The following is a 72,089-nucleotide window of genomic DNA, read 5'->3' as shown; positions in this document are numbered from 1 at the left end:
CCCTGACCCTTCTTCCCCACCGGGGTCTCAGAGGCCTGTGTAAGTTTGACCTTGCAGGCACACAGACCACGGTGGGGCTGGTTGGTTCGTGCCACTCCTGTGCCTGTACACCGGAGCTGTGACACTACACATCAGTTTGTGGTGCATCATTGTATATTATGTACCAGACATGGTACACATCCTGTTGTGGCATCGTTTGATATGATATGATATGATATGGCATTTGTATCGCGCCTATACACAAGTGTTTCAAGACGCGACGAGGCAGGGAGGGGGGAACAAGGGGAGACAGACAACGATCCTACTAAACCAGGTGTCATTCAGATCGCGCAAGCGCATGGGTAGGGGGGACGGGAAAAGTGCAAGGGGGAAAGGGAGAGGGGAAAGTGCAGTACAGGGTTAGTAATGAACAAGATAAATAATAAGGGCCAGCTGGTGGCAAGTGCAAGATAAGTGCAGAAAAGTGCTGGGAAGGGGGGCTGTAGGGATACAGAGACAATCCCGCAGTGCAGGGGTTGCCAGGAAGGCAGTGAAGGGGAGAGTGGCTGGGCCAAGGACCGAGAGAGGTGAGTGGCCCAGTTGCTGATTCAGTACAGTTTCAGTGATTTAGCAGGGGAGAGGGACAGAGAAAGCAGAAGCAAAGAGGAAGGTTTTGAGGTGCTTCCGGAACCGGAGATGGTTCTCCTCAAGTTTCAGAGGGAGGCCCCTGCTGTGGAGAGAGATCTCCCCCCAAATCGTTGCTTGGAGAAGCGGCTGACCCTGAGGGAGTTGGAGGCGGAAGAGCGAAGTGCTCGAGAAGGAAGATATTTAGGAAGGGAGAGTTGAAGGTAATTTGGGCCCAGGCCCCAGAAGGCCTTGTGGACAATGCAGAGGGTTTTGAACTTAATCCTCGCAGCCACAGGGAGCCAGTGTAGCGATTTCAGTCCTGGAGAGATACAGTCCTTGGGCTTGAGGCCAAGGACAAGGCTCGCAGTCCTGTTCTGGATGAGTTGCAGAGGGCAGAGAGTAGAGGCAGGCAGATTTAGCTAGAGGCTGTTACAGTAGTCCAGCTTCGAGAGAACCAGGGCTCTGGAGACAGTGAGCTTCTGGGGGAAGGAGATGAAAGGAAGGATACCTCTGAGGAGGTGCAGCTGGTAGTGTGACTTCTTAGAAACGTCAGAAATGTGAGGAGAGAAGGAGAGTGTGGAGTCGAAGATGACCCCAAGGTTTTTTGCCTTGCAGGTAGGAGCAGGAAGAGAGCCAAGAGAGGCCGGCCAGAGAGCTGCAGGGAAGGAGGGAGTGGATGTGCCGATGAGTAGAATCTCGGTCTTACTGGCATTAAGGCAGAGGTTGTTGGCGGCACACCATTCCTGGATAGCAGAAAGACAGTCAGAGATGAGGGAAGGAGAAGAGGAGGCCGAGGGTAGCCTGAAAATGAGCTGGGTATCATCCACATAGCACTGAAAGTTGGGGCAGAGAGCAGCGATGCGGTGGGCGAGAAGTGTCAGATACTGGTTGAACAGCCAGGGAGAGAGGTTAGAACCCTGGGGGACACCACAGGTAGAGAAAAAGATGTCAGACAGGAAAGATCCCAGTTGGACCTGGGAGGGTCGATTTGAGAGGAAAGAGGTCAGCCAAGCGGGAGCCTGACCAGTGATACCCAGGTTATCTCGGAGACAGTTGAGCAGGATGATATAGTTGACAGTATCAAAGGCAGAAGAGAGATCAAGCAAAATGAGAACACATGGAATGTTAGAGTCAAGGTTCGAGAGCAGGTCCTCACGGATGTTCAGGAGAGCAGTTTCCATGCTTCTGGCAGCTCTGAAGCCAGACTGATGGTCATGAAGGCTACCAACAGATTCGGCATGGAGATTAAGCTGGGAGATGGCAAGTTTCTCCAGGAGCTTGCCCAGGAAAGGAGTGATAGAGATAGGGCGATAGTTAGCTGGGCAGGACGGGTCGGAAGAGGGTTTCTTAAGAAGGGGTGCACAAGGGAGTGCTTGAGAGGGGATGGCACCTTGGTTCTCCCATCATTGTGCTAGTACTTGTGCTTTGTGATTTACTGCTACTTCAAGTCATCTACTGGAGACTCTTCTGGTGTATTTCGCTGCCTGCAGCCTTTTTGATTGGCTTGTGTGTTTGGCTCCTTTGAGTTCTCTTCAGTTTGGTATATTTGCCAGTCAAGGTGGCCTCTGAGGGTGCTGGACACTTTCAACATGCAAGGTGGAAGATGGAGACAAAGGGGAAGGGTTCTCATGTGGCCAGGTAGACTTCAAGGAAGAAGGCTACATACCCCAGTCACAGTTGTTCAGTGGGTCATGGTGATATGTGAGGGAGGGGAGGTATTTGGTTGTTGGACAGTTGGCTTGGCCTACAGTGTGATGGTCACCCTGACATTGTAATTGTGGTGTCCTATGTACATGTGTTCTGCTGGTCAATGCCTGTTCATGTGTTGGGTTTACCTTTCAGGTGTCATTGGATTGGTGTGGTTTGACATGCTGGGGTGTCCACATGGGCAATGTTCACATGTGATGTGTAGAGGACACTGATGGTCACTAAATTGCACATGCATGTATTGAGTGCATGTCCCTACTGACGCACACACTCACACTATGATCCACAACATGTGCAACCACCCTTCCATCTCCACATGTGCACTCAGTTAGCCTTCTGGGGTCCACTGTGTCCCTGCAGCACATGATCTATGACCATTTGTGGATCCTGTACATGTGTCAATTGTTTTGTTAGTTTGTCCTTTTCATGTGATGGTCAAGGTGTGCGTCACACACAATGGCTGGTGACTATGCTGTGCGCTGAGCAGTGTGTTGCAGGAGATGGACACAGCACACAGATTCTGCAGTATGGATTTTGACGTGCCCAATGTGCATGTAAACAGGCATTCATCATTATGGTCATGCTACAACTGTTGGTATGCATTTGGGTATGACTTGTTTTGTGTGGGAGGTTGTTGGTCAGTCCTTTCATCCGATTCCATGACATGCATCATTGTCTGACGCCACTTTCAATTTTTCACATGTCAATTTGTACTTTATTGGTACTGTGTTGGGGTTTTGATATTGCTTGCCATGTCATGGTGTGGCAGGCAAGGGTGATGTGGTTTTGGAGGGTTTGGGTGACATACCAGTGATTGTCATGGCCTGTTTTGCGGGGGGGGGGGGTGATACACACCTTGCATGTGTTCCTTTCGGTCACACAGGATTGGTTAGGTTTGAGTAGCTAGGGATGCACACAATGTGGCACTTCCATGACAACATTCTCAGGGTGGTAAGGTTGTGACAGTTGACTGTCTCTTTGTCATCATCGAATGTCACCTGGCTGGTATGTGCCAGGCCTGTGTGCACTCCGCAGGGGTGGGAGTTTAGGTGAAAAATGTAGCCGCAAGCTGGGTCCGGGCTGCCTCGCCACGTGCCCTATCCCCTCCCATGGGCAGCACCTGTGCCTGTTGTTGGGGATGTGGGGGCACCACCATGTCCACCAGTACGCCCTGACGTGTTGCAACATTGTGCAGGACACATGCTGCCACAATGACCCTGCACACTACTGGGGGTGCATAGAGTAGCTGCCCGCCAGAGCGGTCAAGGGAGCGGAAGCGTGACTTGAGCACTCCGAATGTGCGCTGCACTATGCCCCTGGTTGCAATATGGGCAGCGTTGTATCTTACCTGGGGTGGTGTGGTGGGGTTCTAGATTGGTGTCATCATGTAGTTGCTCAGAGAGTAGGCACTGTCCCCTGGAGAGGTGATAATAGTTGTGGTTATGGGGGTTTGTGTATTTGTCTGTGTGTGACATGCATGCATTTGCACGGGCATTTGTACTCACCTAGGAGCCATGTGTCGCCATGCTGCCCAGCTTCCAGGGCCCGGCTCAGGGCAGACATTCTGTATATGAAACTGTCATGGGTGGAGCCAGGGTAGTTTGCATAAACAGAGGTGATGATTCCCTTTGCATCACATACCACCTGCACATTGATGGAATGCCAGTGCTTGCAGTTTCGATAATTGTGCTCAGTGGCCCTAGGTGGACGTAGGGCCACATGGGTGCAATCTATGGCACCAAGCACTTTGGGGAAGTGTGCCACCCTGTAAAAGTCCTGGACAACGGCCTGCCTTTCTGCGGGTGTTTTGGGCATGTATATGTGCCTGCGGACTGAGGGGCGCGCAGTCATGATTGCCAACACCTGGTGTAGGCAGGGTGATTGCGTGGCCTGAGAGACCACCCCCACTATGGCAGTAGTCCGCTGAAATGACTCAGTGGCCAAAAAATGCAGGACATTGAGCACCTTCTCCAAGGGGCTCAATGCTTGGGAGCAGAGGTTGTGGGATGTGAGGTCATCTTCCCACTCCCTGAACAGGTCCAGGATGATATGAGGTGGAAACCTATACCTGCTGTAGACCTGGTCGTAAGGCATCCCAAAAAGGCTAGTCCGGCGGAAAAAATGCAGGCCCCGGCTATTCTCCTCCTCCTGCGGTGTCCCACGATCAGTGCTGCGACAAATGGGGCATTCATCGTAGCTGGATATACGTGTTTGTTGTTAGCGCGCACTTTTATACTGTGCGCGGGGACGCTTACGCCTGCCTTCCTGCTTTTAACGTGCGCTTGTTTCCCGTATTCAAATCCATGAATATGAGTTGTTCGCATGCGTGTGGGAGTTCCGTGTATTTCCTTGCAGTACCTGCCCAGTTACGCCTTCTTTTTCACGTGTTGTTCCCCATTCCGCGTGTTACGCCCCGTGTCCCTCCCCCTTTGTGGTGTGTGCGCCGAGGTTGTGATCTTTCCCTGTGCGCATCACGCACAGCGTTCGGGTTGTTGCAATGACGTGTGCGCCCGTGAGCGCCACGCACGGATTTGGCACACAACCAGTGGAAAACATGCGCAGGCCCTTCCTTGAATCGCACGCGTGTGCGTGCGCTTGCTTTTTCACACTTGTGCCACCTTGCGCCAGCTTGCGCTTATATTTTCGGCGCACATTTGTTCCATGAATCGGCCCCTTACTTTCAACATGTGTTCTAAGATACTAAGACCAATGTTAGATGTTCCTATCTCTCTCTATGCTCATAGCTGTACACAGCGGTATCCATTAGAGCTCCCCTAAACTAAATACAGAAGAGAATGTACGAATGACAGATTTGATCTTCTTGTCGAGAGCAGTAGCAGGATTTTGGCTGAATTATCTTCCTCTCTTAGCTCAGAGTAGTCATTTTGTCGCCAGGGATGATGAATCTGTTAATCATGTCTTTGATGGCTATACTCCTATATGGCTTACTGGGACATGACTATTAGCAGGTTTGAATAGAGACCAAGTACAGAGACATCATGATTTTGAAATGTGTGCTCTAAACAGGAATAGGCCATGTGTGATGAAATGCGTTGTTATCATTTTAGTTCTGGCAATGGTTAATTTCCATTAGCTACAGGAGTCAACTGTGGGGTCCTTGCTTTATGTACATGTCCAGTGTATTGGACGGAAATATCGGAGGCTTGTTAGACAATCAGAATCCTTGGAATAAGGGACATTTTCTCTGATATTCCTCAGCAATTTTCAGGACCCTGTCCACACTCTTGCAGCCAGTGTCCGCTTCAGGTGAGTGCCTTCGCCGTGTCATCCCGTGCTGCCATGCAGCCCAGCAAATCCCGCTGCTCTGAAGTCTCCTGTGCCCCTTCCAGTTATGTTACCTGGCTCGTGTTTCCTTTCCTTGCTCTCCTTGCCTCTGCTCGGCTACATATTCTCCGGAATCCGCACGGGGCTCTTTATACTCTCCAGACCTTGATTTCTAGCAGGAAAGTATGACTTCTCTCTGCCTATACGTACCACACATGAATTTCATGCTGACCATCTTATAACCTTTATAACTGGAGGTGAAATCTTCTGATTTCATGTTTGGCTAGTTTGACTGATTTTATTTTTGTATTTATGATTGAGAGCATAACAAACTAAATTGCTCCTAGACACAGTAGAAAACAAGCATTCTAATAAACCATACAAATGGTGAGTTTTGACAGCTCACTTGAAAGGCACATGTGTTTATCTGGTGGACTACAGGTGGAAGGAGATAGTTTTGGGACTACAACAGCAAATCTATTCTCACTATAGGCTTTGATTCTGGCAGTAGAAACGTTTAGCAAGCTTTGCCCTGTTGATCTAAATAATGTAGTGGATTAATACATGTGAATGTGTATTGACAGATAGGAAGACGCTAGACCATAGTGGCATCTAAACACCAAACAGAGATGTCAAAAAATATAATCTCAGGATCCAGAGAAGGGATCTTTGAGACAGGGAGATAGAGCAGTATTTTCTCAGCCCAGAACCCAAACCTCAAAATAACACTTTCTGTATGCACTATAAGCCTTAGATTTGGTATGCTGAAAGTCCAACATAAAAGTTTGCAGTTGATAAGAAAGCCAACTAACAAAGGATGAAAGTTCGTAGGAATGAAAGGGTGGACAGCAGATGCGACAATGTTTTAAAAAGCCATCCCCAACTACAGTGCCAGCTTGAGAATGTACACTGAGATTGGGATCCCAATCAACTCGGAAATTCTTTAATTTGTTGGCAAAATTATGAGGACAAACATTTCTTTGGGGAAAGAGTGATTGAGGTGCAACGCCTAAGAAATGTTGAGGTCTGAGAAGAAGGACCTCCTTGTTGAGCCTCTCAGTTGAAGGCCACTTCTTCTGAGCCAGTCAATTACTATTTTAAGGCCTGCAGATAGCACAGTGAGATCCCTGCCCATTCCACTAACACTCAAGTAGACCCATATATCATCTTCACATGAATGGAAACTCATGGTAAGTGATCTCTGGAGACTCATAGGAGGGAAAACATGCATATTCAAAGGAGAGGGGAATAACAGGACTATCTGGGGCACCCTGCCACCCATTCCCAAGGGGGTGGAGAAAAAAGGACCTTGGCTGACCCTAACATTCATGGTCCTCCAAGAAACACGACACCAGGTCAAAGCATTAGCAGTGACATTAGCTGCCTGGGCAACAACTGCAGAAGGAGGTGATATGATATGATGGGTTATTTATAACGCGCTTCATACCCAGAGATTTCTAAGCATGGACCCGGGGATCGAACCTGTGCTGCTCCGGTCATCTTGCTTCCAAGGCGAGCACGTTGCCCCTGGGCTATCCTCCCGAGACCCGAGGTGGAGGTCCTTGGTATCAGGGGCGCCTGGAAGATCTAACAATCAGAAGAGAGAGTTTGTTTTATGATTGCTTATGGCTTGGCAATTCCTTTGGCCAGACATAACACCTGCACTTGTGCCCCAACTTGAGGCATTGTATATGCCCTTACCATCATTCAACAGCCCACGATTCACATGGGAGCATTACCTTGGGGTACAGGCGAATAAGTGTCAGTATTTCATGCATGCTCATGGGCTAACATTTAAGTTTGTGAAAACTGCTTTTTTGCACTGTCTGCCTTGTTAAATATTTCAGCAAGCACCTCGACCTACTCCTGATGAGGAACTATTTTCTTTTCTTTGCATATTACACATGTACCGATAGAATGTTGGGTTTAGTAAATAATTTTGAGTTTGGCTAAATCAATTTACCTCTTCTTTCTGAAATACAATTCCATGTGTATATGGTTTGGAATAAACCTAGATACACGAATAAAAAAGTGGTTGAATATGGTACAATCTCAGACAATCTCAACCATATCAAGTCATTAAAATACTACGAGCATTGCATTTGCTAGGCAGCTTTTTTCACGTTCAAGTTTTCCACGCATTGTTTATGTTTAGCACTTCCTACAATGACAGATGGCGGTGGGCTGCTAGGGTTCCCCAGTGTGAAAATACATGCTTGCCGAAGCAAGATGCACATGGCACATGACTCCACTATGGAAGTAAAGCTGTATTTTCCTTCAGGTGTGACCAGAATAAAAGGTGAGAACCTTCCCAATCTGGTTTGCTTGTTAATTGATAAACAATTACCATTTTAGTACAGTAACAACACGTGTGAGTCACTGCACCATAGTCACCAGAAACATTTCCACGTTCAAAATGTTTGCTCTAAAAAATGGAAGCCTACATCCATTCACCCTAACATTCATATAGACCTTATTTCTTACAATATATCTTTGAATGTATATATTGAAACTGACTGCTATGTTACAGCAATACAGTTGACGGTTTGCAAAGCATCTTTTCTAATAGCCTGTGCTGTCAGAACAGCTCCAACATGTAGTGAAAATAAAATTGAAACACACTAGGCCTTATTACGAGTTTTTGGGTAAATCGGCAGCAAATCTGCCAAGTTACCGGTAAACTCATTTACCGTTACCACTGCCTTGGTCCCATGGCATTACCACACCATTATGAGACTCATTACAAGTTGGGCAGTGTGGCTTAAATCATCGGTAATGCGACTCTAACAGAGTAAAAGAGTTACCGCTGCATTACTGTACCGCTCAACTATGGATTTGGTGGTGGGGTGCAGGAAAACCACCAGCAAAATGCTGGCAGTAATGCCACCAGTTTACTGCCAACAAACTGTCATTTTGGCAAAAATACCACCTGCAGAATTACCACTAGTGTGTAACTCTGCGAAAATCCTGATGGCGTGCTATGGACTTCAAAAATGTTGACTAACACCGCCATACCGACACTTGTAATCGGGTGGTAATTCCGCCAGATCAAGTAACGGTAACAGTACATTTTTTTTAAGGTATTTTAGCAGATTTCCTGCCGAAATACCACCAAACCTGTAATGAGGCCATATCATTGGTGGTATGATGGTGAAATACACATTTTTGGAGTTGACAGAACACATTTTGTTTTTTGGCGAACTTACCATGAGCGTTAATTAGCCATGGAAATTCTGGAGATTTTTTAAGGTAAAATGGAAGCTGCAAAAGTCCTTCATGTGACCTTACCTCAAACCTCCGAAGTCTGTGGTCCGGTAAACGTGTCGGCAATGAGGCCCATTTTGCTAGGACCCAATCGCAAGTAGAAAATCCATACACAAATGTCTTTGTACGTGTACCTGGTCTTTATCGGAAAAACCTGCATTTGTGTTGGGTGCCGTGAGGCTGTAAAGTCGGGAGCACTTCTTTTTTCTGAAAACATTGACATGAAAATGACAAAAATGCCCTAATTTCGAAATGGGATATTCAAATCCCACTTTGAAAGTGCACCGAAGTATGCCTAGGTGACAGGGGAAGGAAATGGATGTCCAATGAGATTTAAAGTGCAAACCATGAAACACACCCATAAATGCGAAGGGAATGAGATGGAAATAAATATAAAATTATAACAGAAAATTACAGAAAGCATACATTGTAGTAACAATATGGAACCATAACCTGCCTCCTAAGGTGCATCCCTTATTCACATTGGGATGTGCAACTCCTGTGGCTCCTTCCCCAATACCCACTCTGTGGTGCGGTGTAACAGCCAGCGTAAGAGAATGGCCCAAGTAGGGAAGGGTTCATCAGACCTCATCCGGTCTTTCAATGTCCATAATAGCAATGTTGTTGACTGCCATGAGTATTTCTATTTTCTTTTGCAATTAAATATCCAAAGTAATCTCCTTAAAGGAGATCCACTTGCAAACTGTGAACCTATGTTATGTGGGGTCTCTAGAGCCCTCCAATAACGTGGGTCCAAACAAATACATGGCAAATGTAAGTGTCTGGCGTGAGTGGGTCCAACGATTAGATATGCAAGATGGATGGAGGCTGCAATGTACTTGCCCTGAGGGAAGATAGGGGCAGAAATATGCCCCCAGGGAGGGCTACATGAGATGCCCCCATCCATTTGGGGTTGGGGCAGAGGGCCACCCCCTTTTCATTATATAAGTAGCTGGTGGTTTAGGGTGCCACCCACTACCCACCACCAACGTTTTATTTGTAGATGTTTGTTTTGCCCCTACCCTGGGGGCAGATGGCCACATTGCTGTGTCCATCTGCCCCCAGGGTGGGCAGACATACTGTCCCTTGCTTGGGGGGGGGGCTGTGCCAAGATGTCTGGTGACCCTCTCCCCCTGCTCCAAATGGCTGGGCGGCCCATCTCATACAGCCCTCCCTGAGGGAAGATAGGGCAGATATCTACCCCCAGGGAGGCTAGATGAGGTGCCCACCCATCCACTTGGGGTGGGGGGGAGAGAGTCACGTCTCATTTCATTACTTATATCTCTCTTGGTTTAGGATGCCCCCCAACTCCCACCATCAATGTGTTTTTTTTTTTTTTTTAATTATGTTTTGCTGATTCCCTAGTGGCAGATGGGCACACTGGAAAACAGGGGCCCCCTATAACTATTGTTTCCTCTCCATTGCTTGGCCGTTATCAAATCAAGTGGCCTACATTAAACAAAACGAGAATGCAATAGGATAAGCTATGGCATGAGAATGGGAGTTGGCAAGTCTTTTTACAGATGACAGCAAAGTATTTTACCAAGACATAAGATGATTTGTCCAGCATCACAGTATCATCCGGTGGCAAAGCGGGGATATGAGCCTTAACACTCAACACCATCAACCCACACTTTTCCTTCACACACCTCATAGCCACTGTCAACATGCAATCTACAACTAAACCCCATATGCAAAATCAGACATAATCCTCCTCCTGATGATTTTGGCCCCGCAGTCCAAGCACTAGTTCTCTCTAAGCTGCACTATGGAAATGCTCTCCTTGCTGGACTACCCAACAGCACCCTTGCCCCCCTGCAAGTCATACAAAATGCACTAGCCAGACTCATCCTCCACATGCCCAAACATTCAACATCACCTCCGCTCTTGCCCAGCTCCACTGTCACCCCATAACCCAGAGGATTGCCTTCGAAGAACTCTGCTTTGTATTCAAAGCTGTCCACATGAAAACTCAATCTTACCTTCATGGCAAACTCAAACCCATCACCCACACAAACAGCAAACAAGCCAGCCACCACCTTCTACACATTCCACTCTGCAAACTAACATGCCCACAAAAACAAGCATTTACCCACTGGGACTAAGGGCATGGAACACCCTACTTCTTCACGTATAGACTGCACCCTCCATCATCACTTTTAGAAAGAACCCCAAAACATACCTGTTTCCCCACACATAACCTTGCCCTCCCCCACTGCTATCACCTCTCTATGCTAATCTTCCTATCCTTTCCTATAAACATTTGTAACTTCTTTTTTCAACTGCCACCTTTTCAATATTTGGACCATTTAAGGCTCTCCGAAACCCTCTCGGTAGGGCCAGCCCTAAACAGAAATTCAAATAAATAAACATTTTGTTGCCAGAGTCTCAAATGTGGCTACCTAGTCACATTTCATAATTAATGCTTTATGCTTTTGATTGTGTGAGGATGCCCAGGTTTATTCAACTCTGGTTGGAAAGCCTGAGCTCTAAACTTGCACCATACGGGTGCTCTGTTAAATTGTAAAACTAGTGCTTTCTTGTGCAAGTACATTGAGTTTTAGCACCGTAAGTGCTACTCGAGCCAAAGTTTATTTACTCTAGTTTATCCAACTTGGGCAGGAAAGGCTGAGTCTGCCTTGCTGAGATTTGGTACTGTGATCTAGCATACTAGCACATATCTCTGCAACTGCTGCTTAAGACATTGAGCTATCTTGTAAACAGTTGTGGCACTTATAAATATCAATACGCATTCCAACATTAGTTAATGCATATAATCAATATATTCCTCAAAGAAAGGTGAAAACCTTCCACAACTTGTGCTATAGTGAATGAACAAACTTAATACACTAAAGTAAACATGCAATGCATTTCATGATTAATTTATCAGATCAGGCCACAGTAGTCAACAAAAGCTAGGTGGGGAGCTCAGGGCCTCAGCAACACACTAGGCAACGTTATAATGTGACTTATTTATGTTTTCGAAAAACGTGTACCGACTTCTTCCCATCAGGGAGCCAGGTTGGGGTGGGGGGGGCAATAACGAAGCACAGGCATCTGCAGCTCCCACTGTGTGAGGCCCCAATGTCCCATGTGTTTTGCGGGGACCCCCAGAATTCAGAAAGAAACCATTTCTTTCTACAGTCCAAGCCCATGTGTCTGGACTTCAGAAAGAAATTGTTTATTTTGCAGGCACAAGATGGAGGCACTCTGGCTCCACTGCGCATGTCAGGAACCAGGAAGCCATGGACGTCATTTGGGGTCCGTCTGTAAGAGTAACAGATGCACCGCCGGTGAATCCCATGTGACCTCCGGCACTGCCACTGCGAACCCCGTATTGCAGAGGAAGTGTGAAAATGAAAATGAAGTGGGTTCTTAGTGTCCTCTTTAATTTCACAAATCACCCTGTGACGTTTGGCTTTCTCTAATGTGCTATATTCGCATAGGTGCAGCTGAGGAATAGAGGAGGCCTACGATTTTGTGCAAAAATACTACGTTTTGATGTTACTGGGGCCACGATTTTCCTGCCTCCGCATAGTTGGTATTATATCATATTTTTATGTAAAGTGCTTCATGTCTGATTCTTGACTCGTCCTGCTTCAAAGCACTGTGAATATAGGAGTTACTACTACAAAATGTAATATGTCTTAATTAATCAACCTCAGAAGGATGAGAGGCTGAAATAACAACTTGGAAAGTGCAGGCAGCCACATGTCAGAGCTGAGCTTTTAACTCCCTGTCCTATTCAAGTGTGACACTGTTTGTTGGTTAATAAATTGTGTAGTAAAAAATAAACATGTATTAGGATAACTAACCACCTCCAGTTCCTGTCCCCTGCAGCCATTTATAAAACAAAAGATATTAGTACTACCATTAAGTTTGATAGTGGTCCATGGCATGTTCCTCCTATTTGTAAGCACTGTGATAATAAGTGTTATGTTAATAAATGTAACCCCCAGAGCCAATGTATTACCACATGCTGGGGTATGCACACTTAGGAAGACATAGCTGGTAAGATAGCTCAATATGCTTAGTGCCCACAGCTGGGTTCTATGTGTGTTCTGTAGGTCACAGATTTGAATCCTGGGTCAAACAATTTGAATTCATTTTGGTTGCCGGGCAACAACAGTTTTATATAAATAAGTGATGGATTATTATAAATGCATAGGTGTTAGCATCAATAAATGCAGGCATAAGATAGTAATAATGGCATAGTCTTATGTTAATGTTACTTTCAAATGTGTTTCTTTGCTTCCTTGTGCTATGTGTTAATCTTATTTTACTTGCATGTCTGTTCCTTTTGTGTACCACTGAAATGTCACTACTGGGTTTGCGCTAATGTTTTGCCCCACCCATCGTGCTGCCAAGTTTGAATCGTCTCCTTTCAATTTACCAGCATCATCACTACGATATGTGACCCCAGTGTGATGCTGTTCCTGATTGATTAGCCCCACCGGTTTCGCTCCATGAGATTGTAATCCTAGTTGTATTCAAACGTGATCTTGCCACCATGTTTGTCTCTTGATTCTGCCCACTGGACTCTGCACCATTGCCTGGCTACTGTTTTTGCCTATTGCACCCCACCATATTTGTGCTCCCTGACATGATCTTGACCCAGGGTTGTTTACCTCTGTGATCTTGCCATTAGATGTTCCATCTCCATATTTTGCCTGAGGCACTTCTGGGCCTAAGGTGCTAGAGAGATGCCAGGTTATGCCTCCTTACATGGAGCAGCAAAGGCCAGATAGTCCTAAACCTTCATTGGTTATACTCATCAATACGCAATATTGCCATGCATTCACAGCTCACTGGGGGACAGAATCCTACCCTTTCTTTCTCCACTTTTCTTAATGTTTCCTTTCACATTATAATAATTTAATAATAATAATAATAATAATAATTTGACACTTATATAGCGCTACGAACCCTTAGGTATCTGAGCGCTGTTTATTATTACCTCAGAAGGATGAAAGGCTGAGTTTGGCCCTGCCGGGATTCGAACCGGCGAGCACTCTACTCGCTGTGCCACTTGACCGGCTACATTCTCTTTTTCCGGCAACATTCTCGTCTACTCTTTACTCTGACACTGCTGGCAACCAGACTAGACAGCCTGGAAATTATGATTCTGGATTTTGTTTTTGGGGGTCACTAAATGCAAGAACAAAACAAATTGGACCACATGTTCCAAACCTCATTGGGATCAACATGCATCCAAAAGGCCACACACATTATTACTCTTGCCATCAGCCCTGTATGTCTTACTCTGAAACTCTTTTAGTCTAGCCGTGCTCCCGCTTTACCCCTCCGTTTCCTCTCTTTCTCTCTTTATCCATTCCTCCAAAGACCCTGGTCTGGATACACCTCACATGGGCACAATAAAGCATACATGTACAAGCCTCGGCACTGTCAAACGACTACTGTGGTTATGTTGTACAGTATAAAACCTTTCTTTATAAGATAAAATATGTGGTTCCTGGCGTTTGCACACCGAATGTACACTGCCATCACGCTAGCATATACTACAGGAAAAGACACCTTTAAGAAAATGTTTTACGGTGACAATAGTGGCATATATTTGGACACAAGTGGCACAACAAAGTGTTTTGCAGCACCATGCTGCTATACATTGTGGATTTCAACAGTGCAGTGTTTTACAGTGTACATACTGGTATATATTTGGGCGAAGTAAGCATGACATGTCTTTACTTGTGCATGCTGGCATTATATTGTTGTTACAGGCTAAGCACCAGTGGGCATGCTTGCATATGTTGTGGGCACAATCTTGAAAGTGTTTTACAATGGGAATGCTTTTAGGTATAGTGAGCACAGCAGCATGAACGTGATTTCAAAAGCTACGGTGTACTGGTGGTTACCTGGCATCTGTTGGCTTTCTTTCGATGAGTTACTCTACAAAATGGATTGTAAATGTTATGATTTTTTACCCCATTGTTCTCACAAAGTGTGATGTAAAATACACCATTGCATCCAATTTAAACAAATATTCAGAGTGAGACCAACAGTTTGGTCACTCATGCTAATTCAAGAGATTATTAATTCTCCCTCCATTGAAAATATTCACCCACCAGCACTAAATTCCAATCATTTAAAATGCCTCTGCCCCCCCAGGACTCCTGCGCCTACACCTTCCCCTAACCCCAAAAATTGATTTGCCAAATGTCTGAGGGAGAGGCAAGGTCTTTGCTTCTCCTCTTGTGCACCCTTGGTTGAAAATAATGTAGAGGGTGTAAGGCAGGACTTCACTTGTGTAAGTATTATTGAATCAAAGTAATTTTGCACATTTAATATGTCAGTTTGGTAGGCCTGCACAAAACAGGTTTGGCTTGAATCAAAATGTCCCTGCAAGGTTTGAGGATTGTGCTGGTTTGTTTAGAGGGGTGAGATCTTCAGCTAAAGAGGAAAATATAACTGACTCAAGACTCGAGAAGTAACTTGGAAGGATGAGGACTTCCTGCCTATGTGTACCTTTGCCTGTACCATTCTACTCAGCCCTCAAAAGTCTATATCGGCTCTCTCACCTTCCTCTTTTGCTTCTCTCTTCTCTCTCTCCCTCTACCTCTCTCACACACACTTTCTTTCTTTCTCAATATCTTTCTTTTTCTTCAGAATTGTGCTCCCTCCCTCTCACCTGTCTCCTCTCTCTCTCTCTCTCTCCCCCTCTTTCCTTCTCTCGCCTTCACTCTTCTCTCACTGCATCATTTCAATTCTCATCTTTTTTCTTGCCCCATATAATCGATTTCTCTCTCGGCCCTCTCCACTCTACACCTCATTTGTATCTGCCTCCCTCTCTTGTCTGCCTTGTCCTCCATCACTGGCGTTTCTGGGGTATTTGAGATTTTGCTTGGCATATGATGACAGCAAATGGACACATGAGGCTGCACATCACCTATTATTTTGCCCTTCTTGTACAACAGTGTTCTTCTGTTTTTTATTCAGAAATCATACATTTCTTTACATAAAAACAGCGGCAAAATGTCACAGTAAAACGTGATTTAGAAAAGGAGCCCATCATTAAATACTCCATTAGAAAAACAGCACAATGATATAAGGTACAAAGTCAAATTCATAAACAGAGTTCTTAAATCATCTTTCAGTATTGCAAATTCATATAATTACATTTACAAAATCATGCACTGTCAATAAAACCAGCGACGACTCTCGTAGCAGGGTCAAAGGAGCATTTAAAAAAGGTCAACGTGTCTAACATATTCAAAAATGGTGATTAAACAAAATTGGTAAACGTCGTTTTTTTCTTTTTTCCTTGCTGTGGCGTAAAGACGACAAGAGAAAACAAAGGGGCTGATTCATGGAATTATTTGCGCCGAAAAACAGAGATTTGTGCACCATTCTGGCCGCAAATCCCTGTTTAACAAATGGGGATTTGCGGGCAGATTGGCGCACAAATCCCCGTTTTTCGGCGCAAAAATTCCATGAATGATCCCAAAAATGTATCTCGAATTCCATCACATCAGGACAAACAAAAGGCACTTGTCAGAGGAATTTGTATTCCATTTGGTAGAGAACGCGACAAGGGGTTCCATGCCGAACAGGAGCCTTGTATAGGGCTTATAAAGCCTTATATTGTTTCGGGCTGGGTAGCCACACCAAGTCACTTGCCTAAAACCATCCATTTTTAAAAACAATTACTTATTAGTTCGTGTACTACTTGCCTTTTCTTTGAGGACATGGTTTTAAACCCAGGCATTACCTTTATTTATGTTAAAAGAAAATGAGGATTCTGTTGAGCATATGTGTCTTTCCCAAGGTTTGGAGTTGCTTTGATTTAAATCTATAAGATCATACTAGGACAATACTAGGACTATAATTGCTTACTCATTTTGGGTGATATTTCTGCACTGAGGTGTGCAGGGGACGGGAACAGCCGATATCTTTGGAGACTTTTCATCATGGTCTGTATTTTCCAACCTCGTGTCAGGGTTGTGTCCCCTCCCCTACACGCAAGTTTTCATTACTTATATGTTACCGTTCAGACTACTATCCTGTCAATCATGTGTGCACTGATACCTCTTCCTTTGTAGATTTTGGTACATTTGGGTGTCAGGAGCCAGGCACAGCCCAGTTGTTTCCATGATAGTGGAAAGATGTAATGTTTGATTAAGATATGATGAAAACACATTCTTACATCTTTCACCTAGTGCAATGCGTGGCGTGCTCCTGCAGCAACATGAACACCGTGTGCGCTCCACGCGCTGCACATGCGTGGTGGTCCAGGCTGGCCCGGAGAGTGGTGCTGTCCATGATGCTTTTTTGCTGAGATTGGTAGGAAGGGGGCCCTCAGCATGGATCCCAAATGGGCCCCCACTTTTTGTGTTACATTGCCCCCCCCCCGAATGGAAGGGGGGGCAGAGAAGACGCGTGCCTTCTTTCAATTGTACACATCCTTTGGTGCCTGTGCACAATGTCATTTCTGAGCACAATGCGTATTTTTATCTACTCATCATTGTAAGTCCAATTTGGTCAGAACATTCCCTGCTGGGATATTTATTTCTTGACAGCTTTTCGCGTCCGCTAATACCACCTTAAGTATATAGGCCTTCTGACCGGAGTCATTAACTAGCTGACAATGTCAGCAGGATTTTTTGTGCATTGGCAAAAGAAACAAATAGTAAACTCCTCAAACTAAGCTACAAGACTTGCTAACAGCGAAGGTGGCGTCAGGACACAGTGCAGTCTTGGACCTGTGAAGCAAATTCCAAAAGGCTGGACACCAGTAGGTCATTTTTAATTTTAAATAACTCAGCTAAGCAATAAACAGAGCGTGACCCTGCTACCAGCATGTGCGTTTAGTCGTCAGGCTCCCCTAATGGTCAACAGTGCTGTTAATAGCTTTTTTGTCTTGCAGTTCACAACATCCAAACAGAATGCTTGAGAGAAGCAATATATGCCTGATTAAGAGGTTGGTGGCAAAACACCCAGACAATGCTAGAGCAGTAATATTCCTTACTGGAATGCGGAAAATGGTAGCATTACGGGAAATGATGCCTTAACTGCCATGCCTGAAGAAGCAGTCATTATTGAAAGCAATAATGCAATGACAACACACGCGATAATACCAGTACACTGCCCAGCATCTGTTAATAACATTACTGGAAAAGAGACTGCCACACGTGCGCAAGAAAACACCTCCGGTGGCACTCATTATAGTATAGCAATCTAGTGGGTATGACAGATTTAGAAAGACATCCAACAAACATGACCAGTAGCTGGAACCTCAGTACCACACCGTTGGTATAGGACACAATGACCGGCAGCAGCAACCAAAATTCATAGAGAAGAAGCACACGGTTTTAGTCAAGAAGGTAACCAGGCTGGGGTGCCACTGAATGGCCCAAACTGTTCCAGTCAGCATGCCCACCAGGGGGATAGGGTGTGGGATAATATTATGCCTTTGTCGGATATCCCTGCAGAAAAGACATCGAAAAGGACACATAGGAATACATAGTAACTGGAGTGGGCCCTGTGCAAGACCCGTACCTACACCTATGGGGGACGAAGGTTGCCATCATTGTCAACATCACATAATCATCAGATCTAGAAATTCAGTGATTGGGGTAAGCACATCGCTTGATGGTGGCAAGTATCCTACCCACATATTAAGGTTATCATGGGTAGGGATTGTGAGAAACCAGAAGGTGTCTCACCCACAATCCCCTCAGATCTTTCAGGTGGCCAGGGCACGGCCATCGCCTTTGGATCCAGACAGTGGGGCTGCCCCAATGCAGCAGCGTCACCTGGATGAGGAGGCATTGGGAAGTGGGACACCAGGTGGTGAGAAGCAGTATGCCTCTCTTTTCTGTAACATATTTACCCCATCCTAGCAGATAGGATACAAAGGAACTTTACCCCCCCCCCCCTTTTCCTGCACAATCACTTTCACACGGACAGCCTGCTCTGGGAGAAAACAGACTAATACCCAAACTGTATTCCTGATGTCTCCCAATACAATGGTCAGGCAATGTCAGGAAATTGCTGACCATCATTCACACCAGACTTCCATTAAGCTTCGCCACACAGATAAAATGCGGGGCATGAAAGCACACTCTAAGCGAGGCAAAGCACACGAGGAAACAGCAGTTTCGAGACGGCAGTTGAACAAGAGAAGAAATATGGCAAAACAGTTGAAGATTGCAAGGAGGGAAGTTTCCTTGACCTTTCCGACAAGAAACCATTACTTTCAAGGACAATCAAGATTAGAAAGCATAAGAATAGGAAACCAGGCTGAAGAATCCTCAATTGTGTGTCAGAGATACCCGGGGCCCCCCTGCGTCACCAATCAAGGTGGAGAGAAGCAGCAGCCACTGTGGTACCATCCTTGGCTCCAAGAACAAAGCAGCGTCAGTGAAATCAACACAGCCGGTGAGTTGGGGAGACCAATACAAGACCGGTCTATGTTGAAGCTAAGGCTGCAAGCAGCAACAGCGCTGCAATGAACATTGTTAAAACGCGTGTGATAAAAGACGCAAGTAAAGTTGAACTGCTGATGAGTGTTTGAAACTTGAAGAGACTTTAATACTATACCTTTGACAGAGTGGTCCAGCACCGCGTGGGTGCTCAATTGAAGGGCCCTGTAAGGTGTCCAGCTAGGAATTGTGAACCAAAGTGGAACTGTAAAGCAAAATCCCATGCACAGTCGAAAGTCTTCAATTTTTGATGTAGTAAAGAAAGTATTAAGAAGAGAACAAAGAATTGTGAATCGAAGTAGTCCTGCGACAGATCAAGCAAAATCCTGCATACAGTCGAAAGTCTTCGATTTTGATATAGTACAGTTTGAAAATTACATAAATTTGGTCCGAGCCAGGCAGAGGGAGACCAATTGAAGGTTTTGTGTTAAAGGGGGTCTGAGCCCGGCAGAGGCAGACCCGGGGTAAACAGTGAAGTTTTGCATAGGAGAATCCTGAAGAGAATGGAACTTTGAATGTATGTTTGTCGCATCCTGCACTCTGAAATAAGAGACTTTGAATGCGAAAGAGACTTTGGTACAAAAGGTCCTGATCCGGAGATTTTGAACTGCATCCTCATGCTAGAAAAGCCAGAGTATATGATAAGCTTGAGTGTCCCGCCTTGTCCTGTGCGGAAGACATGGGGAAGGGAAGCTAACAGAGCAGCTATCCTGACATATAATTTCTTGAACACTTTTATTTTACATAACATTGTTTCCCACACCATTTGTATTTAAAAGCAAGGATTGGCAATATGTTTATTAGTATTTGCCTTTTTAATTTGACCAGACCCTACTAGTGTCGGAATCGAAATAATATTATACCTCCTATTGCATTGTTTGAATGTGTGTTGGCCTACGCCAAGTTGTCTAAAACATTGTGTAAATAGATTCCGCGGCAAGGTCTTGACCTTAATGTACTGTGTAAATCGCCATCTTGGATTTAGCCACCATTTTAGGTTCTCTTGTAGTGTGGAAGTCACCCTGAACATCAAAATGGAGGCCGAATGACATTTCGAGTGGGATTCTGGCCGTTGTGACCTCCGCACACATGAATAAGTTATATGCCTGCAGGCCACTTGTTGGGGTCGCGAACTGAGACCTTGTCCTATCCCTGACCTATGTGTAAATGAACAACTGTATCAGCGGAACTGATCAAAATGCATACATTATGGGATCGACCTGGCAACGAACTCTAGGCCTGGTTCTAAGAATGGTTAACCCGCGAGGGGGTTGGCCAGAGCTGGATAAAAAGTATAAAAGCACAAGTATCCCAATGTACGGTCTCTCACACTAACACGGCGAACTACCGTTGATAGTTCGTTCTGTTACTCTGAGGGCCGAATAGCTATCCGTTTGTCAACTGACTTTTGGTAATTGTTGTATCTTTTGAATAAAGCGCTTTGTATGTTCTTTGTAACCTGTGTTGGTGTGTTTCCTTTGGGCTTCCCGGCCTCATATCAATTTCTCTGTTTCCACAGTTGGTGCCCGAATAGGGACCCTCAAGATTGATGGCGGATCATTGAAGGTTGACGCAGACTATCGAACCGGGATCGGACGGTGTGATTCTGTGGGCCCGACCGATCGAGACGCGATACCTCGGCAGCGCTGCACGATCCGATCCTTGGGCGATAGTCGTGTGGTCTGACACGGCATCTTGACGAGGGTCCAATTTTGAGGCGGGCAGATTTGCCAAAACCACCAAACACAAGGTAAAATTCATTAGGTAAGTTCTTTGGTAAACCGTATGGTCCTCCTTAGGTTTGGTCAGGTGCAGTCGTGACCCGGCTCTTAATTTAACCCTGACAATTTGAATTTGGCGTATTGTATCTGCAGACACAATTATTGAACCAGATAACACCAATTTTTTGTGAAATGCCTGGGGAATTGTCTAGCTGCTTTAGGGCTCTGTTCCGCAGCGATCAACAATCCTTGGAATTTAGCCACCCGGCACCACAGGAAGGGTCGCCGGCGTGTACTATGTACTGTAAGTATGGCATTGGAAGTATAGTATTTAATGATATTTGGCACAGACAGACCAGACATGCCTCCGAATTTCAGTGGCCAATCAACGGTAGTTTCAAGATCCCCCGTATTGAATACTTAGAATCGATCTTGTTAAAGAAAAAGGCTAGACCAGCAGCCTTTGATGTGTTACAAAATTGGAAGAAAGAAGCATTACAGCAGCTTAAAAGTAGGGATAAACATGCACGTCGTCATAAAACAAACGCTGAAAAAGCATTATTATATGATAAAGAAAAGCGGTCAGAATCAGTTAAAAATATGGATAGAGCCTTTTTACTCGGGATCCAGAAAATTTACCCCTCTAAAGATTTCCATGTTTCTGAAGAATTTATTGAGAAGTTATTAAATGAACGCAGGCCTGATGCTTCAGCGCCACCTCCCTATGCCCCTATTTTGGGCGCTCTGCCCGTTCCTGTTGTCGCTCCTGTTGTTATTCCTGTTCCCCCTGTACAGCCTATTGTTCCTAGTCCTTTGGTTGTTGTTCCTCCGCCTATCGCGCCGCCCCTTCCCTTTGCACCGATAGTTGCACCTTTGTTAAAATTACCTATACCTCCGCTCCCGAGTGGCCCTGTATTGACCGAAGTCGATCCAGGTGCAGGATCAAAGATTGTGACTCGTAGTACTGTTTCTGCAGATAAGAAACAGGAATTGTCTGCATGGGCTAAGCATTGCATGGAGAAAGGTGATCAAGCTAATGTTTTTTCCGCATTATCTAATTTGAATAGTTTTCCTGAGAAAAATGTTTTTATCGAAGGACTGGGGACTCATTTGTGTGTGATGTGGGGTAGATTACAAAATTCGGATCTTCCACAAGGGGTGAGAGATCTGAATGCTTTGGCACTTTCGAGGGACACGGAGCAGAAAGTATATGGACATGTTGAAAAATTGTTTGAGTTTAGGAAAGACTTCGAAAAATCACGAGATGAGGATGATGAAGACGATAGAATATATGTACAGAAACGGCTCCTTCCGTGCCGTGGATCGGTACCTGGGGAAGTACGAATTTGTACTAAAGATGCGGTTCGATGGATGTCGGATTCATCGATACCGCCAGACGAAGTGTATGACACGTATAGTCAGTATACAGTAGAAATGCAAAGGAAGGTAATTCAGGTGATGGTACAGCACCTGCAAGAGGAATGTGTAAGGAAGAGGGTTAGTTGCCCCATAGAATTATTGGGGATTTGTAAAAGGGCTTTTTCGTCCGACACTTCTACAGCTGCCTTAGCGCTCGACCTGGCTCTATTGCTTAGTAAGCGGCCGGAGGTACCTATATCTCAGTTGCCTATGAGAGAGATTCCTCCGACCTTTGTCCCAAAAGTTGAGATCCCCGCCAACGCGGGGACTGGTGCCCCCGCTGTGGATATCCCTGCACATTATGTATCGCAATTTGTTCACGTCCCGTTTTCACGACAGGAAGTGAACACAATTAGACAATCAGTTCCCGATATTAGGAAAAACCCGACGGGGTTTTACAAAGAAATAGAGTCCGTTTTGCAGTCCTCTGTGTTCACCTTGAGTGACATTAACTTGTTATTCCCTGTACTCCTACCCGTAGATGTATGGAAACAGGTTCGGACAATAGATGATGTGCCGGGGTTGGGAGATACGTGGGCAAATATGATTAGAATTGATGGAGAAAGACCAGCTGGTGAGAAACCACCACAGGTAATACTTACTTTACCTGATAGAATTGTCGCTAAACTAAAAACTATAATTCCAGAGAAAAGGATTATTTGGGACAAGCTTACGGCCTGTGTCCAAGGGAAAACTGAAGGTGCCACCAAATTTTTTAATAGATTCGAGCAGGTATTTTCTGACTTCAGTGGACAGGATTTAGGTACAGAGTCGGGGAAAAGGTTGTTCGTGGACAAATTTGTACGTGGATTGTTACCTGACATCCAGTCACAGATTATGTCCTCTGAGAGCGCTTGGCAGGCAAAATCTCAATCTGAGGTTTTGCACATGGCTCAGTATTATGAGAAACGTGTTAATAATGAGGAGGAGAAAATTGAAAAAAGAAAGGGAGATTTGAAAACCAAAGTATTATTGCAGCAAATTGTTAGAAACCCCAGAGGAGGTACGACACAGACTAGAGGTCAGTACGTTCCAAAAGCAAATGCTCCTCTGAGTCCTGTGAATATTAATCAATGTGCTTATTGCCGCCAGGAAGGTCATTGGCGAGCACAGTGCCCTGTCCTTCGCCAGAGGTCAAACAGTGTGTTTGGGGGTATGGGTAGACGACCTAGGGGCCGCCATGGAGCAGGGGGGCCTGATAGGGGTCAGCTTTTATAAGATTCTCAGCAACCTTTTTCACGGGAATATCAGACCTTGAGTATGGACTCGAGGAACATATTTGATCACCCTTCTGCTGCCTACCTTTCTGAAGAACTTCCTTCTGACGAGGCTCTATTTCATTAGGATTGCCCGAAACAGGGTTTGGAACCTTCACCTATTCCCGTTAATCAGAAAGGCCCCTACGTCGAATTATTAGTAGGGAATAGGAAACACCAGTTTTTGATTGATACTGGAGCACAGAAGTGATCCATTGATCATTCTCGGGTTCCAAACATCCCACTGTCAGGGCAAACAAATGTTTCCGTAGGGTTTTCTGGTGTACCAACTGTCTGTCCGGTTTCTGTACCGGTATCCGTTTCTTTGGGTCCCTTCACGGACCATTGTCCTTTTCTTCTCACTTCACACTGTAGAGAGAATTTGCTGGGGTTGAATTTGTTAAAGAAATTGAACGCAGTAATTCATTGTTCTTCGGATGGAGTACGGCTAACGGTTTTACCACAGCAACTTCCTAATTCTCAGTTTCTGATTCGACCTTTACCTCCCGAGTTCAGCATCGTCCCGGAATGTTTGTGGGTGGTGGACGACAATGATGTTGGAGTGTTACAGATTGAGCCCGTTAAAATAGTTCTGAAACATGGGGTGAAACTGCCACGCATCCCGCAGTATAAAATATCAGTCGAAGGCGAACGTGCTTTGAAATGCATTGTCTCCGATTTTGTACATCGTGGGGTGATCGAGGAGATTACAGGTAGTTTGTGTAACAGTCTGATCTTACCCGTATATAAGAAAGGCGGCAATGCAATACCATACCGGTTTATAATTGATCTTCGTGCTATTAATCGAGTGGTCGCCCCACAATTTCCAATTGTGCCTGATGTGACGACGATATTAACAATGATCCCTGCTACGGCTACGCACTTCAGCGTTGTGGATTTAAAAAACGCTTTCTGTAGTATCCCTATACATAAAAAAAGCAGATATCTATTTGCGTTCACCTTGGGGGGACGCTCATTTACATTTACAAGGACACCTCAAGGGTATACTGAAAGTCCCAGTATTTATAGTAGAGCCTTGAAAGAGCAGCTCGACACCCTTGAATTGCCACCTACTTGCACACTGCTTCAATATGTTGACGATTTACTTTTGGCTGCAGACTCTGAGAGTGCCCGTAAAGAAGACACTGCACTGTTGCTTGTTCATCTAGCTAAAAATGGTCACAAAGCTTCGATTAAAAAATTTCAATATTGTTGTCAGGAGGTTGCCTATCTAGGCTACCTCCTGTCAAAGGAGGGGAGAAGATTGACACCTGAAAGAATAAAACACATTTCTGGCATGTCTGTTCCAAATACACAGAAGGAATTCAGAGCCCTGATAGGTATGGCTTCTTACTGTAGGTTGTGGATCCCGAATTTCGCACTAGTGATAAAACCGATGTTGGCTTTGACGAAGAAGGGCATTTCTCTGCCACTGCCATGGGAATCGGAACATCAACGATCATTTGAGCTTCTCAAAACCGCGCTATGTTCGGCACCGGTTCTGGGTACTCCAAATTATGACAAGGCATTTGTGTTGTTTGTGCATGAATGTGATGGATGTGCTTTGGCTGTGTTAACACAGGAACACGGAGGGAAGAATAGGCCGTGCGGCTACTACTCCTCTGCCCTTGATCCTGTCGCATGCACTTTGCCAAGATGTTTGCGCGCTGTCGCTGCTGCTGCCACGTCTGTAAAACAGAGTGAGGGAATGGTCCTAGGCCATGGTTTAATTTTGATGGTACCTCACTCTGTTGATATTCTATTGAACAAAACCCAAACGCAACACCTCACCTCAGCACGGTTAACAAGGTATGAACTAATTCTGTTTGCCCCTCATATTCAAATTAAGAGGTGTTGTGTTCTTAATCCGGCTGAACTCTTACCTTTCCTGCAAACACTGTTTGCGGTGACGAAGAATTACATGACTGCCTGTATGCCACCGAACAAGAAACGAAGGGCAGGATAGATCTCATAGATACTCCTTTGGAAAATGCAGAAGGGGAGCTGTTTTGTGATGGCTTCTGCTTCAAACTTTCGAATGGTACATCTACAGCTGCTTATGCAGTTACTACATTGAGCAAAGTTGTCGAAACTAAGAGAATTTCGCATAACTCCGCGCAGGCCGCAGAGATTATAGCGTTGACCCGAGCTTGTGAGCTTTCCCAAGGGTATAGAGTAAATATATATACTGAAAGTCAGTACGCATTTGGGGTGGCTCACAACTTTGGAAAGCTCTGGTCGGAAAGAGGGTTCCTGACCTCACATGGGACCAAGATCCAGCATGGCCCCTTGATAGTGCAATTACTTTCAGCACTCTCACTCCCTAAACAGTTAGCGATCGTGAAATGTGCAGCACATCGGAAAGTTATAGATGGTGTGGGCAAAGGGAACGCTTTTGCGGATTTGATAGCCAGACAAACGGCCACAGACCTTAGCATGGACATGTATGCTTCGAGGGAAATGAGAGATGCTTGCATAATGGATGAAGGTATTGGGTATGTGCGAGATATTCAAACTGATGCCACAATGGAAGAATCTAAAAAGTGGGCTGAAGGAATGGGGAAACTGGATGACGAAGGGTGTTGGGTGGATACATCCAAAGGGAAATGGTTGCTTCCTGATTCTTATGTATTGGCAATGGTTACGATGGCACACGGTCCTACGCATGTGTGTGCCCAGCAGATCACGAAAATGTTAGAACAGGTTTGGGTAAATGACAAGATTCTGGAAACTGCAAAGAGGCACGTCCAGAACTGTATGATTTGCCTACAGCACAATGTGGGTAAGGGGACAGTGACTCCAAGTGGAAGCTTTGGGCCCCCTTCTGTTCCCTTTGAGGTCATCCACTTTGATTTTATTAAGATGGAACAATGTAATAATCTAAAATATGTTCTTGTAATTATTTGTGCCTTCAGTAAATGGGTCGAGGCTTTTCCCGTCAAAGATGCTACCGCCATGACCACTGCAAAGATCATGGTAAAAGAATTCTTTCCTCGATTTGGGCTCCCGAGGATAATCTGGTTGGATAATGGTCCTCACTTTATCGCAGCAGTAATTTTGCAAATATGTGCAGCCCTATGTATTGAGAAACGATTTCATTCAGCTAGACATCCTCAAAGTGCTGGGTTGGTGGAAAGACACAACGGTATTTTAAAGAATAAACTTGCAAAAACATGTTGTCACGGCTCGCTCCCTTCGCTCCCGTTCCCGCCACTTGGGGGCATGTTTTGGGGTTTATTCCCTACTGGACATTTCCTTCGAACCCTATGCTACAGTGTTCTGATGAATTGGGAGCGTTAAAACCTTATATTCCAAGTTACTTCCCTTCCGGATCCATTCCAGGTTTTTGGCAGCCAGCATGCTACTTAAATCAAATGACTATGCTTCCCAGAATGCCTTGGCTCACTGCTTCACCTCCTGCTTCCCAGAATGCCTGGCTCACTGCTTCATCTCCTCCCTTGCAGCACAAGGCTGGGTGGAGGATAGGCAACACCTGTGGCTGCAGGTGCAGCAGGCGGCACGCCTGAGGGGTGTGCTCGTTTAGCAGCTTTAAAAGCCTCAGTTTGCTTCAGTCCGGCGCTGGTCATTGTAGCAGTGTTCCTGTTGTGACTAGTCTCTGTTCCTTGTTCCTAGTTTCTGTGCTTTGTACCTAGTTCCAGTTCCTTGTTCCTAGTTTCTGTGCTTTGTACCTAGTTCCAGTTCCTTGTTCCTAGTTTCTGTGCCTTATACCTAGTTCCAGTTCCTTGCTCCTAGTTTCTGTGCCTAGTACCTAGTTCCAGTTCCTTGTTCATTGTTATTGTGCCAAGTACCTAGTTCCAGTTCCTAGCTTTTGTGCCCAGTTCCTAGTTCCTGTATCTTGTTCCTCTGTCCTGGATTTCGGATTAATGTGCTTAATTGATTTATGCTTTCTGAATTTCCCTTTCTGTCTTCCTCTGTCTGCAGACAGCCTTTCTCTGTGCTTTACTCTTTGATGCAGCCCAGTTTGCCGGTGCTTTCTGTCCCTTTATGCTGTCCTGGTTACTGAAAAGCTTGATGAATTAACCTTTACTTTTGTAGAATTAGTTTACTGCCTTTTCTCCTTGGATGGTGGGAAAGGTTTCCTTTTGTGATATCATTTTCCCTGCTCCTGATCCTACTTTATTGAGATTCCATTCCATGTTTTCCATTGCACTTCTGCATTTATTTTCCATTGATTATTAGGTGTGGGTGTTGTTGTAACTAGTTCCAGTGTGTATCCCCTTTTGTTTTCCTCACAATTTATTATCACAATTCATGCTTGCCCTTGAATAGGGTTTTATGTATGTTGTTATCTTTAACCCTTTGCTTTTACAGCCTTCTGGGTCCCTGTCTGATCTACAGGGTTCGTGAAATTACTGACATTCAAGTGGTCTTTCCGGTCCTCGTGAGTACTGTTTCTAAGTTCCTTATTCAGTATTTTACAGAGTGTCAGTTCACAGAATCTGTCCTTGCTTGCCCGCTACGTGGGTTTAGCGCTGTCAGTATCTGTAATAGCATAGTGGGTAAAGAGTTTGCTGACTTTCCTTTCAGTCATAAGGAGGACCCAAGTGCTTACCCCACATCCCTTTTTTCATATATTGGTAATATTGTTTTACTTTATTTGCACTCCTGGGTTTTATATACCTGTATTTCATTTATCACCAGGTGCACTCTGCTTTACCTGTACGGTTCACAGGCCCAGGACACGATATACAGCCTGGAAGTTGGGTCCTCGTGAAGGCCTACGAGAGGTCTTCTTGTCTCGCGCCTCGCTGGCGGGGACCCCATCAGGTATTGTTGGTCACCAGGACAGCAGTGCGGGTGGCTGGAAAGAAGAACTGGATTCACGCGACGCACGTCAAGAAACTTCCTCACCCGACACCACACGTTACAGAAGAAGCAGAACCCCTCGCTGATGCTACAGTCTCTGATCTTGGAGTAGCAAACAGCGCTGTGAGTGCGTCAGAGAAGTTCTCTGAGCCTGAGGAGCTTGGGGAACAGTCCATTTCGTCTCCGCACTCTCTTGAAAAATCACTTCCGGAAAACACTGTTTCGAGCTCTGCGACTTCCGTCGCCACCAACACGTCGCTTCCCTCAGGAATTGACGATACTTTGCTTCCGGACCAGACAATTTTGGGTACCATCAGGTACAACCTTCGACCAAGGAAATAGAACTACGGCACGAGTTTCGTGCATCTGGAAAAAGGAAGTGATTGGAAAATTGTCTTGTTATGAGAAAGTTTTGTTGAACAAAAAGGGATTCTGCTGGCTAGGGTTGGGAAGGACTAAGAAATCACGCGACCGTAGTGTCGCCAGCAACGAACATTGGGGCCGTCGATCGAGAAACTACGATGCCTGCCACCTTCACCGCTGCTCCCCGCACTGGACTTGTAAATAAGGGGGTGACCAAATCGAACAATGAACAATGTGCCTGGGCCCAGATAATGTACTGTTGTGTTTTGATAATGATTATTGTTATTTTTGCAACTGCTGCTGTAGGACTTTGGTATTTTGAAGAAATCTATCCTTTGAAACCTTTATTACCGACCGAGATCGTACCAACTGTTTTGACTCCCTCTGTACACCTTCACACTCTGTCCCCTAGAGACTCCCAACATAGACAAAAGTATCATAATAACACTCTGATGATAGTAATGAATGCTACTCATGCCATTTTTAACAAGAGTAATTGTTGGATTTGTACTCATTTACCGCAACATGGGAACAAGGGTCTGGGATGGTATATACATCCTCTACCTTTAACGACTGCTTGCTATGGCTCTTAGAGCACTATTCTTTGGCCGATGGAATGATAGCATCTCAGGGAACTTTGATGGAACTAATTTAAATGATTTCGAGAAACGTGAATTGACTCCCCTGGGATGCTCGCTTTTCGCAAATAGAAGTAAACCTAACGTCGCTTCTATCAGGCCGTCTGACAAACTATCTCTTCCTTTTCAAACTCTGATTTCCTTTAAAATGGCTCCGATAGGCAATAAGGACGCTGTACCTCCTTCTTATTCTATAAATCACAGTCCTGATTCAGTTCCCTTCTGTGTACAGAGAAATGGCACTAGGCCAATGGGAGATTTTGAAGCTTGTAAAAACGTTGTAAATTTGACTGGGGAAAACAGGCGTCTATTTTGTTTGTGGTAGTTTAGCATTTCCCTGGTTGCCCAAGGATTGGCAGGGAACCTGTTATTTAGGAATATTGTTACCCGGGGTATTTATAGCAAGTACACTAGAGATTTCAAAGGCTCGCCCGCGGCGAGACGACAACGGAGATACCCCTTGACAAGTATTGGGGGACATAGCGAAATCAGTTGTGCCCTTTTGGGGACAAATAGCAAACTCAAAGAACATTAGGGGATTAGCAAGGGTACTGGAGAGAACGATCAACCGGACCACGGACATACTCTACAATATGACCTTAGAGCAAAAGGCAATAAGATTGGTAGCACTTCAAAATCGGATGGCATTAGATGTCATCTTGGCAGAACGAGGTGGAGTATGCAAATTAGTGGGGTCCGCTTGTTGTGTTTTCGTACCAGACTCCTCACCAACAATTTTTAAAGCAATTCAGAACTTGCATACTCTCAGTTCTGAAGTCCATATCCCTGTAGGAGACTGGAACCTTAGTACTTGGTTCTGGGATTCTTTGCGATCTTGGGGTTGGAAGGTGCTTTCCGTTATTCTGGTTATTTTAGGGATTCTGTTATTCCTTTGTTGCTGTTTTCAATGCCTCCCAAGTATGTGTGGAATGATAGGGGGGTGTTGTGCTCAAGCAGTGAGCGCAATACAGCATCTAAAGAATTCATGTTACAAGAGGTTTTTATGAACGACCTTATGGCTATAGACATTACAGACGATGATGCGGAATCTATGGATGATAGCACATGGAGATATTAGTATTAGGAATGATGTTTAGCACTTGGCATAGGCCAAAAGGGGGGTCTGTCGGAATCGAAATAATATTATACCTCCTATTGCATTGTTTGAATGTGTGTTGGCCTACGGCAAGTTGTCTAAAACATTGTGTAAATAGATTCCGCGGCAAGGTCTTGACCTTAATGTACTGTGTAAATCGCCATCTTGGATTTAGCCGCCATTTTAGGTTCTCTTGTAGTGTGGAAGTCACCCTGAACATCAAAATGGAGGCCGAATGACATTTCGAGTGGGATTCTGGCCGTTGCGACCTCCGCACACATGAATAAGTTATATGCCTGCAGGCCACTTGTTGGGGTCGCGAACTGAGACCTTGTCCTATCCCTGACCTATGTGTAAATGAACAACTGTATCAGCGGAACTGATCAAAATGCATACATTATGGGATCGACCTAGCAACGAACTCTAGGCCTGGTTCTAAGAATGGTTAACCCGCGAGGGGGTTGGCCAGAGCTGGATAAAAAGTATAAAAGCACAAGTATCCCAATGTACGGTCTCTCACACTAACTCGGCAAACTACCGTTGATAGTTCGTTCTGTTACTCTGAGGGCCGAATAGCTATCCGTTTGTCAATTTACTTTTGGTAATTGTTGTATCTTTTGAATAAAGCACTTTGTATGTTCTTTGTAACCTGTGTTGGTTGTAGCTTGCTCCCATCTTTAGATTTAGGAGTAGACAGGTGTTATTCAAACCCAATTGAAGTTCAACAAACACCATTGAACTGTGATCACTTGTGTCTGTCTTACTATTTGATACAATGCCTTCCTTGCACGATGCACATGGCAAAGTATGTTGCATGAAACTCTTATGTAACATTTGTCAATACAGATATAGCATAGCAGGCCAGACATGATCAAATCACACAGAAAGCCTACACGCACATGTGTATAACATCACACTGAAACACACACGTGATTCTACAGACTACATAAACAGGTAGGCCCTGATTACAACACCGGCGCTAAACCATGGCGCTATTAGCACCATGGTTGGTGCCGGTGTTGTAACGGGTCCGCCATGGTTCAATGGGGAATTACCACCCCATTCCAAGGTTGGCGGGGCGGTAATTCCCCTTCCCCATTTTCGCCCCATAGGGCTCTATGGGAATGGGGAAGGCGCTAAGTACGGTACCGCAAATTGCGGTACCGTACTTAGCACCAAGGTCCCTTTGCGGGTCCCTACTTTAATGGCTGGTCTCGACCAGCCGTTCAGGTCGGGTCCCGCAAAAGGACCTCTAGTAAGGCGCTAAGTGTTTAACGGCGCCGCAACCTTTTACAGCGCTGTTAAACACTTAGCGCCGGGCTCCTAATGAGGCCCGTAGTATCACTTCCGCATTCCCTAAAGCCATGTATACTGCCACACGAAGCAACAGTAAGTCTCATACCAAAAGCTGGCACACACTCCACCAGCAGTCACCTCAAAGCATGTCATTCTGAAAGGACCATACACATGACGCTACAAAACACAAACAGGGATGTGTCATTTTCACTTGTTCACACATGCATGGATAGCTGATTCTATACCTGACTAGAGTGAGGCATACTGTTGAATATACTGTATTCACCGTTGCATCCATTGGTTGCAAATCAAACACCCACATTTCACTTATGCCTATCCACAGGGGACAACTCTAGTGATCAAGAGGAACCATCAGGCTCTCAAGCAACTTCTACCTCATTACTTGCACCAGAAATCAGTGCCTCAATCACTTACACAACCACTGCACCCTCAGCGGCAAGAATAAAAATGGTGACCAAAACATCCAAAACTACCTCTACCACCAAAGAGAAGAATATGTATCTAACAAACTCTGCTCATTTAGCGCAGCCTGCTCCAGCTGTGTAGCCAGTGCTTCCCAACCCACCTGTGCAGCCTGCGTAGCCTGCACAACCAGAAGAGGCAGCACTGGCAGAACAATCAGTCATTGTTGCCTATCCAGAGCAGACATACAATGTGGCTGCCGAGAGCAGCCTGCATGCCCTGCACCTCATCTGCCCATTACACATGGTGTTTGTGGACACTGACAATGGCATGATGGGGGAGAACAGTCCCACGCCACTTGCTACACCAAAAGGTTTCACAATGGAGGACACAGATGGAGACCTAGGAGACAAGGTGTTTGCTACACAGGTGACCAGGACCATGCTGATATCCATCATCAAATATGTATTGCACAGCAGATTGCTTATCCCAAACCAGCACTTAGTGCATCTGGTAGGGGACAGGCACTTATCCGGACTATTCTCGTGAACCACAACCCCAGGTCATCACCAGGTCATCATGTCCCTCCATGAGATAGGGACCAGGCTCCAGCAACAGAAGGAGCAATACAACGAACACCTAGTTGTGCTCCAGGACATATGTCAGGCCATTCTAGGGCAGGACAAGAACATTTATAACCGACTTGCATGATATTTTTATTGTGTATATTTTCTTGTTTTAGAACTATGATGTATCTGCTTTATGTGTTGTGTGGCTAATTACTTTATTTGTCGACAAAAGGCCAATATACGAAATTAAAAGGAATTCTTTGCCACTAATGTTCGCCTGCCCTCAAACTAGCTAACATTAAGCTGTCCCACTGAACACCTACTTGTTGCCCTGCTGTCGCTTCACATGAGTTATAACGGCATTTCAGTGCCAAGATGCCTCATCAAGTTGAACAAAGCCCTATATAAAACAGCCTTTTACCATACCTACGGACTCCTGATGACAGTGCCCCTGCAACGCAACGCTGCCCCTCCTGAAATAGCAGAGCCCCTACAAGGCAACTCTTCATGTGTGTGCCGGTGCCCTTGCTGGGTAACTCTGTCTGGGTAATCCGTGATTGCCTGGGTGGCCCCAGGACATGATGTGCTGGTGTGACCACAGGCTGGCAGGGTACCCCCTGACATTATGGGTCGGCTGGGTGCCTCCATCAAGCATTAGCCTGGACGCCGGTACCCTGGGGTCCATGCAGAACAATGGCGCGTAGAGTTAGAACCCCCGCAGTGAGGTGAGGCAGCCCGACTGCCTGCTGGGCCCTGTGTTTTTTCAAAGAAGTTTAAATAAGAAGATTCAGGAAATGAAGTGCAGCGCCCGCCACCAGGCTGATTTGGCAGGGGTCAAGTCCTAAACATTAAAGTGGGGGCACTCATCAACAAACGCAATGGGATGTGACGTCGCCGGAAATTAGCATATCAAGGTGAAATTTGCACATTTGATTAAATTGGGTTTGCATAACCACCCAAATTGCACAGGACTAACGGCATTTGCCTTTTATGAAATGAACACACACCCAAACCAAGAGAAGATCATTTAATTCTAATAGTGTTTTTGAAAACGTTAAAATGTGTGCGCATGTTTTAAACTCCAAGAACCAATACAAACGTTTTCCCTGGGACTTGCAGTACCAAAATGGGACATTTATTTTTCATCAGGTTATATAGTGCAGTGGTGAAGTGTCCGGCCGACAAACCTGATGACTGGGTTTGGCTTTAATTCTTAAATTCAAAGAGGATATTCAATGTTTCTCATTTTAGTTGGGGGCACTGAGTCCAACCTCTGAATAAAGTGGGGGGACTCCGCACCCCCACCCCCTCCCCCTGCCGCGCGTGTACCGTCGACTTGAGCCCTGTGATTTGGCAAATCTCCCGACTGGTGGAGGAAACAGTAAGAAAGTCTGTCGCCTACAAGGATGGGCTTCTGACTAAGGAGAGCTGTATTGCGGCATGCACCACTACATTTCATGGATAATTCCCCATCCTGTTCCGGTTGTGCCGGTAGGCCCAGAGAGAGATCTCGGGCCGTCGGGCAGTGTCTTCCCTATGTATGCTCCTGTCATCGGAGCAGGAGAGGAGGAGGTGAGTGCCAGGGCCGAGGCCCCCACCCCCACATGTGCTAGCTCCACACAGCAGTTTGCTGCGCTGCCGGAACAATATCAGAAGCGCTCCCATGTCAGAACCTTTGAAAATAGAGGGCCTGCTGCCCTGGATGAAATCCAGGGCCACCCAGCGGTGAAATTAAATGAAGCGCTCCATGTTGGCTCAATAAACATACAATGGAGATGGCCCCCTCAAATCCCAGGCCCATCGGCGGTGAGATGGAAAAAATAGTAAAATGTGTGCAGCCCCTCCTACAGCGCTCCATGTCGGCGCAATGCAAATAAAATTCTAATTGGCCTCTGACGATCCTGGGCCTACTGACAGTGATTTCCTTGTTCATTCTCCGAAGTCAGAGCTCTCCAAAGTTAAAAGAAAAGGGTTGCTTTCTGTGTGCTCCAGGTCAGAGCAATGTAATGCACATGACAGGAAGTGCGTGACCACCCACTCTCTCTATACAGAAGCGGGCACCACGCCAGTGAACCTGCTGTGCTGGCACTATCCATGCAGCCCAGGGCCACGTGGCAGTGCCTGTCAATGGAAAAACTGATGGAAAGGAGAAGTGAAAACAACACTTGAGGGTTGCAGCTCTCCCCAGTGCTTGTGCACCCTCATATGCCAACGGTACCCCTGCCAGGGCGAGCTGCATAAGGAACGCGGTCCAGACACCCTGGTACTAGTGTCTCGCCACCATCCATAGACTAGGCCGATGTGGCTCCTGGTGCCCCAGGTGCGGCTTTGCCAGCCCCTGCACTCTGGTATTGACTGTCCTGAACTGATGCTTGCGCAAATGTGAACTGGTTTCCTGCAGCTTCTCCAGTGGTTATAGTGGACTCCGTGAAATGCATGTTGATGCCATGCGCCTGCATGTCTTGTATATGCTCAAATCGGTCCAAGTTAGAAGGCATGTGAAGTGGTTCTTGTAGAGAATGTTATGCTGTCTCGCGGCGGTTGCGCATGCTCTCTTGTTATCCTTGGAATGAGAGTCGCGTGACCGCAGCGCACAGTGGCAGTTAGAGAGAGAAACGAGAGTTGGGCTCGGTGTGATGTGGGCACTGGCGAGCTCCGTATATTAAACAACTTAACAGTTTCTACCAGTGTGGCCTCCTTTCTTCAAGTGGCGACGAGGGGGCACACGGAGCTTGCCGTGGAGCCTAGCGACGTCTCCCTCAATGCGGAACACGCCGTTCGTAGCACAGAGGGCAGGCCCGGTGACAGGAAAAGACCTGCGGAGAGGTGGGGGCCTGCAGGGAGACTCTACGCGGCGCCTCGGAGCGTGGTGCTGAAGGGGGACGTTCTCCCCGCCTTCACTCGAGCGAGCGGCCACATAAGGAAAGGCTGCTCCTCCTGGTGGGTGCCGCCCACTCCCTCTCTCGTTGGACAAGAAGGTGAGGAGCAGGGAGAGGGCGGGCTGGGGCACAGCCAGGAAAGAGGCACTGCTGAGAGGAACTCTGGGCCAACAAGCGGCCATCATAAGAAGGGAGTGTGTCTGAGGACATTTAAGCTACCGCAGCGGTGAGCCTCCTAGTGGACATTCAGGTCATTTCAGGGTTCACAGGGAGAGTGCCTTCCAGAGGACAGTAAAGTCACTGCAGAGGTGGAAGGTGCTTCACACAAAGCTATGTTTCAAGAACATACTCATATACAGTGAACCTGCACCATCTACACTTAAGAGTTGCTTAAAAGCATTTAAGCACATAGAACTGACAAATTCTAAGGAGATAAGGGGAAGAACAGTGAATAGGATTGGAGATAAGCCGGTGCAGTAGCGCACGTGGTGATAATTGGTGTGAATAGGACACCATACACAAAAAGATGGCTGCGGCTAGTATGTCACCCCCGCCACCGTTCCTGTCAGAACCTGGTGCTCCACCTATAAGGTGGGACAGGTGGAAGAAGTTGTTTGACACGTACCTGATTGCAATTGGAGGGGACAAGTGTGCAGCAGCGAGAAAAGAGGCGATCCTACTGCACAATCTGGGAACCGAAGGCAGAAGTGTCTATGATGGATTACCTGATCTTCCACAGCAAGGCCAGGAGGAGGTGGACCAATATTCCATGGCGGAAAGGAAGTTGGAAGTTCATTTTGAAGCCAAGAAAAATATAACATTTGAGAGACACAAGTTCTACCAAAGGGTACAAGATCCACAGGAGCCGGTGGAAAACTTCATTGCAGCGTTGAGGTCTCTTAGTCATACGTGTGAATTTGGGCTACTTACTGACTCTCTCATAAGGGACCAATTAGTTTGTTGCACGAATAACATAAAGATACAAGAGAGGCTATTATCTAAAGATGCATCACTGGAGTCGGCCATAGACATGGCAAGAAGTATGGAACAGACCCATAAGTATATGACCACTATGAAGGGAGACAAGTCGGAAAGAGAAGTGGCTGCGGTGAAGGGATTTCGTAAGGGAGTCTCCAACAAGGAAATCAAGTGCTACAAGTGCGGTAGTAACCGTCATATTTCCACATTTCCACAAGAAATATCTTGTGTCTAAAATGCAAGAAGAAAGGGCATTTCGCGAGAGTTTGCCGTGAATCAGGGACGGTGCAGAGCATTGAAGCAGGTGGAAGAGTGTCTGAACAAGGTGAAGATCTGGAAATGGGAAGGAGCAACCAAACGAAGCATGTGCTGGAAGTAACAGAGATTTCAAGCAAGGGAGGTGCGCCTACAGATGTATTCTTGGTCAATGGAAGGGTGGTGACAATGAAGGTGGACAGTTACTCACCATGGACATTGATGTCAAAAGCGACATTTCTGAGTTGCATGCAAGGAGACGTGACACAATTGAAGGAGCACAACATAGAACCGTATGCGTATGGAAACGTGAGAATTGGAATTATAGGGATGTTCCAGGCTTCCATCAAGTATAAAGGGAGGAGCTGCGAAGCAGAGGTGTATGTTACCCAAGAAGGTTCTTCACTCCTAGGATGGGGTGAACAGTGGAAGTTGGGAATTAGAATACAGGCGAACGCGGAGAGACCAGTTGATGTAGCTGAACTGAAGGATAAGTGGGAAAAGGAGTATCCCATGGTGTTTCATGAGGAGCTAGGGATGTTGAAGGGATTTGAACACGAGATTCAACTAAAGGCAGGGGCCAGTCCGAAAGTGCACAGGGTGAGGCCGGTACCTCATGGGTTAAATGAGAAACTCAAAGCAGAAGTGGAGTCGTTACTCCAAAGGGGAGTAATAGAGAAGAGTGAAAGCTCGGAATGGCTATCGCCGGTAGTAGTAGCGGCTAAGGCCAATGGAGATATTAGACTATGTGTGGATCTGAGAGATCTGAACAGGAACATCTTAGTGGATAGACATCCTCTACCAATAATAGGTGACAAGCTATCAGTACTGAACAATGCCAAAGTGTTTTCGGTTATTGACCTTTCACAAGCTTACCATCAGATTCCGCTGAAGGAGGATTGTCAACACTTGACAGCATTTATCACAGTGTTTGGTTCATTCAAATACTGTAGGATGCCATTTGGGCTTGCCTCGGCGGCAGCCGTATTCCACAGGGTCATGGAGACGGTGTTGAGTGGAGTAAAGAACATTATTGTGTTCCATGACTGATATATGCTAGTTCTACTGAAGAACATGATGAGGTGTTGAAACAAGTGTTGAACAGATTGAGTGAGGCAGGGTTGACGGTGAAGAGGAGCAAGTGTAAGATTGCGGTACACAGAGTGGAGTATCTGGGACATGAGATAGATGAGCAAGGGGTGAGGCCTAAGAAGAATTTGGTGGAAGCAGTGAGAGGTGCACCTGTACCAAAAGATAAAGAGCAGGTGAAATCATTTTTAGGTTTGGCCGAATATTATCGTAGGTTTGTAAAGGATTTTGCCAAAGTGTCAATTCCCCTCAGAATGTTACTCAAAAAGGGAGTGAAGTTTGAATGGTCCACTGAATGTGATGTGGCTTTTGAATGTATTAAGCAAGCAGTGGGTGAGGCACCATCCATAGGTAGATTTGACCCTAAGGACAAGACTGTTTTGGTAGTAGATGCGAGCATGTTGGGACTGGGTGCGACATTGGTGCAGTACGACAGAGACAATACTGAGAGAGTGATAGCATTTGCGTCTAGGATGCTGAGAGGGGCAGAGAGCAAATATTCAGTTATTGAAAGAGAAACATTGGCCATGGTTTGGGCAGTAAATCATTTTAAGTACTTCTTGTGGGTAAGGAGATTCATTGTCAGGTCGGACCACAAACCCATGGTTCATATGTTTTAGAGCGGGAGATGGGCCATGGGTTCTCCAAGAATAAGCAGGTGGGGTTTGGGACTCCAAAACTTTAACTTTGATGTGAGCTACTTGCCAGGGAAGCGTAATGTTGTGGCAGACTGCCTATCCAGATTGCCACTCAGGCGTGAACCTATGGAAGATAGGGAGAGGGAGAAGGAGTTAGTAGTAGCAGAGTTACAAGGTGCAGTTGGTAAGGAAGAATGGGCAAAAGAAGAAAATTCTGATGATGATCTCAATCTAGTCAAAAGTTGGACAGTAAGGGGGTGGCCAGAAAAAAAAGACTTGGATTGTAAATTCAATACTTGGTAGGAAGTGAAAAATGAGTTAAGCATATGTGATGATAGGCTAAGGAGAGGGAGGTGCATTGTTCCTCCTCATTCCCTTAGGTCGGTACTAGTTGAGCTGGCTCATCAGGGGCATCCTGGAGAAGTGGCTATGAAGAGGAAATTGAGGCAGAATTATTGGTGGCCGGGAATTGATAGGTGTACGGAAAGGTATGTCAAGGATTGCATAATTTGCCAAACGAGTGACAAATGCAGAGTGGTGAGGGAGGCTCCGTTGATTCCAAATGTGATACCGGACCAGCCGTGGAGCAAGTTAGCGGTGGACATAATGGGTCCTGTAGCGGGTCTGGGAGAAGGCTTGAAGTTTGTGTTTGTTGTGGTGGATTTTCATTCCAAATGGTTTGAGTGGGAAGCTGTAAAGGAGGTCACGGCAAAGGAGTTGATTGGATTCTTGGAAAAGGTGTTTCTCAAGGAAGGAGTACCTGTTGAAATCGTGTCGGATAATGGGGTGCAATTTGTGTCTGGGGCAATGAAAAAGTTTCTTGCGGGATACAGCATAAAACACACAAGGACTGCCCTGTATAATCCTAAGGCCAATGGACTTGTTGAAAGAATAAACAGATACATAAAAGGGGGCCTGCAGATGGCCATGAAATCGAGACAACCATGGAGGGAAGTATTAAGGATGCTGACATGGAATTATGTCACTACGCCACATTCTGTGACGGGTGTATCTCCATTTGTTTCGATGAAAGGAAGGGAGCCTGGGACAAGGCTTTGTCCAGGATGGCTGGGAATGGCCAAAGTGGTTAATGTTGATCGGAATCATATTATGAAACTAATTACATTGAGTCAGGAAAGAAATAAGGAACTGTTTGATGACAGGATGAGAGTGAAGGAACAAGAATGGAAGGTTGGGGAAAAAGTATATGTCAAAAATCCTAGACTAGTGAACAAGTGTGTGGAAAGTAGATTTCTGGGTCCGAAGAAAATATGCGCAGTAAAAAGTAATGTGGTCATTTTGGAAGGTGGTGAAGTTTGGTCGAAAGGAAAGTTGGCGAGAGCGGGTGATGGGGAAAAGAGTAAAATTGAGGAACAGTTGAGAACTGTGGAGGAGGATAATCTTAAATTGAATGAGGAGATGAAAGGGGGGGTGCCAGATGAGAACAAGAAGAATACAGGTGGGAAGGTCAAAGAAGATTCTTCACATAGGGCTAGATCTAAGCCGGGGTGGATGAGGGATTACGAAACTTGACACTGAAATGCTCACGTCATGTGTAGGATGTGCATTATGAAACTGGACTCTGAGGTTTCTCATGTCATGTGCAAGCTGTGCATTACTGTTTACTTTCTATTCAGTCCAGTTCAGACAAATTTTCTGATTACTGATTTGTTGTTTGTTAAATTGTTTTGCGTTACTGTTATGAGCATTATTAGGAAAAAAAATGTCTTTGCCCTGTTTGAGGGGGAAGATGTGTAGAGAATGTTATGCTGTCTCGCGGCGGTCGCGCGTGCTCTCTTGTTATCCTTGGAATGAGAGTCGCGTGACCGCAGCGGACAGTGGCAGTTAGAGAGAGAAACGAGAGTTGAGCTCGGTGTGATGTGGGCACCGGCGAGCTCCGTATATTAAACAACTGAACGGTTTCTACCAGTGTGGCCTCCTTTCTTCAGTTCTCCTGTCAATTGATGGCCTGTTCTATATATGGTGCCAGTAGCTCACAATGGTGCCATTCGGTGGTTGAAGTTTCATCCCCCCCCCCTGTTTAGTAAAGCGTCTAATGGACTGTAGTAGAGCTGCCAGCGTGCCACCAGCAGTCCACCAACCCCAACTGTCCTATGCCAAATATGTGCAGTGCTCGTTATGTGCTTTGTATTTGAAGTTGCCTGAGCCCATACAACTGTGCTTAGTGTTTCACCCTGCCATTCCGAAGTAGTGCAAGTATTGCCGTCTGTGACTGTTCATTTATTGTATGTCCAGTAATAGTTGTTATTGTTTCTTTTGTTATGGAATAGGAGGAGCACAGTATTGTCCCCCTTTAAGGAACAACAAGTCCCTGATAAGGGCTGTGTGAATGTCACATGGCTGTGATCATGTGACCATGATAATAAAAGGGATGCGCGGTTTCACGCTCATCAGTCTTGCCTCCTGTGGTCATTTGCAGTGTGCAGCCAGTGCGGCCTGTGAGGCAGATGGGCCTGCTCTGCAGGGTCTATCCTGGTGGCAGTGCCCCCGCCCCCCCTGACATAACAGAGCCCCTGCAGGGCAACTCTGCATGTGTGTGCTGGTGCCCCTGCTGGCCCACTCTGGCTGTGTAATCTGGGATGGCCTGGGCGCCCCCAGACCATGGTGTGCCTGTTTGACCACGGGCTGACAGGGTGCCCCCTGCCATTAAGAGTCAGCTGGGGGCCCCCAGAAAGCACGAGCCTGGACCACTGTGCCCTGGTGTCCAGGCACAGCAGTCTTGTATTTTTGAAGGTGAACTCCTCCACAGCATGAAAGAAACAGCAGTTTCACTAAGCCCAGTGAACACCAGCAGCACATCTGCAGTAGATAATGAAGTGGAACGCAGGAAGAGAGCGCTTTCCGCATTGATGCTTCTCTGAGTTTGAGCCATCTTTCTGCAAGGACCTGGCGAGCCGGAGAATGTAACCTTCAGGCACGCAGTTATGTTGGGGCCGAAGGGAGCGTGTAGCTACTATCCCTGTTGCTACTTCCTGTGGACTATATTTCCTGCACTCGGCTATGAGAAAGGCGCACTTGCTTAAACATTCCTCATTTAGAAGGAAATGCCATGTACAGATCCTAGTTCTGGAACAAGTGCACTAGAATACTATTTTTCTGACAGGTGCCTCTTTACTCTGTGACATTAAGGCCCCCATTTTCAGATGTCATTAAATTCACAAAACACAATTGGCACAGTTATTTCACCTCACGTGCCATTTCACTAATTTACACCTATTTCCAGAATGTTTGTTATGTATATCATAGCTCCACAATAAGAACTCTAGGTCTAATTAAAGTATTGCTTAATTAAAGTCACCCACAAGTGCTGTTACGCCCTCTCGACATCATGTGATGAGGGAGGGGGATCCCACCCGGGATCCCACCCCCATCCCGCGTGATGTGAGGAAGGGAAGGAAAAAATAAACCACACACGCATGCCAGAAACGGGCAGTGCAATCGACAAACTCAACACGAGTGGATGTGTGGGTTTTTCTATGCGACCACTAACAAGGCTTATAAAACCCTCCTCTGCCCTTGAAGCAAGTGGGAGGTTTGAGGACATCACACTGGCAACAAGCTCAGTGGTCTGGGCCTGCATGACACTCTGGCGTCCGCCTGCCACGCTGCATATCCTCACGACAGAGGGAGCCGTCGAGACATCCAGGCTGCTCCAGGCAGCACAGGCATGTTGCTGGTGGATGAGGCTCGGAAGCACAAATTCGATCGGAAGTAGAAAACAAAAAGGGATAAATGGAAGGAAAGACTGTTCAATGCACAACAACGTGTAGTGTAACCAAAAGTCGGGCAAGTGCAAATTGATCACGCCATAACAGCAGAGAGCACCGCTTTCATGCTGGTGAGTGCTTCATAACTAGGACAAAAGAGGTCTGAAGCCATTTAGCAGGAACAGTTGGCCCACAAAGACATAAATCACAGTAGCTAAATGAAGGACTAGGCCGCTGCACAGTTACCCAGGACAGCCCATGCCCATTGGGAGGAGAGGATTCAGGAACCACTTCTGGCAGCTCAGGTATAAGCCCACCACCAGGACAGCCTCCATAAAATACCCCATAGCAGACCACCAGCCTACAAGGGTGGCATAATGGAAGGATGGACAACCTGTTAGAACTGATATAATATTGTTCCCCCTTTTATTGTGTATATTGGCCTATGCCCAGTTGCTTTACGAAGAAATCCAAATTGCAAGGTCTTGACCTTAGCTTAACTAAGCCGCCATCTTAGGTCACGCCGCCATTTTGGGTCCGTCCCCATGAAAGTCACCCTGTAACCCAAAATGGCCGGCCTGTGTTCCCCTGTTCCTTGTATTAACCTCCTCGACCTCTGTAGACAGGTTAATGTCCAACTTGCCTGCAGGCTACATGTCCGGGTCGTGTAGACCTTGTCCTTCGTTGACCTAGGATCAGAGGATTATGTGTACCCGCAATGTCAAACCATCAATGCATATGAATAACGATGTTGACCGAATTGTATAATTAGAAATGTGTTGTCATGTGTCCTTGTGGATAAACATAATATATTAAGGTTAACTATGAGAAACAGGTATTGAGATGTACGTCTTGTATTGTGAAAAGTATCTCGAGCAAGTTACACATAATGTATGCAAATTAGGAGAAAACCCAGGCGCGGACCCTAGCCTTGGTGAATCATTAACGTACAGGAGGCTGGATGTCGCTCTTAAGTTTTGTATAAATACGGCAGTGTCCAGCTAGCAAATCCTGCTCACTGCTCATACTGAACTCACCCGTGTCCTTTGTGATGTACTGGCAGCCAAATAGCTATTTGTATACTTTGTTTTGTAACTGTTCAGTTTTGCAATAAAGATTCTGGGAAATCTTTACTAGCCCGTGTTGGTGTATTTCTCTTTGTCTGGTGTAAAAGCCTCACTATTTTATTTCTGGTTTTACAGATGGCGCCCGAATAGAGACCCTCAAGATTGACTTCGTCTCATCGAGAACTGTTGCGGCTATCGGACTGGGATCGGACGGTGACAAAACGGGCCAGACTGAAAGAGACGCGAATTTCTCAAGTATTGCACGATCCGATCCCTGAACGGTGAGCCGGAGAACGAGGCGTCGTCTTGACGAGGGTCCATATATCGAGGTGGGTAAATTTGCCGAAATCACCTAACACGTGGGTACTTAGTTTGTCCTTAGTAACCCGATCGGGCCTCCCAGTCCTTTGGTCAGGTGGGTCGTGCCCCGACTCTTAATTTAACCCTGACAATTTGAATTTGGAGCATTGTACTCGCAAGCACAATTATTGACCAGGTAACATCAGTATTCTGACATGCCTGAGAAATTGTCTGTCCGCTTCAGGGCGTTATTCCGCGGAAACAGGCAATCTTAGGAATTTAGCCGTCCGGCACCACAGGAGGGGTCGCCGGCATGTACTATGTACTGTAAGAAAGGTTTTGGTAGTATAGCATTTAATTAGATTTGGCACGGACAAACCAGACATAATTCTAATCTCCGGTGGCTGACCAATGGTAGTTTCAAAGTCCCTCGCTTAGAGTATTTAGAATCGATATTGATTAAGAAAAAGGCTAGGCCTGCAGCATTTGATGCATTACAAAGTTGGAAAGTTGAAACTTTACAGCAACTAAAGAGTAGGGAAAAGCATGTCCGCAGACATATGACGAATGCCGAAAAGGCGCTGTCGTATGACAAAAACAAACAATTGGATTCAGCTAGAAATGCGGACAGAGCGTTCCAATTAGAAACCCAGAAGATCTATCCATCAAAAGACTTTCATGCATCTGATGAGTTGATCGATAAACTTTTGCGTGGGCCTGGTGCCTCTGCGCCACCTCCGTATGTTCCTCCTCTAGATGCTTTGCCTCTCCCTGCGCTGTTCGTCCTCCTATCCTTCCTCCGGTTCTTCCTACTGTTCTGCCTGTTATTACTCCAGTTATCACTCCTTTGCCTGCTCCTTTGCCTTCGCTTGTTGATGACCAGGATGTTCCAAGTGGTTCTATGCCGCTTGTAGTAGATCAAGGAGCGGGATCGATGGTTGTAACACGTAATACTGTTCCCTTGGAGAAAAAGAATGAGTTGATTGCATGGGCTAAACATTGTATGGAGAAGGGTGAACAAAATGATGTTTTTTCTGCACTTCAAAACCTGAAAAGTATTCCTGAGACAAACGTTTTTATTGAGGGTTTGGGGAATCATTTGTTTATAATGTGGGATAGATTAGGTGATGTGTACCTTCCACAAGGGTTGCGGGAACTGAATACCTTAGCATTAACTAGGTATACTGCAGAGAAAGTTCATAAGCATGTTGAGGGGATTTTTGAATATAGGAAGGAGTTGGAGAAGTTAAGAAATGAGGAAATAGATAGAGATAATTTGGACGCTGTGTTTGTACTGAAACGATTTTCTCCTCGACGAGAGTCGATGAATGAGGAAATGCGGATCAGTACAAAAGATGCGATTAGGTGGATTCCAGATATGTCAATAACTCCTGATGTAGTATATGATACCTATAGTCAGTATACACCAGATATGCAAAAGAAAGTAATACAGGTCATGGTAGAATACCTACAGGAAGAATGTGTGAAAAATAAGATTTGTTGTCCCGCAGAATTATTGGGTATTTATAAAAGAGCCTTTTCGCCTAGCACTTCAACTGCCTTAGCGCTCGATTTAGCCTTGTTACTCAGCAAGCGTTCGGAGTTGCCAACGTCTCAGTTGCCTATGAGAGAGGTTCCGCCTACGTTTTTCCAAAAGGTCGAAGTTCCAGCTAACGCCCAAGCAGGTATAGTTGCCCACGACATTCCCGCACATTATGTGTCACAGTTTGTTCACGTCCCTTTCTCGAGGCAAGAGGTGAACACCATAAAACAGTCCATTCCCGACATTAGAAAGAATCCGACGGGGTTCTATAAAGAAATAGAGTCGGTCCTATGGTTGTCAGTATTCACCTTGAGTGATATCGATCTATTATTCCCCATACTCCTGCCCGTTGATCTATGGAGACAGATTAGAAATATTGATGATGTACCGGGGTTAGGAGACACATGGGGTAATATAGTTGGATTCGATAGAGACAGACCAGCAGGAGAACGACCGGCACAGGTGGTACTGACTTTACCCGATAGGATAGTTGCAAAGTTGAAAACCATAGTCCCCGAGAAGAGAATCATCTGGGATAGGCTCACTGCCTGTGTCCAAAACAAATCTGAGGGTGCTACCAAGTTTTTTAACCGATTCGAACAAGTATTCTCGGATTTTAGTGGACAGGATTTGGGTACGGAGTCAGGGAAAAGATTATTTGTCGATACATTTGTGCGCGGATTGTTGCCCGACATTGAGGCACAAATTATGTCTTCTGAGAGCGCTTGGCAGGCGAAGTCTCAATCAGAAGTACTGCCTATGGCTCAGTACTATGAGAATCGTGTTAATACCGAGAAGGAAAGAGTTGAAAGAAAGAAAGGGGACTTGAAGACGAAAGTGTTATTACAACAAATCGTTAGAAGTCCCAGAGGGGGTGGTACGCAGTTTAGGGGTCAGTATGCCCCTCAAGGAAGCATGCCCTTGGGTCCTGTAACCATTAACGAGTGTGCCTATTGCCGACAGGAAGGACATTGGCGTGCACAATGTCCGGCCCTGCAACAGAGGTCATTTGGAAACATGGGTAGATGACCCAGAGGTCGCCCAGGACCAGGGGGCTTCGGTAGAGGTCAGTTCGCACCAGAATCACAGCAACCTTTCTCTCAGGACAAACAGGTATCGAGTACGGATAGTAGACATTTTTGACCATCCTTCTGCTGCTTATCTCTCTGAAGAGATTCCCTTTGACAATGTTTTGTTTCGTTAGGATTGCGCGGAGCAGGGTTTGGAACCAACGCCTATTCCCGTTCATCAGAAAGGTCCCTACGTTGAGATGGTAGTGGGAAATAGGAAGCATCTATTTTTGGTAGATACAGGAGCACAGAAGTGTTCCATTGACCATTCACGGGTTCCAAACATTCCACTGTCAGGGCAATCCAACGTATCCGTAGGGTTTTCTAGCACACCTGTAGTTTGTCCGGTCTCTTTGCCGGTACCGATTACAGTGGGTCCCTTCACGGACCAGTGTCCATTCCTTCTTACTTCAAACTGTGGAGAGAATTTGCTGGGGTTGAATTTGTTGAAAGATTGAATGCAGTGATACATTGTTCTCCGGATGGAGTTCGTTTAACGATTTCACCACAGCAAGCGTCTGTTTCACAGTTCTTGACCCGACCTTTGCCGCCAGAGTTTGGTAATATTCCGGAATGCTTGTGGGCGATCGATGATAATGATGTTGTTTTTTTACAAATTGAACCCGTTAAAATTGTTTTGAAGCATGGTGTGTCTTTGCCCCGCATTCCCCAGTATAACATTTCGGCTGAAGGCAAGCAAGCGCTTAAATGTATTGTTTCTGATTTTGTTTGTCGTGGTGTAATTGAGGAAATTACTGGTAGTCTATGTAATAACCCAATTTTGCCCGTGTATAAGAAAGGTGATAATGTAATTCCTTTTCGGTTTATTATCAATTTACGTGCTATTAACAAGATTGTGGCTCCTCAATTTCCTATTGTGCCTGATGTAATGACAATTCTTACTATGATTCCGGCTTCTGCAACTCACTTCAGTGTGATCGATCTCAAGAATGCATTTTTCAGCATTCCTATACATAAGGATAGCAGGTACTTGTTCGCATTCACCCTGGGTGGGCGCTCGTTCACATTTACTCGTGCACCGCAGGGGTACACTGAGAGTCCTAGTATCTATAGTGGAGCGTTGAAGGAACAGCTTGATACTCTCGAGCTGCCTCCTACGTGCGCTCTGCTTCAATATGTCGATGATCTTTTTTTGGCTGCGGATTCTGAGAGCGCCTGCAAGGGGGGCACTGTATTGCTGCTTGGTCATCTAGCGGAACATGGTCATAAAGCTTCACTTAAGAAATTCCAATATTGTTGTCAGGAGGTCGCCTATTTAGGGTATCTCCTGTCAAAGGAGGGAAGAAGATTGACACCGGAACGGATAAAGACTATTTCTGGTATGTCTGTCCCAAAAACGCAGAAAGAGGTTAGAGCCTTCATAGGTATGGCTTCTTACTGTAGATTGTGGATCCCTAATTTTTCGTTAACTATTAAACCATTGCTGGCTTTGACAAGAAAGGGCATTTCTTTGCCACTGCCATGGACTTTGGATCATCAAACGGCATTTGAATTACTCAAGACTGCGCTATGTTCAGCTCCGGTTTTGGGAACTCCAAATTATAACAAGGCCTTTGTGTTGTATGTGCATGAATGTGATGGATGTGCTTTGGCTGTGTTAACACAGGAACATGGAGGGAAGAGTAGGCCATGCGGTTACTACTCGTCCGCTCTTGATCCTGTTGCATGCGCTTTGCCAAAATGTCTGCGCGATGTTGCTGCTGCGTCTGTGAAGCAGAGTGAGGGGAAGGTCCTGGGCCATGCGCTAACCCTAATGGTACCTCACTCTGTGGATATTTTTTATTGAACAGAACTCAAACGCAACACCTCACCTCCGCACGATTAACTAGATATGAGTTAATCCTGTTTGCACCCCACATCCAAATTCAGAGGTGTTGTGTATTAAATCCAGCTGAACTTTTACCCGTCCCACAAAATACTGTTGTTGATGATGACGAAATGTCACATGATTGCCTTTACGCTACAGAACAGGAAACTAAGGGGAGAATCGATTTGTCAGATACACCTCTGAATAATCCTCAAGGAGAGCTGTTTTGCGATGGCTCTTGTTTCAAACTCCCAAATGGAACATCCACAGCTGCTTATGCCGTCACTACCTTAAGCACGATTGTGGAGTCCAAAAGAATCCCGCATAATTCTGCGCAGGCCGCAGAACTTATAGCTTTAACTTGAGCTTGTGAACTATCCGAAGGGCTTACAGTGAACATATACATGGATAGCCAGTATGCCTTCGGGGTGGTTCACAACTTCGGTAGACTTTGGAACCAACGAGGTTTCTTGACCTCGCACGGAACTAAGATACAACATGGCACTTTAATAGTGTGACTACTCTCAGCACTTGCACTCCCTGTCCAGTTAGCCGTTGTAAAATGCACGGCACATCAGAAGGTTACAGATGATATAGGGAAAGGAAATGCTTTCGCCGACCATATAGCTAAACAAACTGCCACAGACTCCAATTCTGAAATGTGTATCGTAAGAAATAGTGAAAATCTTCATACTATTAGTGAAAGCATTGACTCTGTAAAAGACATCCAAGCAGATGCCACTGCCAAAGAAATTAACAGATGGGTTGAAGGTGCAGGGGAATTGGATGGCGATGGGTGTTGGGTAGACACTGTTGATGGAAAGTGGTTGCTCCCCAATGCATACATTCTTTTGATGGTTGCTATGGCCCATGGTCCAACTCATGTCTGTGCGCGGACGCTAAATAAAATGTTACATACTGTATGGGCCAATGATAAGATCCTTAAAATTGCAGAGCGTTTTGTCCAAAATTGTATGGTTTGCCTTCAGCACAATGTGGGGAAAGGTACCTCGACTCCTATGGGAAGTTTTGCCCCACCCTCTGTTCCCTTCGAGGTCATCCACTATGATTTTATTGAAATGGAACGCTGTAATGGTTTTAAATATGTATTAGTTATTATCTGTGCGTTTAGCAAGTGGGTTGAGGCCTTTCCTGTAAGGGACGCGACCGCCATAACAACGACCAAGATAATGCTGAAGGAATATTTTCCTCGCTTTGGATTGCCGAGAGTTTTCTCGTCGGATAATGGGCCACATTTTATCGCTGCAGTAATCCTGCAAATTTGCGCAGGACTGCAGATTGATAAACGGTTCCATTCCGCCAGGCATGCTCAAAGTGCCGGATTAGTGGAGAGACATAACGGCATAATCAAGAACAAGCTCGCTAAGACGTGTGCTAGCACCAGACTGAAATGGCCAGACGCCTTACCGATCGTGTTATTATCAATGAGAACAACACCTCAAACTAAGACTGGGCTCTCTCCCTTTGAGGTGGTAATGGGGAGGCCTGCTAATATTTGGGGTTTGCCTAAAAATCGTGCATTGCGAGATGTAGAAAATGTACTTCTCTCCGACTACTGTAACCAGTTGACTAAAAACCTGTTTTCAATTTATCACCAGGTGCGAGAGGCATTGCCAGTAAGGTTTGAGGGCCCTGGTCATAGTCTACAGCCAGGGGACTGGGTCCTCATCAAGTCATTTGAGAGGTCATCTTGCCTTGCACCTCGTTGAAGGGGCCCCTTCCAGGTGCTCCTGGCCACTCAAACTGCGGTGCGGGTAGGAGGACGCCACCATTGGATTCACGGCAGCCACACCAAGCGGATCCCACAACCTGTGCCATATGATACAGAAGACGCAGAACCCCTTTACGACACTGCAATCAACATACCTGAAACAGCAAGCAGGGGAAAGAGAGTATCAGAGACCATTCCAGAAATTGTAAGGCCCGACAAAACGGCCATCTTGTCTCCCTGCTCTCTAACCGCATCGTTTGAGGATCACTTATTTACTGATCCAACTTCCGCTCACTCACCACCTCCTGTGGGAAGTGACAACGCATCATTCACTAACACTTTGGCACCGGAAACTGTAAAATATAACCTCCGCCCGAGGAGATAGGTTTGCGACACGGTTCTTGCTGTGTAACTAAAGGACTTGAGGGCTTGCCTTTTTGGCCCGATTGCATAAAGGGTTCTGCTGGCTAAGGGTTTTGGGAAAGACATTAAGAAGACGCGCGACTGGAGTCGCCAGCAAACGAACAATTAGTGTTTTTCGATTGAAGACGACAATGCCCGCACCCGCTCGTATTGGACTTTTGGATAAACATGTGGCTAGGAGAGACAATGACCAAATGTATGTGGGGGCCCCGAAATCGTTTTGTTGCTCACTGGTGATAATAACAGGATTTTTAATGATTGTTGGCTGTGGGTTTTGGTATCTGGAGAGAACGTACCCTTTAAATGATTTCTTACCTGTTGAAAATATATCTGTTGTTCCCACTCCCTCTGTGCAACTACATACCTTGCCACCTAGAGATCGTTTGCATAGACGGAATTACCAGAATAACAACCTCCTTCTCATTATGAATTCCACTCACGCGATCCTTAACAGAACCAACTGCTGGATCTGTTCACATCTACCGCAACACGGTGATAAAGGGCTTGGTTGGTATATCCATCCTTTACCTTTGACAACTGCTTGCTACGCTTCCCTTAGGGCACTCTTCTTTGGCCGGTGGAATGACAGCATCTCAGGGAACTTTGACGGTACTAATTTGAATAGCTTTGAAAAACATGTATTAATGCCCTTGGGATGCTCGCTCTTTTCGAATAGAAGCAAGCCAAATATAGCTTCTATTAGGCCCTCTGATAAGCTTTCTCGCCCTTTTCAATCTTTGATTTCTTTTAAAATGGCTCCGATAGGCAATAAGGATGCCACTCCTCCGTCTTATTCTGTCAACCACAGCCCCGAGTCAGTCTCGTTCTGCATAGAGAGGAATGGTACTCGGTCAATTGGTGATTTTAGGAATTGTTTGTTTGTTTGTTTATTTATATGGCGCACCATACCCAGGGGCAGCAGGGCACAGGCAGAAAGGATATGCAAGGCTTACAATGTTACAGAAATATACAGAAATATACAAGATAAAATTATAGACATATGCAATTAAGGATTACAGGAATGAGAAATATACAAAACTTTACACATAAAAATATAATATCTTTACAAAGGAGTGAAATATACAGATAAGTATAGGGCTCTTTGGCGAGAACAAAGGCCTCAAGTATCTATACAGAGGTGTAAAATGTACAATTAAGTACAGGGGTTGTTGGAGTTCAAATGACTGATGAGATTGTGCCAACGTTGCGAACTTGATCAGTGAGAACAGACCTCTGTATGTAGGTGAGCCCGTCTGTTTTGTTTGCGGTGATGTACCATTTCCATGGTTGCCTAGGGATTGGCAGGGAACGTGTTATTTGGGAATCCTTTTACCTGGGGTGTTTATTGCCAGTACTGAAGAAATAGTGAAAGCTCGTCCACGATGAGATCTAAAAGGGGACACTCCAGCACAAACTGTAGCGGGTATAATTAAGTCTTTTTTCCCGTTCTTTGAGCAAATTGTAAATTCGGAAAATATCAGGCAATTAGCATGAGTAATGGAGAGAACCATCAACCGGACCACTGACATACTCTACAACATGACTCTAGAGCAAAAGGCGATAAGGTTAGTGGCACTCCAGAACCGGATGGCATTAGACGTCATCCTGGCTGAGCGTGGAGGAGTATGCAAATAAGTGGGGTCCGCTTGCTGCGTTTACGTACCAGACTCTTCTCCTACGATCTTTAGGGCGATCCAAAACCTGCACGTTTTAAGTTCAGAGGTACATCTTCCCGAGGGTAGCTGGGAACTTAGTGCATGGTTTTGGGACCTCCTACGGTCATGGGGATGGAAGTTGCTTTCGATCCTATTGGTTCTTGCAGGAATCTTGTAATTCCTCTGTTGCTGCATACAGTGTCTTCCTGGTATTTGTTCGGCGTTAGGGGGATGTTGCGCACAAGCAACAAGTGCATTAGGACACAAAATATATGCCCCGATAAGGTATCCAAAGAGTACGTGCTGAAGGAGATTCTGGTACCCGACTTAATGGCAATCGATATTTCAGATAATGATTCAGGATGCATAGATGTTGAAATGTGTTATTACTCGTAAATCAATTAGAAGTAATGTAGCTCTTGGCATAGGCCAAAAGGAGGGTTTGTTAGAACTGATATAATATTGTTCCCCCTTTTATTGTGTATGTTGGCCTATGCCCAGTTGCTTTACGAAGAAATCCGCATTGCAAGGTCTTGACCTTAGCTTAACTAAGCCGCCATCTTAGGTCACACCGTCATTTTGGGTCCGTCCCCATGAAAGTCACCCTGTAACCCAAAATGGCCGGCCTGTGTTCCCCTGTTCCTTGTATTAACCTCCTCGACCTCTGTAGACAGGTTAATGTCCAACTTGCCCGCAGGCTACATGTCCTGGTCGTGTAGACCTTGTCCTTCGTTGACCTAGGATCAGAGGATTATGTGTACCCGCAATGTCAAACCATCAATGCATATGAATAACAATGTTGACCGAATTGTATAATTAGAAATGTGTTGTCATGTGTCCTTGTGGATAAACAAAATATATTAAGGTTAACTATGAGAAACAAGTATTGAGAAGTACGTCTTGTATTGTGAAAAGTATCTCGAGCAAGTTACACATAATGTATGCAAATTAGGAGAAAACCCAGGCGCGGACCCTAGCCCTGGTGAATCATTAACGTACAGGAGGCTGGACGTCGCTCTTAAGTTTTGTATAAATACGGCAGTGTCCAGCTAGCAAATCCTGCTCACTGCTCATACTGAACTCACCCGTGTTCTTTGTGATGTACTGGCAGCCAAATAGCTATTTGTATACTTTGTTTTGTAACGGTTCAGTTTTGCAATAAATATTCTGGGAAATCTTTACAAGCCCGTGTTGGTGTATTTCTCTTTGTCTGGTGTAAAAGCCTCACTATTTTATGTCTGGTTTTACAAACCCACAGGCAGGTGTAGTCTTTGGAAGCATCCCCACTACAGCAGTAAGAATTCCAACAGAACAGCAAGGGCCCATTCCAGGGTTAGATGCAATCCATGCTGCTTTCATGAGGCCATTTGACCCTTACGCAATGGGAGCTGCACTGTTCAACTGTTTGAGCTCCATGTCAAAGCCAAGAGAATTATGGATGCAGAAGAATGGAGAACGTTAAAAATGCTCAACCTGGGCACGCTAGCTCTGAGACTATTTAATGCCCTGCCTAACAGAGGCCAGGCTGACAACTATGAAGCAGCAAAGGCAGCCCTGAATGGGAAGTTCAAACCAGAATGCAACCCAGACTATGAACGTTTGCAGATGTGCATGGCCCAGCAAGGACCTGGAGAGAAGATAGATGATTTTCAGACCCTCATCAGCGAGATGTCCCTGGGTTGTGAGTTCCCGGACAAGATCTTTCCAGTACATCAGCAGATCATTCACAGAATTTCATCAGAAAAGTTGCAGAGAGCAATCCTATCAGAGAAGAACCTACCACTGGATTGAATCCTAGCAATGGGCCGACCGAGGGAACGCACCAACGAGCATGTTGCAGCAATGGAAGTGGCTATGAGTAGGCAGCCTATTGACAACTCTAGGGAAGAAGAGAACATTACAGCCATCAGATCCAAGCCCAAAGGAAAAAGAGCCACCAATGTCCTGTCATGCCGGCAAGACAGGCCACAAGAATCCTGCAAATGATGTGGAGGCGCAAGGCATAGAGGAGGACCCTGTACAGCATTAGTATTCACCTGCCGGAAGTAAAAATTACTCAACCACTTCTCAGCGGTTGACTTTAACCCACCCCCTCAAAAGGAAACAGGGCAAGCAAGTCCCAACATGTGCAAGCAACAAGACAAAGAGAAGGTGAGAGGTGTTACAGTGGATCAAAAACAATTCATTGACAGCGAAGAGGAAGGAGCATCGGAAGAAGAATCTTCACCCGAAAGGCCAAGAAACCAGTCCAAGAAACACAGTGAGTGAGTCCACATGATTTCAGCCATTAAGCCAGGCAAGAAGTCACATGGCAAGACGAAAAATGCCCAACCAAGATGTGTAATCTTAGCAGACGGAATTACCATGAAAGTGGTGATAGACACTTTGGCAGCAGTTGAGGTAATGCCCCTGGTGAAATACAAAGAACTAAGCCATCACCCCTGCATACCAAAACAAGAAAGTACAGCTCTTTGCCTAGGGATGCAAGAAGCCTCTGTCCATGGTAGGATCATTCTGGCCAGACCTGACCCACAACAGAACCACATGCAGGACCTGCATCTATGTGGTTGACGTGGGACTAGAAAACCTCTTTAGCTGCAAGACAGCTGAAAAACGCAAACTGATACACTTTGCATTTCGCGTCAACCACCCAAAATTGACAGACTACTAGAAACGCATGCCAAGGTTTTTCAAGGGATACGGTGTCTGACGAACGGTCAAACTACACATTGACCCGACTGCTGAGCCAAGAGCAATAAGACACTGTCACATCTCTTCCACCTACGAGAGGCCATGCAGGCAGAGTTAGAGAAACTAGAAAGCATGGGGATCATCGAGAAGACATCTGGCCCCACCTCCTTGGTGTCCCCAATGGTGGTAACACAAAATCCCAAACAGCCAAATGCTGTCTGCATTTATACAGACATGAGGCAACCGAACGTGGCAATAGAGTGTGAATGCCACATAACAACCATTGATGAACTGATCGTGGATCTGACAGGAGCAAGGGTGCTCTACGTTCTCATTATAACCATATACGTCGAGCATGTGAATCAAGATATACCACAACATTCTCATCCTATCTTGGCCGCTGGAAGTATCACAGGCTGAACTTCGGGCTATCCATTCGGGCTGAGGAATTCCAGAATGAGATCCAAAGAGTGCTACATGACCTAGCGGGTACGACAAATGTCAGTGATAACATCTTAGTCTACACTAAAACACCACAAGAACACAATGCCCAGCTGAGAACCGTGTTACAACGACCAGAAGAATCAGGCCTAACACTGCATGCCGAGAAATGCGAATTCATCAAGAACAAACTTGTTTATTTGTATGCGTCTTCAGTGCCGGAGGGTTGTTGCCCGATCCGGCCAAGGTTGCAGACATCAAGGGAGCCAAAGCCCCTACAACAGCATCCAAAATCAGAGGTTTCATGGGAATGGCCATGTACTGTGCTTGGCCATAGTCGTAGCCTAGCTGAGAGAACGAACCCAGAAAGAAGTACCATGGGAATGGGGTGAAAAACAAGAGCATTTCAGCAGACTTACCATCAGGAAAAGCAGGAGTAGCGTTCTTCAACACGGAACGAAGCACAGAGCTATTGGTGGAAGCCCACCCTGTAGGCCGAGGAGCTGTTCTCACCATAGTAGACCATGAGGGCACAATGTTCCCCATCGCCTTCGCCAGCCGAGCCCTCACAAAAACAGAACAAAACTATGCGCACATTGAGATGGAAGCCCTGGCAAAATTATGGGGGTGCCAACACTTTTAAGTGTACCCCCTGGGTCAGCCAGCCAAAATATTCACTGACCTTAAACCTCTGGTCCCGATATTCAAAGGATCAGCAGTGCACCCACGGCCAGGTAAGAAAAATTGAGGCAACAACTGCAGCCCACGACCAGCGAGGTTACCATGATTAAATTGATTTCGAAATGACCGAGGGAGAAATAACAAAAGTTACTTGTTCGGAGATAACTTTTGTTTTTTATCCCATGGTCATTTCAGATAACTCGCTCTCAACCCCTTTTTTCCTTACCCTTCAACGACACACTTCGATGTGTGCTGTCGACTCGCTGTGTCCCTGCAATGCCTGTTCCATTTACTTCTGTCATCAGGAGCTGGCGCCTCAGGGTCATCTTTTTTTTCAACTTTATTTATCAGGAAGCAGGGGGCACCCCCCACAACCCACGAAGATATTACAGTAAACAAGGGTGTGAGGGACACCCCTACAGGCCACGCTCCCCTTGTTCCCTGTAATGGCAGCGAATGTGAGACTTGCTCGAAATTTTCGGCATATGACATTTTTATACGCTGAAATTCGATCAAATCTCCCATTCATTTTTTGAGAAAAAAAATGTATTCTATGGATTACGACCAGCGACACAACAAGAGCAAGAACACGTGCAGGAGGTGGAGGAACATGTGTGCCATGTAGTAGCATGCACTCGCCAGAAAACCATGACGCTACCAGATATAGTGGAAGAAACTGAGAATGACCCGTACCTGCAATGAGCAAAGCAGAAAATACAGTCAGGAGACTGGAAGAACTTCCTGTCAGCCATGTCACATCACACAGCAGCAGCACAAGAAAAGATGCAGGCCCTGCGCGGGATTCGGAATGAACAAACCATCCTCACTGAAGGCATCATTCTAAAAGGGCACTGCATTGTACTACCCAAAGCTTTGGAGGAACGGGCTCTCCCCAGAAATCCTGAAAATGGATGCCCAGTATTCAACAGAGAGTCCTGAACCTCAATGAGGCCTGTGTACCATGTCAAACCTCCCAGCGGCAGATGGCCCCAGAACCCACAGCCTGCGCCCCCAGGAGCCAGAGAAGATGAGATTCGATCATTGCAGACTTTTTCACAGAAGCAAACGCGTGACAACGGACGCCCATTCACCAGTTGGGAGCTGCAGAACTTTCTGGAGAACCTCAACAAACGCCCCATAAAATATCCCCATGCTGGCCATAGGACAATGAAGGTGCAGAGAGGTTCATGGTATCATTAAGAAAAAGTTATATGAATCGCCAATGACCAACATCAGCCGTGGCTGCCAGCAGCATATAGTTTTTTACGGTCTTTTCGGTAGACCTCACACTGAAACCCAATTAAGCCCCACGTCGTTGATGTGTGGAGTGGCAATTCATGCAGAACTTCCTCTCCACCCAAAGTAGGTGCTACCAGTGACAGACATGGACCACGTAGAGAGATCACAGAGGCAGTACAACGAGAAGGAGAGCCATGCCCGCCAGGCACAACACAGAGAACTCCAAACAAGAGACACTGTTCTAGTAAAGAATTGATCTCCACCCAAGAAAAGGACAATGTCATACGAGTCACACTTGTGAACCGTAGTAGAGACTGACGACAGCATGGTGACAGTGGCCAGAGGACGAGAGGTTGCCACCCGAAACATATCCCAATTCTGTAAAGTACCTCAGACAATGTGGATAGAGCAAGCAACAGAAACCTCAGAGAGTAAGAAGGTGCCAGTCCATCAAGAGAAAGACCCGGGAGGAGAAGAAATGGCCCAGCAGACGAGACCATGATGGCACATGAGACCCCTGGCTCTAGCACCACAAGAGTTGAAGATGCTAACCCCCCAGAGAGAAGGCAAGGATTTCACTATGCACTGAGAGAACAGCCTCAACTGTCATCCCGACTGCAAGGGTATGTACTCAATGGGGTGTACCACCGGAAGTGCCCCGGTGGTAGACATATCTGAGACATCAGGACACACACCCCTGAACTGTTAAGTGACTATACTGTTGTGTTTCTAAATGCAAGTTTGGAGGAATGTGGTGTTTTGCCCTCCTGACATCATGGGAGGGGGAGCCCACCCCACATGATGTAAGGAAGGGGAGGAAGGAATAAACCACACACACACACCAGAAATGGACCAGTGTGATCAGCAAACTCAACACGAGTGGATGTGTGGGTTTTTTAATGAAACCACTACCAACACCTGTAAAACCCTCCCCTGCCCCTGACGGGAGTGGGAGGTTAGGGGACATCACACCAAAGATAGCTTTTAATTGCTCAGGAGCAGGGCTGTGAACATGAACCACAGGAAGTTCAAATTATTTTCTGAATACAGCGAAAAATGTGATTTGGGATAAACTGGGAGTTAAATGCACAACTTCTTCAGGATCATAGCTCTCAACATTTGTGTCGCAAAGGTGGATGACAACACCCGATTTTTTGGGGGTGTGTGTGAGAGCCCTTTGAAAGGAATGGGCGTACAAGGTGCCTGGCATGTGAATCGGTTGGTTTCAAGCAGGTGACACCCGCAAAAAGCATGTGGGTTGAGAGCTATGCCGGGATTGAATCCAGTGGCTTACTGGGTAGAGGCACTTTTTTGTCATTCTTGCAGGGCACCCCGAACCAGTGAATCGCAAAATCCAGTTGAGTTTTCAGAATGGTCAACGATATATGGGATAACTAAACTTCATAACATGTACACTCTTTTGATACGTATGGTAAATAAACTGAAAATCTATCTTAATCCTACTATTCAGTGAATGGATAAAACAAACCCTTTCTACGCCATATAACCCTTTACCATAGCCTGCGTAAAAGCACCAGTTTGGTTGTATATATTTTTTATTTTAGGGAACAAGAAAAAAGAGAAAAAATGGAGCAGGGGCATATGAAAAAGAAGAGGTGGTAAAGGTGCCTTGTCTCTGCTTTTCAAAAAATAAAAGTACAATACCCAAGCACCAATGCTTTTACACCTACGCTAAGTCAGAAAAATAAAGTCATATTGATAGCTTAGCACATACATAGAGACATGGAAACTTATCACAGTGTCGGACTTTACAGGCCAGTGTTAATGCAATTGGTTCTATGCCTATGGGACTCCAATCATATATCAGAAATATGTTCAAAAAGACTATTATTTGACCCTTCACAATTGGGACCACAGTGATACCTTTCTCTTCACCCACCTTTCCAGAGAATAGGTTTTCCCCCCCCTACATTCATTGTCAAATGTCCATGATCAGTGGCCAGCAGCATATGTTCAAGTCAGCTCTAGACCTGTTTTAGCAGGTCCCCAAACACAGCTTTGAACAATCTGTGCTTCATTCTATGTTGTTGTATTAACTTTATTTCGGCACACAGGTGCCATGGAAGCAATACACAAAATGCATTCATATCTAAAATATAAAACAGAACTAAATACAGTATACACATGAACACAATCCTGATTCATTTGCTGTTGAGTACATCTGGCATTAACAACCGGTACGTCCTACGTTGTCCTCAGTGCACCCTGAAACCCTCTGTTCCCCATCCCTAGTGTTTTTGCCCCCCCCTACATGTGCCTTTGTACATCAGCCTGGTAGGTGTCATCCTAACAATTGCAGCGAGCTATGTCACTATGTATCCCTCCTATCTTCTCTAACTGCTTCTCTATTTCCTATCACTAAATCTGGCCCGAAAAAACTTAAGAAGGACATACCGGGCTCTAACCCAGGCCTTCCCATTGCTGACGCCTATATCACAGCTTCTGCCAGAGATACTCTCACAGACATCCTCTTTGTTGTTACCTCACCTGACCTATGGACAAGGTACATGGTTTCCTTTCTCTCTCTCCTATGGGATGTCCTCCTAGACCTCTTTGCAATCTCCAGGGTAATCATTAATGTCTATCGGAATGGAACCATCATGGTTCAGGGTCCTCAACCCAACCTTGTTCTCTTTGACAAGCTCCTACCTCGCCTCTCAAACCTTACCTCTCTCCCTGGACAGGCTCACTTGCCTGCTATGCCTTCCTCATCCTCTGCAGAGGCTCTCTTGCCCACTGTGCCTTCCTCCTCCTCTGCAGAGGCCCTCTTGCCTGCTGTGCCTTTCTTCTCCCCTGTACAGGCTCCCTTGGCTTAGCCCAATGTCCCGGCTCCCTTTTCGGCATTGGCTCCTCCGCCATACTCCACTATCCCTCTGGCTCTCTTGCCACCCTCGGGGTGGACCACCGTCCCCTGCGCCCCCCGTGGAAGACCGTCAGAAATGGCAAGCTGCTCCATATTGCCACGCTTAACTCTCGCTCTGCTGTCAAACACTCGTCTGATATCTGTAACCTCCTTGAATGCATGGATCTAGATGTGCTCGACATCACAGAGACATGTGGGTGCGATTTCTCGCCGTCGCCAAAACCAGTACAAAAGGGACCCTATAAAAACTCAAACAGAATAGAGTTGAGTAATCATTGCTTTATTAACACACAAGCATTCGCGAATGGGCCACAAGTTCAACCGTCTCGCAAAGCAAGTCGTCAAAGTGCCGCCCTTTGCCCTGCACATCGTGGTCCTTTTATACCCATCTGTTTTACATTGTCATACATTGCTGCACATAGATTATGTCCACCACAAGGCGGTTCCTCCCAGTCATGACTTTGCATCAATGGTCAACAGTTCAACATCTGCTATTGTGGTTTCCTGTTATCTGTTATTCGCTCTCTCTCGTGCCCCTCTGTGTATCTCTGTGCACGAGGCTGTGCTTACTCATTCCTTCCCCACCCGTAATCTGCAGATAGTTTTAGCAGGCTCAGCATGCTTCGACATACAGTGACCAAACACAATTCTTCTGTTAAAACAAGTTCTTGCCAGGTCAGCAGGTCTTAAATGTCGCTGTATAAAGAGAAGGCCTCTTATTTTAACAAAGGGTACATTCTTTTAACACATATGGTGATTAGTACAAACTCCAAGTGTGAGCACAACATTACATATGTATGCGTACCTTCAATCCACCCTTTGCTCACACTTGAGCATCAATCTAAACAGTCCTAGCATAAGCAGATGGCAGGAAAGCAACATCATCACATACTGTATGTACCATAATCTTCTCCAGGCCTCCCATGTCAAAAAATTCCTGTTGTACATGGCTTTTATCCATTGGATTTAGGCGCGTTATGCTGGAAGAACACATGGAAACACAGCACGACACACATACCGGGAAACATTGGATGCAGAGACAAATACCTACAACTATTGCCGCTAGAACCAGTATAGGCGTAAGAAGTTGCCATCCAATTTCTTTCAGGAGCTTCATCCACCAGCTATCTCCTGACCCTTCCTCCTGGTGGATGCTATCCGCCACTTTATGCAGTTTGTTTACTCCATCCAGGATTCCTGTACTCCCTTCTGGTATGTAAACACAGCATTGGGATCCCACCAAAAAACAGACTCCGCCCCTTTCTGCAGTGAGTATGTCTAAGACATACCTATTTTGGAGAGCCACTAGCCGAATTGCTTTCATTTCATAAGTGATGTTTTCCATTAGGTCTGCAGATTCTTCGATTACGAACTCAAGGGCCCTGTTTAGCTTTTGGATTTCTTGACTGTTCATAAAGATGCCCGCTGGAGGAACCAGGACCCCCATCAGATCTATAAACGTTTCCCATCCTGTAGGTTGATACGTAGGAATTTTTGGGTTTACTGCTCGTTTATTTCTGCTGTGTATTTCTTTATGCAGAGTAGACGGGGCATATACCATCACAGCCGGCATTATTCTGGCTATGTAACATACCCCAACAAAATCTTTGGCTAACCACAAATAAGCCCTCTTGTTACAGACGTAGGCATGTCCTTCAATCTGTAACAATCCCTTCGTGTAGTTATTTAGATTCACCATTTGACTGCACCCCGAGATCATTCTTTGATTACCTCTTGCGCTCCTCTTAAAACATATATTCTTTGGCCTAAACTCTTGTGTGATGGTGATAGGGGGAGGAGGTTCTCTTACTATCTGTACCATAGCAGGTGCAAGCCCGATTCCCTCAGTTTTGATTTTATAGCGTATCTTTTCCTTTAGAAGGGTTTTGTTCTCTCCTCTAACATAACAAGCGGTATTCGGTATCATATATTGCTGTGCTGACACTATTCTCATGTAAATTAATGTACACCCCGCATCCTCAGTAACTGGCGATGCGTACACTGGGATGCCTTCACTGCTATGTCGGGGCATGTGGGTGCAGATCCAGCAATCAGTTTTATTCACTACCCCATATGTTGTGTTTATTATCTTCACATATTCATTTTTAGCATAGTCTTCCGGGTCGTGTTGGTCATAGGCATCTCGATTCCTGCTCTTGACCCAATCTGTTCTCCCTGTTTCATTTGACTCGGGCAACAGGTTCTTTAATTCATATCTAGATGGATGTTCCAGATACCAGAATATTATGGCAAATGCTATTAGTACTACTATCGTGCATACAGAAAACAAAATTTTGCCTCTTGTGGTACAAACTGGTATTTTCCTCTTACCTTCTGTGTTTGAGGAGCATACACTTATCCGTTCAGGGACTAAACCAGCATACACGGGTGTAGACATAGTTCAGTATATGGCTCAGTATACAGCGTATATCAGTTGCAACCTAGCGATATAGCAATATCCCCTATTTAAAGCACCAGTGTCCTTATTACTCTAATAGTGGTAGGTCTCACTGAAAACCTTCATCCGATCTGTCCCACGTCTCGTAGTGCCTGTCCCAGGAGGGGAACGCCGAAGGCCCTTCAGGCTACAAGCCCGTCGTCTTCAGTAAGGCACAATTCTGCTAAAACCAACAAGAGAGTCCAAATGTTCATCTCCCTAATGATCAAAGTTCAAAACAGTGTCCTTACACGTTGCTTGGCACATACACGTCACGGGATCGGAGACGATGGGCACACCTACTAATGGCGTCTGGCAGTACTGTTGCAACCTGGGGTTGGTTGGTTCCCTTTTCTGGATTCACGTGGTACCAGTGCGGTTTGCCATCAACTTTTACCGCAGTTTGTGTTGCGAGGAGAACCTGAAACGGGCCCCTCCATCTGGGTTGCAGTCCGCTGGTGCGATCGAAGGCTTTTATAACAACCCAGTCACCGGGCTGCACGTCGTGACCTTCTCCTATCAGAGGAGATGGAGCTACTGCGTTCACCTGTGCATTAATAGAAATCAGTCTATTAGTTAACCCAATACAGTACTGTTGTAATGCAGGCCATGCTTGCTCAGACAATCTCTTAGGTGATATGGGGGTCCCAATACTTGGTGGGCGCCCCATAACAATTTCGAAAGGAGATAAACCATGTGTACGCTTAGGCATAGTACGCATACTCAATAATGCAATAGGCAATGCATCCGGCCATTTCAGTCAAGGGCATCCAGTGTTTCAATCTGCATTGTGCTGTGGAGGTGGCACTATTGTCCCGCAGGGGATATGCTTCCACCCATCCTGAGAACCCACATGTCATCACCAAACAGTAGGAATGTTTATTTACAGGCTCCAGCTGTATAAAGTCCATATACACCACCTCAAAAGGGCAGGTGGGTAACTTACTGTGGCCCGCCGGGGCCGGTACACCTTTCCCCACATTATATAAAACACATATTTCACATTGTTTTGCCCATTGGCGACAATACATTCCCAATCTTTTGTTGTACCACACAGTACTTAAAACTTCTTCCATAGTTCTTGCGTTAACGTGGGTTGGACCATGAGCCACGCTCACTATCACAGGTAAGTATGCGTCAGGTAGTACCCAGGTGTTCGTTTTGGTATGTGCCCATAGCCCATCTACCGTCTCCTCATATTGATCATCCTTGTGCCAAGATAGTCTTTCTTCAATGGTTGCATCTGCTTGGATTTCCTTTACGCGCTCCTTCGTCCCTTCCATAGTCACATCCCTCCCCACTATGAGCTGTCGGGCTTCCCACCGAGTGTCCCTTGTGGCAGCTAGTTTAGCCATCTGGTCAGCCAAAGAATTTCCCTGCGTGACATAATCCAGTGTTTTTTTATGCGCTGAGCACTTCACTACGGCCACCATTTTGGGCAGCGTAAGGGCTTGCAATAATTCAGCAATCAATCGGGCATGTTTAATAGTATCACCTTGGGAGGTTAAAAACCCACGCTCTCCCCAGAGTTTACCAAAACTGGAAACCACCCCGTGCGCGTAGGCTGAATCAGTATAAATTGTCACTTTCATGCCGCTGCTTAACACTAATGCTCTAGTTAGCGCAATCAATTCTGCCGCCTGCGCCGATTTCTCACACACTTTCCCACTCTCAATCAACTGTTCCCCTGTAGTTACTGCATACCCTGCTGTTGTCTCCCCATTTGGCAGTTTGAAACAGGAACCATCACAGAATAATATACCCTCATTATCAACCAGCGGGGTGTCTTGCAGGTCTGCTCTACCCTTAGTGTGTTCTTCCATTTGAATCACACAATCATGCCTAATGTCATCAGGTGAGGTGGGCAAAGGAAGCAGTGTCGCTGGATTCAAAGTGTTACACCGTTCAATTTTTACATTACTGGCAAACAGGATCATCTCATACTGTGTGAGTCTAGCTGTAGTCAAATGCTGTGTATGCACTCTATTCAGAAGAACATCTACCGTATGTGGAACCTTTACTGTTACTTCACTCCCTAGGATGATACCTGCACTTTGTTTTAGGGCTGTCGCTGCTGCAGCTACTGCTCTCATGCATGGGGGTAGGCCTCGAGCTACTGAGTCCAGAGTGCTAGAAAAATATGCACATGGTCTCTGTTTACCCCCTTGTTCCTGTGTCAAGACTGACACAGCGCAACCTTCCTGTTCATCAACAAAAAGGCAAAATCTCTTAGTATAATCAGGTGTGCCTGTTTCCAGCTCCCGTGTCTACCAGACATCTCAAGTTTCGGTGGGGGCCGATCCTAATAGAGGCATAAGGCCCCCTTTGGTCTATAGGAACCTGCACCACTCCCGCTATCTCATTCCGGCATCCTCAGGACATATCGCTTGTGTTATCCTGAAAATCATTGTTATAGTATACCCCTTCTCCACATTCTTCACCCTGGCATACACCTTGTACTTGTGTCGTTTGTTGTGGCTGATACAGTAGATTGGGGGGAGGCGGGGCCGGCCAGGGAACATCCCCTCTTGCTTGTCCGTCAAAGGCATTGGGTTGAGGGGGTTTAAACATTCTATTGTCTTGGTTGCCGTACCCACCAGTCCTATTTCCTGGGGCAAATGTTGTCTGTGAAGGGGGCCGTACGCCCCTTCCTCTCCCACCACTCTGGGGACACTGGGATTTCCAGTGTCCGGGTCTCTTGCAGAAGGCACATACATCTTGGGGTAGCCCATCCCTCCTCCCATATAGCGCACCTCCTTGCACTGTACCTCTTCCTGTCCCTTGGCCCCCTATCATGTTGCTACTATAGCCCTGTGACGGGCCGTTATAATTGTAGTTATACCTGCCTTGGGGCCCTTGATGCAACTGTTGCATCAACACTTTGGTTTTTAAATCCTTCTCTTGTCGTGCCTTTTGTTGTCCCTTTACTCTTTCCCCTCTTTCATAATACCTAGCCATTTCGAGGAGATCCCGGGGGTTTCTAGTCATCCATGTACTTTCTGCCCTCCTAATGTTCTCCTGAATTGGCCCGTGGAGCCCCTCTACAAAGTTTGTGGCAAAGTACCGTTGGCCCGTTTCAGACCCTATCTCTAGCCCACTGTGCGCTTTGAATGCTGCTTCATAACGCAGAAAGTACTGTGCTACCTCCTCACTTGCACCCTGTATCACAGCGGACAGTTTCTCCACATTCACATCAAATGGGGGTAACACCTTTTCTAGAGCCCTCAGGACTGCCATGCCATGCCCCCTTAGGGGTTCAGGATATTCCTCATGCAGTTTTCTATTTTTGCTCGCATCCATTACATCTTTCCATTTTATTGTTTCATTGTCTTTGGCACGAAAGGGGGTCCATATTTCTTCTGGGACAATGGCTAACAATATGTTATCTACATCCTCTACGGTAAATAACCCTGGTCTGAATAACTTTCCTACTTCCTTGTAGAATCCTGCCGGGTCTATACGGGGGTCGGGGATGGACTTGGTGATATGCATTAATTCAATTCGGGATAAAGGGACATACACATAGGTGCGCATCATGTTACCAGTGGCTGCCTCTATGGTGGGTTGGCACTCTCTCATTGGCATTAATAGTAACTTTTCCATGTCTGTTTGTTCACTTACAAGGGCCTGCGCTGGTGGCGAAACAGAGGATTGATGACTAAGAGCTTTCTCTTTTATTTTTTTATAATCTTTTAATAGTTTCTCCACCTTAGCCATCCTCCATTCTTCCGCCCCTGAATCATCCACTCTTATATTAGATAGCAGTTTCTTATCCAATTCAGTCCTAATCCTATTCCACTGGGACACATACCTAGGCTCCTTTTCCTCTTCTATATCATCCACCCTAATAAGAAGATATTTAATTACGTTTACTTGTATAGGCCAGCCAAGGCCCTCCATCAGACTCACCAGGGTGGACATGGACTGCGAGTGTATGGATGCTATCATACGATTAGCTACGTTTTGGCCCGCCTGGTCTGCATCTTTGAGTTTAGCCTCTCTTTCCCTCACCTCTCTTTCCCATGCCCTCTTTTCCTTCTCCCATTCAACACCGCCCCTTATGACTTCCGCTATTATGTCGGACATACATCCCCATAACTGAACACTGGACGCAGTCACTGGTAGTAACGCGACAGCGTCCTGATATGCTGAGGGCAGATCCGCAGTACTCTGTCCTCTCAATTTACAGTTACCCTCATGAAAGGTATATAGTTTAGTGGCCACTGTCCTAAATTCCAAAGGTGTCAAACACCCCAATTGGTCCCGTAGGCTGTCATTGAGGGGTGTGCCATACAGCCCGGTCATAAGGATTTGCAAGTCTCCATCTCTATCCTTTTCTACAGTAGTCGTTCTCCTATGGTCTATCAACCTATCTGGGTCTCCATACTTCATTGGGAATTCCACCCTTTCACCCTCACTGTCTGCCGGTGGAGCTGTAGCTCCTGGAAACAATAATTCAGTCGTTGTTTGTTCTGCTTCTAGCCCTATCACATCTTCATATCGAGGCACCGGCACGGCAGGATACATACCCCCACTGTTCTTAATCATCATATGTCTATCCAACTGATCTAGCCTCTCACCCTTCTCTTTTATCTCTAGATCATGTAATTTTTGATTTACCGTTCTCTTCTGCTCCTTTGCTTTTTGTTTATTCTGAGCATTGCGCCTGCGCATTGCTTCTACCCTCCATAGTCGTATAGCCTCAAACTGTGCGGGTCTAACCCGTCTTTTTACTAATTCTATTTCTACTTTGGATATGCGGTCCGCATCAAAGGACCCGGTGTCTGGCCATTTATGCTCAATCAAATCTTTTGTGTATTCGGACCATTCTTTTAAGAACAATGTTGAATTCAATCCATGTTTAATCAACATATCAAATGCAGGGGTTCCTTCAAGAGGGGCATAGTGTCTCTTGCCTATACCACTCTTGCTGGAAGCCGCTTGACCCATTTTTTTGGTATACCGCAATTGCCTAAAACACTCACCTTTCCCAAATATGCACCTATTGGTTAACAATAATAATACATCCTCCTGGCGTATCTAACATATCATATCATCATTTCAACATTACTTCTTCATAGACGGACTTACCACCGTCCTCTTCACAAACCCTGAATCATTATTCCCTTATTCCATCATGCATCCGTCCATACCACTTATCTTAAGGGTCCCGCCAGAGTGTTCCGGACCCGAAGGGCGACAGCCTGCTGTTCCACCGCCGACGGAGCCGGAAAAACAAGGATGACGCGTTGGTTGCAATCAAAGGTGCGGATTCAGTTGTTGGGGCCCCGTGATCAATTCCTTCTCCGGTTCCGCCGCGGCGTTCCTCACCCAGTGACGGACTGTCGCTCCTTCGCGTCCCACTTCTGACACCAAAATTGTGGGTGCGATTTCTCGCCGTCGCCAAAACCAGTACAAAAGGGACCCTATAAAAACTCAAACAGAATAGAGTTGAGTAATCATTGCTTTATTAACACACAAGCATTCGCGAATGGGCCACAAGTTCAACCGTCTCGCAAAGCAAGTCGTCAAAGTGCCGCCCTTTGCCCTGCACATCGTGGTCCTTTTATACCCATCTGTTTTACATTGTCATACATTGCTGCACATAGATTATGTCCACCACAAGGCGGTTCCTCCCAGTCATGACTTTGCATCAATGGTCAACAGTTCAACATCTGCTATTGTGGTTTCCTGTTATCTGTTATTCGCTCTCTCTCGTGCCCCTCTGTGTATCTCTGTGCACGAGGCTGTGCTTACTCATTCCTTCCCCACCCGTAATCTGCAGATAGTTTTAGCAGGCTCAGCATGCTTCGACATACAGTGACCAAACACAATTCTTCTGTTAAAACAAGTTCTTGCCAGGTCAGCAGGTCTTAAATGTCGCTGTATAAAGAGAAGGCCTCTTATTTTAACAAAGGGTACATTCTTTTAACACATATGGTGATTAGTACAAACTCCAAGTGTGAGCACAACATTACATATGTATGCGTACCTTCAGACATGATTCAAGGACAGCTCTGTCACAAGCTTTGACACACTTCTCCCTGAAGGACACAAGATCCTCTTTGTGGCCAGGCCCAAGGGGTCAGGAGGGGGAGTACCATTGATCTTCCCGGAATGGATACCTGTGTTTATCATCCCCACTTAGGACTACTCCTCCTTCGAGTGTCTAGCTGGCATGCTCTCACTCTCTCCTAATTCTTCTCTCCTTATGGCCACCTTCTATCGGCCAACAGGACAGTCTACTCTCTTCCTCTCGGAATGGGCTGCCTCCTCTCTACTCTCCTCCTCCAAACTCCTCCTGCTGGGTGACCTCAACATCCATCTGGACTCTCCTGACTCCTCAGGACCTTTTCGCAACCTATGCAATTCTCTCTCCCCCTCATCTTACCCTTGGGCTCCACGCACACAGCGGGCCCCACTTTGGATGCTCTCATCTCTTCCGACATCACTCTCTCTATCCCTCTCACTACCTCTCTCTCTTGGACGGACCACTCTCGTCTCTCTTCACACTTGAAGCTCTCCTCTCCACTTGCATCGTCACACACGGCACGGCCACACGGATTCAGTCTCCAGACCAATGAAAAGAGTGACAGCAGCTGCGTTTGTCTCTACCTACTGTCCACTTCCTACTCCTGTGGCTGACACCCACCCTGGCACAGCGCTCGCTAATTTCAGTCTCTCTATCTCTAACACCCTTGACACTCTTGCCCCTGTTATGAGGGTCCGACTGAAGTCTTCCAAAAAGTGCAACTCTTGGTACGCATGCTGATCTGGCTGCCCTTAAACGCAAGTGTAGGGCAGCTGAGTGGAAGTGGAATCGTCAGGTGGACACTCTGACAAACTGGCCTGATGCCTTCTTCAAAGACAATATAGATTATTACTCCACACCAATAAAAGAGTCTTTATTCATGCCGGCATCACTGCGGTATCAAACAACACAACCAAACTTTTCAAAGGCTGTAAGGAGCAAGCCAATCCTGCAGCAGCCCGCTCTTCTCTCACACCTACCCAGAACTTTTGCTCGGCCCTGACAGCACACTTCATTGCAATAACCCAAGACATACTTTCCTCTCTCAATTCCACAACACATCATACACCAACACCTCTGGAGCCTGCCTTGCACCACTTCTCCTCTCTTCTCTCACTCTGATCACACCTGATGAGGTCACTAGAAGTGTCTGGTCTATGAAGGCCTCATCCAAACAGGTGGACCCCTGCCCCTCCATAACCATTAAGGACAACATTGACTCGCTGGCTCCACCCATGGCTGATCTCTGCAATCTCTCTTTTGCCACTGGAGTTTTCCCAACTTTTCTTAAGCACTCCCTTGTGCACCCTCTGGTTAAGAAACCCTCTGCCGACCCCTCCATTCCAGCAAACTACTGCTGCATCTCTATCACCCCTTTCCTGGGAACACTCCTGAAGAAGCTGGCTATCTCTCAACTGGCCCGCCACACTGAATCTGCTTGTTGACTTCACGATCATCAGTCTGGCTTTAGTGCATCCAGAGGCATGGCAACTGCTCTTCTGAACACCCATGAAGACCTGATCTCAATTCTTGACACTAATACTCCCTCTGTCCTCATTCTTCTTGACCTCTCCTCTGCCTTTGACATGGTAAACCACAACATTCTGATTGCATGTCTCCGTGACACCCTGGAAATCACAGGTCAGGCTCTGGCATGGTTAACCTCCTTCCTTTCTGACCGCACATCCCAGATGGAACTTGATTGATTGATTGTTTATATGTATGGCACCTATACACATTCAAAGCACTCCAAGGCAAGGGAGGGAGCAAGGGAAAAATACAATGACATTCTTACAAGGCCTTGAGACATTAAGAATGTGAATTTATCTAACGTACTAGGCCTGATGACATTTCAGATAGTGCAAGAGCTTTGACAATGATAAGGAGGGACAGGAGGGAGGGAGAGGTAGGAGATGAGACAGACAAGCGACTATCATACAAGGCTTAACAACATTTGTGGTAGTGCAGGGGAATGACAAAAAGTAAGGAAAGGGGGAGGGAGGAATGAAGGAGAGGAACAAAACAAGCGACTATCGTACTAGGCTTGATAACATTTCTGGAGATTGACAAAAGGTGAGGGGGTGGGGGAGGGAGGAAGGAGAGGAACAAAACATATGCGACTATTGTACTAGGCCTAACAACGTTTCTGATAGTGCAGGGGAATGACACAAGGTGAGGGAAGGGCTGGGGAGTAGAGGAACAAACAAGCGACTATCGTACTAGACCTGATGACATTTCTGGTAGTGCAGGGGAATGACAAAAGGTGAGGGAAAGGGGGTGGGGAGGGAGGAAGGAGAGGAACAAAACAAGTGACTATCATACTAGGCCTAACAAAACTTCTTGTAGTGCAGCAGAATGACAAAAGGTGAGGGGGTGGGGGAGGAACAAAAAAGCAACTATCATACTTGGTCTGACGACATTTCTGATAGAGTAAGTGCATAGAAAATAGTGAGGTGGAGAGGAGAGGGAAAAACAGGGAGAGGAAGAGAAGACTGAGAAGCAGGGAGTGTGGTGATAGAGCAGAAGAAGCAAAGCTGGCGAAATACAGTGTTAAAGAGCACTTAAGCAAGAGGAGAGAGACAATACGTTGCAGAGGTCAATACTGAACATATAATGTTGCAAGAGTTCAGCAAGTGCAAGCCAGGTTTCAAGTCGTAGGTGGGCAAAACATGATTCAAGGTCACCATGATTATGTGATGCTTAAGGAAGTCCACCATGAGAACGATGAGATTTGAGATGGGTGAACAACATTAGTCACATGAGTCCAAAAAGTCAACTCAAAACATCAGATCAAGCATACAGGCATCACATGCATACAACGGGGGGGGAGGCAGCAGCGAAATAGAAGATGCGGGCATACAGGCATGACATGCATACAACGGGGGGGTGCAAAATACAAGAGGCAGGCATACAGTCATCACATGCATACAACGGGGGGACAGTGAAATGCAAGAGGCAAGCATACAGGCATCACATGCATAACACAGGGAGGGGACAGAGAAATACAAGAGGCAGGGATACAGGCATCAAATGCATAAAACAAGGGGGCAGTGAAATACAAGCGGCAGGCATACAGGCATCACATGCATTCAACAGGGGGAGAGGGACAGCGCAATACAGGAGGTAGGCATACAGACATCACATGCATACAACAGGGGGGGCAGCGAAATACAAATGGCAGGCAAACAGGCATCACGTGCATACAACAGGGGGGGCAGTGAAATACAAGAGGCAGGAATACAGGCATCAAATGCATAAAACGAGAGAAAGCGAAATACAAGAGGTAGGCATGCAGGCATCATGTGCATACAACGGGGGGATTTCTCTCTACTTGGGCTATTTCTCTCTTCTATCACTGTTTCAGCCTGTGTGGTTCTCTAAAAAGTCCAACTACCTGCTGCACCTCCTCAGAGGTACTCTTCCTTTTCTCAGCTTCCCCAGAGACCTGGTTCTCTCAAGGCTGAACTACTGCAACAGCCTCTTTCTCAACCTCCTTGCCTCTGCTTTGCGCCCTCTGCAACTCACCCAGAACAGAACAGAACCGCAAGACGAATACTTGGCCTCAAGCCCAGGGACTGCATCTCTTTGGCA

The sequence above is a fragment of the Ambystoma mexicanum genome, chromosome 5p (genome assembly GCF_040938575.1).
Source record: "Ambystoma mexicanum isolate Mex_15411 chromosome 5p, UKY_AmexF1_1, whole genome shotgun sequence".
Classification (NCBI taxonomy): Eukaryota; Metazoa; Chordata; class Amphibia; order Caudata; family Ambystomatidae; genus Ambystoma; species Ambystoma mexicanum.
The sequence above is the reverse complement of the archived record's forward strand: the minus strand, read 5'-3'. Positions refer to the sequence as shown.